Source organism: Papio anubis, chromosome 20, assembly GCF_008728515.1.
Source record: "Papio anubis isolate 15944 chromosome 20, Panubis1.0, whole genome shotgun sequence".
NCBI classification, from domain to species: Eukaryota; Metazoa; Chordata; class Mammalia; order Primates; family Cercopithecidae; genus Papio; species Papio anubis.
This window is the reverse complement of record NC_044995.1, coordinates 41,749,647-41,816,381: the sequence shown is the minus strand read 5'-3', so window position 1 is coordinate 41,816,381 and position 66,735 is coordinate 41,749,647. Positions and strand designations below refer to the sequence as shown.

Here is a 66,735-nt window from a genome sequence, read left to right as displayed (position 1 = left end):
CTACACTGGCAGGCGTGGGCAGCGGCAAATGGCAGGGGTCCACCTGAAATGGTGTGGACCATGGCGTAGATTCCCCCTATCCCAGAGTCCCCTTGGCTTCCGTTCCCAGATGTCACCTTCACCCTCTCCTGACAGGCTCACAAGCTATGTGTTCCGTGTCTTTGCCCTGGCCTACTCTACAATGACGACCCAAGTGCTTAGCCTGTCCTCTCTCTGTGACATGGCCAACTGGATCATCACCAACAGGCAGGCGGAGGACGGGCACTTCCTGGAGGAGGGTCCCGTGGTCATGACATCCATGCAGGTGATCACACCCCTCCCTGCCTGGGCCATTCAAACAAATCCCAGGGACTCTGTGCGCTAAGACGGAGATTTCAGGCTCCCAATCTGTTCTTGGGCAGAATGAGAACAGGAAAGAGTTGAGGCTCGGTGCCAAGGATCACATCCCCGCCCAGGTCTAAACCACCTCACACTCTTCCTCATCCCCACATCAAGCAGTGGCCTGCCCTGTCCCTCCTCCCTCGGGCACTGAGTCCTCCCCAGCTTGCACACCCATCCCCACCGAGTCCCCTCACACCAGCATCCAGAAATGTCTTTCAAACGCAGCCTGGCAGGTCTCTCCCCTGCTCAAACACCTGCTGTAGCTCACAGCTATCTTTGTCTGTATCACCTCCTAGGCCTCGCCCCACCACTCCTTTCTCAGTATTCACACTTAACCACTCATAGGCTCCTCCAACTCTCCTCCAAAAAGTACTTTTGCTGCCTTCTCTGCAAGCAACAGGCCAAATTATTATTATTACTATTTATTATTTTGAGATAGAGTTCCACTCTGTCACTCAGACTGGAAGGTAGTGGCATGATCTCAACTCACTGCAACCTCCATCTCCTGGGTTCAGGTGAGTCTTATGCCTCAGCCACCCGAGTAGCTGAGATTACAGGGATGTGCCACCAGATCCAGCTAATTTTTACATTTTTGTTTTAGTAGATGGGGTTTCACCATGTGGTCCAGGCTGGTCTCAAACTCCTGCCCTTAAGTGGTCTGCCTGCCTCGGCCTCCCAAAGTTCTGGGATTACAGACATGAGCCTCGGCTGGAGTGCAGTAGCACGACCTCGGCTCACTGCCTCTGCCTCCTGGGTTCAGCCTATTGTTACTATTTTTAGAGATAGGATCTTGCTCTGTTGCCCAGGCTGGAATGCAGTGGCACAATCATAGCTCATTACAGCCTCAAACTTCTGAGCTCAAGAGTCCCCTTGCCTTAGCCTCCTCAGTGGCTGGGACTAAAGGTGCAAACCACCATTCCTGGCTAATTTTTTTTTTTTTTTGAGATGGAGTCTCGCTCTGTTGCCCAGGCTGGAGTGCAGTGGTGAAATCTCGGCTCACTGCAACCTCTGCCTCCTGGGTTCAAGCGATTCTCCTGCCTCAGCTTCCTGAGTAGCTGGGAGTACAGGCATGCACCACCACGCTTGGCTAATTTTTGTAGTTTTAGTAGAGACAGGGTTTTGCCATGTTGCCCAGGCTAGTCTCGAACTCCTGACCTCAGGTGATCTGCCCGCCTTTGCCTCCCAAAGTACTGAGATTACAGGCATGAGCCATCACCTCTGACCCTGACATGACCTTCTTTTTTTTTTTTTTTTTGAGACGGAGTCTTGCTCTGTCACCCAGGCTGGAGTACAGTAGCACGATCTCAGCTCACTGCAACCTCCGCCTCCTGGGTTCAAGCGATTCTTCTGCCTCAGCCTCCTAAGTAATTGGGACTGCAGGCAAGTCCACTATATCAGGCTACTTTTTGTGTTTTTAGTAGAGACAGGGTTTCACCGTATTGGCCAGGCTGGTCTCGAACTCCTGACCTCATGATCTGCCCACCTCAGCCTCCCAACATGCTGGGATTACAGGCGTGAACCACTGCACCCAGAATTTTTTTTTTTTTTTTGAAACAGAGTCTTGCTCTGTCACCCAGGCTAGAGTGAAGTGGTGAGATCTCGGCTCACTGCAACATCTGCCTCTCAGGTTCGAGAGATTTTCCTGCCTCAGCCTCCCGAGTAGCTGGGACTACAGGCTCACGTCACCACGCCTGGTTAATTTTTTGTATTTTTTAGTAGCTATGGGGTTTCACCATGTTAGTCAGGATGGTCTCCATCTCCTGACCTCATGATCCACCCGTGTCGGCCTCCCAAAGTGCTGGGATTACAGACGTGAGCCACCGCGCCTGGCCGACATGACCTTCTTATAAGGGCACCAGTTATTAGACTTAGGGTCCACCCTAATCCAGTATGATCTCTTCTTAATTTTAATTACATCCTCAAAGACCCAGTTTCCAAATAAGATCACATCTTAGGCCAAGCATGAGCCACCGTGCCCGGCTGATAGCTTTTGACTGTAGGGCAGACCCCAGGGAGGCAAACCTCTCCTTTCTGTCTTCATCCCACCTCCACCATCATCTCGCCCAGAGCTGGGTACCTGGAAACTTCTCAGGGTCAGACAGGAGAGGCTGAGGAAGGCATCTCCAAGACGCTGAGGGGATCACAGGTTGTACTCTGCATCCACAGGGTGGCTACCAAGGCTCCGAGGAGGATGTATCCCTCACAGCTCTCGTCCTGATAGCCCTGAATGAGGGAAAGGAGTTGTGCAACCAGAAGGTAGGACCCCAGAGAGGAGGGCAGGATCTGTATGGTCCTCTAGCCCCAGCATCTGGAAAGCTCCCACACCCTTATGTCCCCCTGGGTCCCTCTAACTTCTAGACTTCCTTCCTCTGATCATCTCCCTCTGGCCTCCTCCCTCTGACCCTCTAGAATTTGATGGCCAGCATCGAGAGAGCCCGTGGCTTCCTGGAGAGAAAACTTCCTGACATTCAGACAACCTTTGCCATAGCCATAACCTCCTACGCACTGGCCCTTGCCAACAGCTCCCAAGCCAACGACCGCCTGGACAGCTTTGCTAGCCCTAGTGAGTGTGGGATGCTTCTTAGTCAACCTCAGTCATGGAGTGGGGAGGGGGTGATCTCAAATCCAGCAATGTGTCATTCATCACTTAGTGTTTCCTGAGCATCCACTGTGTATCAACTCGAGCTCAGACCCTGTGAGACCAATGTGAACAACACTGATAAGTTCCCTGCCCTCAAGGGTCCCACCATCCTTGGAAGAGACAATCGGAAGACAGACAGGTCACCATATAATTCCAAACTGAGGCTGGGGGCAGTGGCTCATGCCTGTAATCCCAGTCCTTTGGGAGGCCAAGGCGGGCGGATCACCTGAGGTCAGGAGTTTGAGACCAGCCTGGCCAACATGGTGAAACACTGTCTCTACTAAACATACAAAAAAATTAGCCGGTCGTGGTGGCACATGCCTGTAGTCCCAGTTACTCAGGAGGCTGAAGCAGGAAAATCACTTGAACCCGCGAGGTGGAGCTTGCAGTGAGCCAAGATAGCGCCACTGCACTCCAGCCTGGGCAACAGAGTGGGACTCCATCTCAAAAAAAAAAAAAAAAAAAAAAATCCCATGGTTGATCCTATCTCATCCCCAAGGGTCCATATCCCATCTTCTCCATTCCACAAATTAAAGAAAGTGGAACTAGGAAAATTTGCTTGCAATGGGACTGGAGGGACCTGAAGGATTTTTTTTTTTTTTTTTTTTTTTTTTGAGACAGAGTCTTGCTCTTGTCGCCCAGGCTGGAGTGCAATGGCATGATCTCAGCTCACTGCAACCTCCACCTCCCAGGTTCAAGTGATTCTCCTGCCTCAGCCTCCTGAGTAGCTGGGATTACAGGCACCCACCAGCACACCTGGCTAATTTTTTTGTAATTTTAGTAGAAACGGGGTTTCACCATGTTGGCCAGGCTGGTCTCGAACTCCTCAGGTGATCCACCTGCCTTGGCCTCCCAAAGTTCTGAGATTACAGGTGTAAGCCACCGCGCCCAGCCAGGAACTTTTTCTGAAACTCAATTTCCCCATCAGAAAATAGATCCCGTCTCCTAAGGTCGTTCTGAAAATTGGATGTCCGTGTTTCCTCAGCAAAGAGCTTCACATAAACTAGGTGATCAAGACTGGGCACGGTGGCTCATGCCTGTAATCCCAACACTTTGGGAGGTCGAGGTGAGAGAATGGCTTGAGCCAGGAGTTCAAAACCAACCTTGACAACATAATGAGAACTCCCCCACCCCCACTCCTCCATCTCTACAAAAACAAAAATAAAGTAGGTGATCAATAAGATGGCAGATGAGAAAATTGGGCCAGATGACACAAGGAGAGGGCAGGTTACGGTGGGTGGGCCCAGCTCTGGGTGACAAGGCGGGCGTCCCTGTTTCTAGACAAAACCCACTGGCCGGTGGATGAGCAGAACCTCGGCTCCCTGTACACCATTGAGGCCACAGCCTATGCGCTCATGCAGAAGCTGGAGATGCGCCGGTACAATGAGACGCACGCCATCGCCAAATGGCTACTAGAGAAGCGGGAGCTGGGAGGAGGCTTCGGGTCCACCCAGGTGACGGGGACCCCCGGGAGGTGAGGGCCAGAGTCGCTAGCCGAGATGCTGACGCGACTAGTCCAACGCGGGAGTGTGGGTGGCTGTCCGTGGTGCTGACACGCCGGCCGATGTTTTCTCGAGTGCTGTCTGTGGTGCTGATCCACGTTCCCCCACGTTCCCCCACCTCCCCGTCCCATTCCAACACTCAGACCACGGTGGTGGCCCTTGAAGCTCTGACCCGCTTCCGCGAAGATGTCCCCTTCCAGGGCGTCCAGGATCTCCACGTCCAGGTCAGCGCCCCCAAGAAAGCCCTGAATGTGAATTGGCATATTGATCACAACAATGCCTACCAACAGCGGTCAGCAAAGGTATGTCACTAAGGGGCAGGCCAGAGTACACGCAGAGATAACACTGGAGATGAGGCAAAGCATCATGTCCCTGCTGATCTCCCACCTCAAGACACACCCCAAGATATCATAAGCGATGGAAATGTGGCTATACTGTCAATGTATTGATTCTTCTTTTCCGTCAACATTTCCCTAGCATCTACTATGCATCAAAGACTTTCCTAGGCATTGAGGTTATTTTATGAAAGATCCATGGTCCCTGCTCTTATGGTATCTAGAAGATTCCATAAGATCTAGAAGAAAATGGGCCAGGTGACGTGACTCACGCCTATAATCCCAGCACTTTGGGAGGCCGAGGTGGGTGGATCACCTGAGGTCAGGAGTTCGAGACCAGCCTGGTCAATGTAGTGAAACCCCATCTCTACTAAAAATACAAAAATTACCTGGGCATGGTGGTGCGTGCCTGTAATCCCAGCTACTCAGGAGGCTGAGGCAGGAGAATCACTTGAACTCAGGAGGAGGAGGAAGTTGTAGTTACCTGGGATTGCACCTGGGTGGCAGAGTGAGACTCCATCTCAAAACAAAAATAAAAATAAATAAAAATAAATAAATAAATGAAAAGAAATGACACCCTGGGCAACATAGCGAGACTCTATCTCTACTAAAAAAGAAAAGAAGGAAAACAACTCATCTAAGGTCATGCATTGTTTAATGGATGTCCCTGGATAAACAGTTGTCAAGATGAAGAAAGCAGAGGGAGAGGAAGAGTGTTTCTTTTTGTTGTTGTTGTTGTTGTGGTTGTTGTTGTTGTTGTTGTTGTCGAGACAGAGTCTCACTCAGTCACCCAGGCTGGAGTGCAGTGGCATGATCTTGCCTCACTGAAACCTCCATCTCCTGTGTCAGCCTCCCCAGTAGCTGAGATTACAGGCATGCACCATTCAGCTAATTTTTGTAGTTTTAGTAGAAATGGAGTTTCACCATGGTGGCCACACTGGTCTCAAAATCCTAGCCTCATGTGACCCACCTGCCTCGGCCTCCCAAATTGCTGGGATTACAGGCATGAGCCACCACGCCCAGCTAAGGAAGACTGTTTCTGACATAGGGAACAGCATAGAGTGGAGACCCGGAGCCACTCAGGCACAGGAATGGTCAGAAGGGAGAACAGCAAATAAAGCAGGCTATTAGGAGGCTTGAAGGCTGGCAGAGCTCAGCAGAGGGCTGGGAGGCCATGGCAAGAATTAGGACTTGATCCTATAGGCAATAAGATTTGATCTTATAGGCAATGAGATTGGAGTGACTGGCTGTGATTTTTTTCTTTCTTTTTCTTTTTTTTTCTTTTTTTTCCTTTTTTTTTTTTTTTGTTATTTTTTGTTTTTTAGAGACAGGGTCCTACTCTGTTGCCCAGGCTGGAGTGCAGTGACACAAACATAGTTCATGGTGGACTCGAATTCCTGGGCTCGAGCAATCCTCCTGCTTTAGCCTCCTGAGTAGCTGGGACTAGACATGCACCAGCATGTCCGACTTAATTTTCAATTTTTTTTGTAGAGATGGGGTCTAGCTAAATTGTCCAGGTATGTTTTGAACTCCTGGGCTCAAGCAATCCTCCCCCTTTGGCTTCCCACATTGCTGGGATTACAGGCATGCCATTATGTTTGGTTTGGCTGTGAATTTTTAAAATTTTATTCTGGCTGATGCAAGAAGACTATAATGAGGAAAACAAGAGTAGCTGCAGATGAAGGTAGAGATTAGACTGGTGGTTGCCAGAGGATAGGAAGTGCACGGAGAAAGGGAGGGATGAAAAGAAGTTGATTAATGGGTATAAGCATATGGTTCGATAGAAGAAATAAGACCGAGTGTTTGATAGATTCGTACGGTGACTATAGTTTACAATAATCTATTGCATATTTCAAAATAGCTGGAAGAAAAGAATTAGCATAATTTTAGCATAAAGAAAAGACAAATATTTAAGGTGATGGTGATGGATATCTGAGGTACACTGATCTGATCTTTACATATTATATGAGTGCATTACATTATCACAGGTACCTTGAAACTATGTACATCCATTATGCATCAATTTTTTTTTTTGAGATGGAGTCTCACTCTGTTGCCCAGGCTGGAGTGCAGTGGCACAGTCTCAGTTCACTGCAGGCTCTGCTTCCTGGGGTCAAGTGATTCTCCTGCCTCAGCCTCCTGAGTAGCTGGGATTACAGGCACCTGCCACCACCCTCAGCTAATTTTTGTATTTTTTAGTAGAGACGGGGTTTCACCATGTTGGCCAGGCTGCTTGAACTCCTGACCTCAGATGATCCACCTGCCTCGGCCTCCCAAAGTGCTGGGATTACAGGCATGAGCCACTGCACCCAGCTCATTATGCTTCAATTTTAAAAGACAAAGAAAAATAAAGAGAGGTGCAGAGGTGCCAGTGAGAAGGGGCTCATGGGAGCTCCGCACACAGAGAAACTTGGAAATGCTCCAAAGAGAACAGATTCCAGGGATGCACATTAGGACACAGCCTGAGCTGAGGCGTGCAGATAATCTGAGGTCAGGAGTTCAAGACCAGCCTGGCCAACATGGTGAAACCCATCTCTACTAAAAATATCAAAATTAGCTGGGCGTGACAGCACAAGCCTGTAGTCCCAACTACTCGGAAGGCTGAGGAAGGAGAATCACTTGAACCCAGGAGGCAGAAGTTGCAGTGAGCCGGGATCATGCCACTGTACTCCAGCCTAGGCAACAAAGCGAGTCTCTGTCTCAAAAAAAAAAAAAAAAAAAAAAAGACACAGCCTTAGGCTGGACTTTGTGGCTCATGCTTGTAATCCTAACACTCTGGGAGTCCAAGGTGGGTGGATCACTTGAGGTCAGGAGTTCAAGACCAGCATGGGCAACATAGTTAGATCCTGTCACTACAAAAAAATACAAAAAACAAAAACAAAAACAAAAAAACCAGCTACTTTGGAGGCTAAGACAGGAGGATCGCTTGAGACCAGGAGGCAGAGGCGCACCGAGGTGAGCCGAGGTCGCACCACTGCACTCCAGCCTGGGCTACAGACTGAGACCTGGTCTCAAAAACAAACAAACAAACAAACAAAACAGGCTGAATGAGCAGTTCCAGTTGATCTATGATAGTGTAGACACCACAAATGATCTCTGAAGAGGAAAAAGCAAAACCATCTGCGTGGAGAGAGATGGAAAATGAATCACCAGGTCCCAGGTTAGGGAATAACTGAGGCCCTGGTGAGTGTGTAGACCTCACATCCCCCTACACTTGACCCTCACTTTGCTGCTTCCTCCATCCTTAAATCTTCCTCTTTGTTCTCTTCAGTTCCTTGCCCAGGATGACCTAGAGATCAAAGCCAGTGGCAACGGGAGAGGCACCATATCGGTAGGTTTTGTATTCAACTGTATTAGTCTGTTCAGGCTGCTACAGCAAAATAGACTGGGTGGCTTATAAACAACAGAAATTGGCCCAGCATGGTGGCTCATGCCTGCAATCCCAGCATTTTGAGAGGCCCAGGCGGGAGAATCGCTTGAGTCCAGGAGTTCAAGATGCACTGGGGCAACAGAGTGAGACTCTGTCTCTACAAAAAATTGAAAAATTAGCTGGGCATGATGGCACATGTCTATAGTCACAGCTACTCAAGAGGCTGAGGTGGAAGGATTGCTTGAGCCCAGGAGGTAGAAGTTGCAGTGAGTCGTGATCAAGACTTTGCATTCTCCCCTAAATGATAAAGTAAGATTCTATCTCAAAGGAAGGAAGGAAGAGAAAGAGAAGAAAGAAAAGAAAGGAAAGCAAGAAAGCAAGAAAGAAAGGCCAGGTGCAGTGGCTTGACTGGGCACAGTGGCTCACGCCTGTAATCCCAGCAGTTTGCGAGGCCGAAGGGGGAGGATCACCTAAGGTCAGGAGTTCGAGACTAGCCTGGTCAATGTGGTGAAACCCTGTCTCTATAAAAATTACGAAAGTTAACCAAGCATGGTAGTGGGCACCTGTAGTACCAGCTACTCAGGAGGCTGAGGCAGGAGAATCAGTTGAACACAGGAGGCAGAGTTTGCAGTGAGCCAAGATTGAGCCATTGCACCCCAGTCTGGGTGACTAGAGCAAAACTCTGTCAGAAAGAAAGAAGAAAGCAAAGAAAGAAAGAGAGAGAGAGGAGGAGGAGGAGGAGAAGAAGAAGAAGGAGGAGGAGGAGGAGGAGGAAGGAAGGAAGGAAGAAAGAAAGGAAGAAAGACACACAAGTAAGAAAGGGGAAAGAAAGAGAGAGAGGGAGAAATTTATTGCTCACAGTTCTGGAAGATGGGAAGTCCAATATCAAGGCAAGGTACACTCTCTGTTTCAGGCCGGGCATGGTGGCTCACGCCTGTAATCCCATCACTTTGGGAGGCCAAGGCAGGCAGATCACAAGATCAGGAGATCGAGACCATCCTGGCTAACAGGGTGAAACCCCGTCTCTACTAAAAATACAAAAAATTAGCCGGGCGTGGAGGTGTGCACCTATATTCCCAGCTGCTGGGGAGACTGAGGCAGGAGAATGGTGTGAACCTGGGAGGCAGAGCTTGCACTAAGCCGAGATCGCGCCACTGCACTCCAGCCTGGGCGACAGAGTAAGACTCTGTGTCAAAATAAATAAATAAATAAATAAATAAATAAATAAATAAATAAATAATATATTATACGAATATTATTATTTATTTATAACCTAAATAAATAAATATAGGCCAGTCGGTGTGATTCATGCCTGCAATCCCAGCACTTTGGGAGGCTGAGTGCTGGGATGACGTCCATGATTTTTTTTTTTTTTTTTTGAGATGGAGTCTCGCTCTGTCACCCAGGCTGGAGTGCAGTGGCGCGATCTCGGCTCACTGCAATCTCTGCCTCCCAGGTTCAAGTGATTCTCTTGCCTCAGCTTCCTGAGTAGCTGGGACTACAGGTGCACAGCAGCATGCCCGGCAAATTTTTTGTATTTTTAGTAGAGACGGGGTTTCACCATATTGGCCAGGCTGGTCTCAAACTCCTGACCTGAAGTAATCTGACCGCCTTGGCCTCCCAAAGTGCTGGGATTACAGGCATGAGCCACCATGCCCGGCCTGACATCCATGACCTCTTCCAGCCCCATGACATATGCCTGGGGCTGTAATCCAGCAGTTTGGGACATACGACAGCTCTTTTGTTCACCAAAAGGTCGTCTGGTGTCGTGTTCCAGACAGTGGAGTCATGGCTGAATCTCTGCCTTTGTTATGTGACCCTGAGCAAGTCATACCTTTCTTCAAGCCTCTGTGAATGGGTTAAAATTAAATAAAATTCAAAATTCAGTTTCTCCATCGAACTAGCCACGTTTCAAGTGTTCGGTAGCCACGTGTGGCTAATGGCTGCCACATTGGACAATGCCAAATGGGACTATTTCCGTTACTGCATAAAGTTCTTTTACACAGAGCTGGTCTAGACTCCAGACACTGCTCTGGCCACTGCACCTAGGAATTGATGGGGTCGGGGGAGGGGGGCGATCTGGCAGTAAATTCCCCACATGGCCAGAGACTTGGGAAGTCAAGGATTGGGGTGCAGAGGAAAGGCAGTGCGTGGGGAAGGGCTCTGACAGCCCCCTTTCCTGGCCTGGCAGATCCTGACCATGTACCACAAGTCCCCAGAGTCCTGGGAGGACAACTGCAACCTGTACCACCTGAATGTGACTCTCCACAGTGTCTTAGAAGGTAAGCCTGGTGTGGCTACAGGAGGAGCAAGCGTAGAGTTTTAGGAGAAGAAGTTGGAAAGGTGATAGGGGAAGATGGTGTAGGGACTTGTTAGCCACAGTGAGGACTTTGGCTTTTGTTCTGAGTAAGGTGGGGCATGGAAGGTTCCAAACAGAGGAGGGACGTGACCTAGCACAGGTTTGCACAGGCTCCCTCTGATCTGACCACTCTAGAAGGTGAGGGTGGGAGCCAGGTGACCAGGAAGGACGTGACTGCATTGGTCCTGCAGGAGATGACAGAGGCCAAGCCAGATTAGGGACTCTGGAGACTATCAGGTATTAGTGGGCCAGGTACAGTGGCTCATGCCTGCTATTCCAACACTTTGGGAGGCTGAGGCAGGAGGATCGCTTGAGCTCAGGAATTCAAGACCAGCCCGGGTAGCATAGTGAGACCCCATCTCTACAAAAAATTAGCTGGGCATGGTGATGCATGCCTGTGGTTCCAGCTACTCAGGAAGTTGAGGTGGGAAGATCACTTGAGCCCAGGAGGTGGAGGGTGCAGTGAACCATGATTGCGCCATTGCACTCTAGCCTGGGCAACAGAGTGAGACCCTCTTTCAAAAGAAAAAAAAAAACAGAGAAATAGTTGGATTCCACAGTTCCCAGCCTGGGGCACCAAGAAGGAGAGAGGACTATTGGGAGCTCACTGTGGGAGTAAGAGGAACAACCCTCACCAGTCCCATGAATTTTAGGGACTAAACATCGCCAAGGTTTTGGTTTTTGCTTGATTTCTTAATAATAATAACAATAATAATAATAGTTACAAAGCACCGATCAGGCATCATGCTGAGGGCTTTACTTGTATTAACTTATTTAATCCTCACAACAACCCTGTTGGGTTGGGAATATTATGATGCCCCCTTATGGATGAGTAAACTGAAGCACAGAGAAGTTAAGCAACTTGCTCAAAGTCACACAGCAGAGGCAGGATTTGAATCCAAGAAGCTGGCTCCAGAGACTGTGTACTTGGTCACTGTGCTCCCCAGCCTCTAAACTGCTGCCTTCTCTCTGCAGAAAATAAAAAGGGAGACGAGACTTTTCGGCTCAGGATGGAAACAAGGTCAGGGCACCAGGATCTTGAACTGGGTGGGAGGAAGCTCTCACTTTCTGGTATCCAGATTCCTTAGCGGCCTTCCTTGTGTACTGAGTGGACAGTGGGAACCAGCCAAGCTTGCCTCGCCATGTCTGTCCCCCATTCTGTCCCTGCCTCCTGCCATGTCTGCATGTCCTCAGATGACCGACAGGCTCTACCTCAGCTGACATGCTCCGTGACTCAGATGCCCGGAGCTGGCTCCAAGCCCTGAAGCTCTCCCTGTGGTTCTCATTTTCTCCAGACACCCCAGCCCCCACCCCAGTCCTGCCCTGTCCATACCTTCCTTGCCCAAGTTTGCTTCAGATAGAAACATTATTGGGCACCTACTCTGTGCCAGGCCCTGTTCTTGGAGCCAAGGACCCAGCTATGAGCAAGGCAGCCTCTCCCTGCCCTGGCGAAGCCCACAGTCTATCAGGAGAGACAGACAATCATCAAATTATCATACAGAACCAATATGAAATGGCAAATGTGATTTCATGTGACAAAGGAGAGGTTTACAGAGCCATGGGAGGCAAATCAGAGAATGATCTGGGCCTGGCGTGGTGGCTCGTGCCTGTAATCCCAGCACTTTGGGAAGCCGAGAGGATCACTTGACCCCAGGAGTTTGAGGCCAGCCAGGGCAACACAGCAAGACCTCATCTCTTAAAAATAAATAAATAAATGAATAAATAAATAAATAATAAAAATTTAAACATTAGCTAGGGGTGGGGGTGCATGTCTATAGTCTCAGCTACTCATGAGCCTGAGACAGGAGGATCACTTGAGCCCAGGAAGCTGAGGCTACAGTGAGCCATGATTGAACCACTGCACTCCAGCCTGGGTGACCCTGTCTTAAAAAAAAAAAAAGAATGATCTGGTGTGTGGGGTGTAGGTTGGGGAAGGCTTCCCAGAGGGAAGATACATCCCAGAGGGAGTGATACATCAGCTGAGATGGAAAACACGAGAGGTGTTTCACGATGAAGAGTCAGGAGGGAAGATTCCAGGCTGAGTGAACAGCATGTGCAAAGGCCCGATGGCAGGAGAGGGAACAAGGCTAACCGTGATCAAATGGAGGCCGAGGTGGGAAGAGGTGACGTGGAAGGATGTCAGGATTGAGGCAAGGCATTTGGTCATTGAAGCAAGGAGGCGAGGTAGTCAGATTTCTGCTTGCTAAAACTCTGTGTTGTGAGTGGCAAAGGGGACATGCGGAGACCTGGGAGGAGGCTACTGCACTAGTCCAAGCCAGAGACAATAGCAGTGGAGAGGATGGAGAGAGAGACGGGAGGACAGTGGGGGAAGACTGAGGCTGTGAACTTCCAGGTTCCAGAACAATCGAGAGGCCACAATGACCATCATGGAGGTCTCCCTGCTCACTGGCTTCTACCCCAACCAGGATGACCTCAAACAGGTAACGCAGACCCCACCTACAGGCTTCCTGAGCAACCTTTCCATACTTCCCACATGGATGCAGGGCAGTGTCTACTCAAATCAAGGTTCCTGGGTTAATGCCCCATCTTCACTTCTGGATGACTCCCTGCATGGCCTCAACCAAATCTTTTCCCTGCTTGGGCCTCAGTTTCCTCTACCATGAGGTTGACTGGACAAAGGCTGGAGCTCTAGGGCTAGGGGCCTTGGAGGCTGTCAGCCACCCTCCAGTCTCCACCCTCTGCCCCAGCTCACGAGTGATGTGGAGAGGTACGCCTTTCAGTACGAAACCAAGACAAGTACCAGCGACAGCACCGTTGTCCTCTACCTGGAAAAGGTGAGAGGGGTTGGGTGCCCTCTGCCAGAGATGTGTGGGCACCCCGGGGGCTGGAGAATCCAAAGTCGGTCCCCTGGGTGGGTTTTGCAGAGAGCCAGGCCCTCTGCGGTCAGCCCCTCCGGTTGCGATTCCTGTGGTCAAGGTCACATGGTCCCTGGTCATGGCCAATGCCAACAGCCAAGGCCTCGTAGTCAGTGCCACGAGGTCAGTGCCCCACGGTCAGTGGCCCTGGCAGGCTCAGACAGGACTCTGTTCTCTCCAGCTCTCCCATGAGAAAAACACAGTGCTGGGCTTTCGGGTTCACAGGATGCTACAGGCGGAGTTCCTGCAGGCCGCCCTGGTCACTATCTACGACTACTACGAGCCTTGTAAGGAGGGGCCCCGTGCATGGGGATGAGGCCTGCAAAGGACAGGGCCAGGTGCCAGGCGATGAGAGACTGGGAATTGCCAAAAGGGGGCTGGGTCTGGGTGGACATAAGGGGCGTGGTCTTATTGGAGTGACCTTCGTGGGCGGGGACGGGAAGGAGACGGGGCGAAGTTGAAAGGGGACTGGGCGTGGCCTGCTGGGAATGGGTGGGGAAGGGGCAGGCTCTTTTGAGTGGGCGTGGCCTGTCGACAGAGGTGGCTGGCCAGGGCCCTTCAAAGTGAGGTTTGCAGTGGGCAGGGCCAGGAAGAGGGGAAGGTCTGGGAGGACCTGGAAAGCACAGCCCAGTGACAAGGAGAGGCAGGAAGGAGCCTGGACTTTGGAGGATGGGGAAGACAAGGCCAGGGCCCAGAGCAGGTGAAGACCAGGCCAGGTAGGCACTGAACCCCCAGGAACACTGGCCCAAGACAACGCACCCCCCTCAACCCCTGCACCCTCCATTCACAGCCCGGAGGTGCAGCACTTTCTACAACCTGCCTACAGAGCAATCTTCCCTGCGAAAGATCTGCCACAAAGACGTCTGTAGATGTGCAGAGGGTGAGATGTGCCGAGGGTGGGCCCCATGCCGCCAGGCTGAGGCTGCCAGGTTGTGGGGGGTGGATCCAGGAGCCCTTCAAGCCTCCTCCTGGCTATAGTCTGGCCTGAGTTTAGACAGAAAGAGAAAGAGACAGAGACAAAGAGAGACAGAAAGAAGGCACAGAGAGACAAAGCTTGTCACACACACACTCGCACTGCCAAGGATCAAATGACATGGAGACAGAGGGAAAGACACAAAGAGACGACAACAGGAGAAATAGACAAGAAAGTGAGCAAAAAGAGAGACAGACGCTGGGCATGGTGGCTTACGCCTGTAATCCCAGCACTTTGGGAGAGGATGGCTTGAGGCCAGGAGTTCCAGATCAGCCTGCGCAACAGAGTGAGACCTCATCTGTACAAAAAAATTAAAAAAAAAAAAAAATTAGCCAGGAGTGGTGGTAAGTACCTGTAGCCCCAGCTACTTGGGCGGCTGAGGCAGGAGAATCACTTGAGCCCAGGAGTTGGAGGCTGTAGTGAGCTATGCTGTGCCACTGCACTCTGGCCAGGGTGATACAACAAGACCTTCTCTCAAAAATAAATTTTAAAAAGACGGGCTCAGTGGCTTACACCTGTAATCCCAGCATTTTGGGAGCCAAGGTGGGTGGATCACTTCAGGTCAGGAGTTCAAGACCGGCCTGGTCAACATGGTGAAATTCCATCTCTACTGAAAATACAAAACTTAGCTAAGCGTTGTGGTGCATGTCTGTAGTCCCAGCTACTTGGGAGACCGAGGCACGAGAATCGCTTGAACCTGGGAGGTGGAGGTTGCAGTAAGCTGAGATCATAACACTGCATTCCAGCCTGGGCAACAGAGCGAGACTCTGTCTCAAAAAAATAAATAAATAAATAGGTCAAGTACGATGGCTCACACCTGCTGTCCCAACACTTTGGGAGGCCAAAGTGAGAGGATTGCTTCGGCCTAGGAATTTGAGACCAGTCGGGGCAACATAGTGAGACTCTTCATCTCTTAAAAAATAATAATAATGGCCGGGCGCGGTGGCTCAAGCCTGTAATCCCAGCACTTTGGGAGGCCGAGACGGGCGGATCACGAGGTCAGGAGTTCGAGACCATCCTGGCTAACACGGTGAAACCCCGTCTCTACTAAAAAATACAAAAAAAACTAGCCGGGCGAGGTGGTGGGCGCCTGTAGTCCCAGCTACTCGGGAGGCTGAGGCAGGAGAATGGCGTAAAAACCCGGGAGGCGGAGCTTGCAATGAGCTGAGATCCGGCCACTGCACTCCAGCCTGGGCGACACAGCGAGACTCCGTCTCAAAAAAAAAAAAAATAAAAAAAAATAATAATAATGAGAGCGAGAGAAGGAAAAGAAAGGAAGGAGGAAGAAAAAGAAAAAGAAAGAGAGAGAGAGACAGAGAGAGAGCCCCACAGACTAGAAGGGCCAGATCCAGAGACCCAGGCCTGGGGGCTGAAGGGAGGGAGGGTGGGGGGTTAATGGGAGGAAGTCCCCTGTCCCAGTGCAGCCAGAGCAGCCGCCCACCTGATCCTGCAGGACAGTGCCCATCCCTGCAGAAGCCCAGTGGCCAACTGAGGCAGGAGGAGCTCCAGACAACAGCATGTGAGGCAGGTGTGGATTTTGGTGAGTGTGGGGAGCCACAGGGGACAGGCAGAGCCCACTTGCAGGCCGAATGCCAACACGACACCCTTCTGCCCTCCCCGTTCCCCAGTGTACAAGACAAAGCTGGAATCTGTGGAGGTCTCTGCCTCCAACCCTTACGTCTATTACAACATGCAGCTTGAAGACATCATTAAGAGTGGTATGTCCCAGGTGACAAAGGAAGAATCCCAGTGTGGGGTCACCCTGTGGGCCTACCCTGGGGGTCCCATTGTGTGGGAGGGTCAGACTTATGTGTGCGCACACACTGGGTTTTCTCCAGGCACAGATCCTGCCACACCCCTTGCCATGAAGAAATTCATCTCCCACGCCACCTGCCACGACTCCCTGGGGTTGCAAGAACAGGAATCGTACCTTATCATGGGCCAGACGTCAGACCTGTGGAGAATCAAATCTGAGTGCGTGAGGGGCTCCACCTGTCCTGGGAACTCAAGCCTGGGCCCTCTTCCTTACCCTCAACCCAGCCCTCAGTTCCACAGTTTTTGCTGGAGGTTCCAAGTGATTCTCCTGCCTCAGCCTCCCAAGTAGTAGCTGGGACTACAGGCGTGCGCCACCACGCCTGGCTAGTTTTTGTATTTTTAGTAGAGACGGTGTTTCATCATGTTGGCCAGGCTGGTCTCGAACTCCTGGCCTCAAGTGATCCGCCCACCTCGGCCTCCCAAAATCCTGGGGTTATGGCCATGAGCCACTGCACCCGGTCAGGGAAGCATTTACTAATTCCCAGTGATTCGGACTAAGAGGGTGGAAGACCAGAGAGGGCCTTCGGGCGGGGACACTACAGGCTAAGGCTCTGGCAGGCTGTCAGACAGGGCAGGGCAGGGAGGTTGCCATATCCCCAGGGTCACCAGGCCCTCCTCACCTTCTTGCTTCTTGTAACCCACAGTTACAGCTACGTTCTGGGCAGGGAGACGTTCCTCATGCTTTGGCCAGCAGATGGAGATGCCAGCAAGAAAGAATTGCGGAAGCAACTGGACGAATTTTCGGAATATATGCGCACCCATGGCTGCGAGTCCTGAGCCTCCTCTGCTTTCAGGGAGGTGTCACCAGGCAGCTCTGGGCCATTGGGTTTAACCCCAAATAAAGAGCACAGGATATCACACCCAAACTCTGGACACTTGTCCCTGTTGCACCTTTCACCAGGGGACCTGCACAACCTGCTCTGGCATGACGTGGACCTGTCTCCTCCCTCCTCCCCCGCTACTTGGGTGGCTGAGGTGGGAGGCTCACTCCAGCCCAGGAGTTGGAGCATAGCTCACTACATTTGGCTCCATTCTGACCACACTGGCCTCCTTTGTATCCTTCCAGCATCCACCTCCGTGGGGAGATGATTCCCAGCTCTGGGCTTTTGCACCCACCATTCCTCTCCCAGGTGCACCCCTCCCCCTAAAGTCGGCTTAGCTTGAATCGTTCCCTTTTCTGGGCTCTGTTTAATTGTCACCTCTGGCATGGTGGCTCATGCCTGTAATCCCAGCACTTTGGGAGGCCGAGGTGGGTGGATGTTAAATGGGTGTTTTCCCTGCCCCACAATGTCAGCTCCTTAAAGTCGGAGTTGTATCTGTCTTATTCGCTGTGGTATTCCCTGTTTTTACAGCAGGAGCTGGAACTCAGTAGGTGCTCAGGAAATGAGTGTTGACTCAGTGAATAGACGGATGGATGAATGAGTCAGTGAATAAATGGATGGCTGAGTTTGGTGCCCACATTCTGAGCTTGGCCCTAATGGTTCACTTGCTGTGTAACTTCAAGCAGCTTATAGTGATGGAAGTTTTGTTTTGGTTTTGGTTTTGTTTTGTTTTGTTTTTTGAGACAGAGTCTCGCTCTATCGCCCAGGCTGGAGTGCAGTGGTGCGATCTCAGCTCATTGCCACCTCTGCCTCCCGGGTTCAAGCAATTTTCCTGTCTCAGCCTCCTGAGTAGCTGGGACTACAGGCGCCCGCCAGCACGCCCGGCTAATTTTTTGTATTTTTAGTAGAGACGAGGTTTCACCGTGTTAGCCAGGATGGTCTCGATCTCCTGACCTCGTGATCCGCCCGTCTCAGCCTCCCAAAGTGCTGGGATTACAGGCGTGAGCCATCACACCCAGCCAGATTCCAGATTCTTAGATTCTTAGTACGGTTTTTTTTTTTTCTTTCTTTCTTTCTTTCCCTTTTTTTTTTTTTTTTTTTACAGAGTCTCACTCTGTTGCCCAGGCCAGAGTACTGTGGTGTGATCTAGGCTCACTGCAACCTCTGTCTCCTGGGTCCAAGTGATTCTCGTGCCTCAGCCTCCCTAGTAGCTGGTATTGCAGGCATGCAATACTTTTTGTATTTTTGGTAGACACGGGGTTTTACCATGTTGGCCAGGCTGGTCTCGAACTCCTGACCTCAGGTGATCTGTCTGTCTTGGCCTCCCAGAGTACTGGGATTACAGGCATGACCCACTCAGCCGAGATTCTTTATCTGTGTCTTTGCTGTCTGTTTCCCCTACTGGGCTGGGAGCCCCAGGAGAGCAGGGAGGCTGCCTGTCTTAGCCACAGTTATAATCACAGACACATTCAGGGCCTGGCACATAATAGGTGCTCATTTTGCTGAATGAATGATTGAAGAAGTAAAAGAGAGGCCGGGCGTGGTGGCTCAAGCCTGTAATCCCAGCACTTTGGGAGGCCGAGGCGGGCGGATCACGAGGTCAGGAGATCGAGACCATCTTGGCGAACACGGTGAAACCCCGTCTCTACTAAAAATACAAAAAACTAGGCGGGCGAGGTGGCGGGCGCCTGTAGTCCCAGCTACTCAGGAGGCTGAGGCAGGAGAATGGCGTGAACCTGGGAGGCGGAGCTTGCAGTGAGCTGAGATCCGGCCACTGCACTCCAGCCTGGGTGACAGAGCGAGACTCCCTCTCAAAAAAAAAAAAAAAAGAAGCAAAAGAGAAAGGGAGTGAGAGAGAAGAAAGGGAGGGAGGGAAGGAAAGAAAGATAAAAGGATGGAGGGAGAGAGGGATGGAAGGAGGGAAGGAGGAAGGGAGAGAAGGAAGGAGGGAAGGAGGGAGAGAAGAGAAAAAGAGAGAGAAGAATAAAGGGAGGGAGGGGAGGGGAAGGAAGGGAGGTGATGGGGAAGAGGGAAGGAGAAGGAAGAAAGAAGGGAAGGAAAGATGGCAGGCAAACTGGCTTATGGCCTGTTTCTGTACAGTCCTCAAGCTAAGAGTAGGGTTTTTTCGGTTTTTTTTTTTTTTTTTTTTTTTTGAGACAAAGTCTTGCTCTTATCACCAAGGCTGGAGTGCAATGGGCGATCTCTGTTCACTGCAACCTCTACCTCCCAGGTTCAAGCAATTTTCCTGCCTCAGCCTCCCCAGTAGCTGTGATTACAGGTGCTCAACATCACACCCAGCTAATTTTTCTATTTTTAGTAAAGACAAGGTTTCGCCATGTTGGCCAGGCTGGTCTCGAGCTCCGGACCTCAGGCGATCTACCAGCCTTGGCCTCCCAAAGTGCTGGAATTACAGACGTGAGCCACCACACCTGGCCTTTTAAAATATATATATATATATATTTTGAGACAGAGTTTCGCTCTTGTTACCCAGGCTGGAGTGCAATGGTGCACTCACCACAACCTCTGCCTCCTGGGTTCAAGCAATTCTCCTGCCTCAGCCTCCTGAGTAGCTGGGATTACAGGCATGTGCCACCACACCCAGGTAATTTTTTTGTTTGTTTTTTTGTTTTTTGTTTTTTTTGTTTTTTTTGAGACGGAGTCTTGCTCCTCACCCAGGCTGGAGTGCAATGGCGCAATCTCGGCTCACTGCAAGCTCCGCCTCCCGGGTTTACGCCATTCTCCCGCCTCAGCCTCCCGAGTAGATGGGACTACAGGCACCCGCCACCACGCCCGGCTAATTTTTTGTATTTTTAGTAGAGACGGGATTTCACCGTGTTAGCCAGGATGGTCTCGATCTCCTGACCTCGTGATCCGCCCGTCTCGGCCTCCCAAAGTGCTGGGATTACAGGCATGAGCCACCGCGCCCAGCCAATTTTTTTGTATTTTTAGTAGAGACAGGGGTTCTCCATGTTGGTCAGGCTAGTCTCGAACACCCGACCTCAGGTGATCCACCCTCCTCGGCCTCCCAAAGTGCTGGGATTATAGGCGTGAGTCACCGTGCCTGGCCTTAAAACATTTTTAAAGGATTGATTAACAACAACAACAACAACAATAGGCTGGACACGGTTGCTCCTGCCTGTAAGCCCAACACTTTGAGAGGATGAGGTAGGAGAATCCCTTGAGGCCAGGAGTTCATGATCTGCCTAGAAAAGAGCCAGGCGTGGTGGTGTGCACCTGTAGTCCCAACTACTTGGGAAGCTGAGGAGGGTGGATCACGCCACTGCACTCCAGTCTGGGTAACAGAGTGAGACCTGTCTCTAAAAATAAATAAAAACAAACAACAAAGAAGAATGTGCAACAGAGAACCTATGTGGCCTGAAAACCTAAAGTACTTATTATCTGGTCCTTTACAGAAAAAAAAAAAAAAAATTGCCTACTCCTGAGTTAGGGCATTTGTTATCTATTCCTACGAAACAAATCACCATAGCTGGGCGCGGTGGCTCATGCCTGTAATCCCAGCACTTTGGGAGGCTGAGGCGGGCAGATCATCTGAGGTTGGGAGTTCGAGACCAGCCTGACCAACATGGCGAAACACCGACTCTACTAAAAATACAAAATAATTAGCCAGGTGTGGTGATGGGCGCCTGTAATCCCAGCTACTCGGGAGGCTGAGACGGGAGAATTCCTTGAACCTGGAAGGCGGAGGTTGCAGTAAGCCTAGATTGCACTACTGTACTCCAGCCTGGACAATAAAGCAAGACTCTGTCGAAAGGAAGGAAGGAAGGAAGGAAGGAAGGAAGGAAGGAAGGAAAGAAGGAAGGAAGGAAGGAAAGAAGGGCCGGTCGTGGTGACTCACACCTGTAATCCCAGCACTTTTGGAGGCCGAGGCGGGAGGATCACGAGGTCAGGAGATCGAGACCATCCTGAGAATGGTGAAAGCCTGTCTCTACTAAAAATACAAAAAATTAGCCAGGCGTGGTGGGCGCAGTAGTCCGAAGCACTGGGAGAGGCTGGGAGGCGGGAGAATGGTGTGAACCCTGGAGGCAGAGCTTGGTGAGCCGGATAGTGCCACTACTCCAGCCTGGTAATAGAGCGAGACTCCGTCTCAAAAAAAAAAAAAAAAAAAAAAAGAAGGAAGGAAGGAAAAATGGGAAGCTCCGCCGCAAGCCTTTATCGTGCACTTCTCCCCCAGAACCAGAACCTGCACATCCTGCATCCCCTATTCTTCAACATGGAAAACACTTGAGTAGCCACGGACAAAAATATGTAACGTTTCTTACTGTGTGTACACAGGGACTTCCTCCTTCTGGATCAAACACTTCTTAATGTGTAACTTTTTGGAGGAGGGGTCCAACACGCTCTGCTTTTGCAGTCAGAAAAGGAAAAAAAGGGCAGAATATCATGCTTAGAGGGGAGGGAATGCTATCGGCAAATTTAAAATTCCAAAATGTAGGCTGGTGGCAGGGCTACTGTAATCCCAGCATCTCTTCAGGCGCGGGTGGCTGGGAGTGCCAGTCCTTAGAAGTTACCTCGGGAGGCTGAGGCAGGAGACGGTGACAACTCAGAAAGGGAGCTTGCACTGAGCCGGTAGATCAAGACTACTGCATCTCCAGTTTCAACAGAGTGAGACTCCATCTCAAAAAAAAAAAAATCCAAAATGTAAAGTAGAAAGAGGACATTGTCTGGCCATCCCACATCCCAGAATTACAGGTCTGGTGTCTGCACCAACTGGCCTTTTTTAATGGAGGTCACTCTGTCGCCCAGGCTGGAGTGCAGTGGCATGATCTTGACTCACTGCAACCTCCGCCTCCAGGGTTCAAGTGATTCTTCTGCCTCACCCTCCTGAGTAGCTGGGACTAAAGGCCCGCACCACCACACCTGGCTAATTTTTGTATTTTTAGTAGAAACGGGGTTTCGCCATATTGGCCAGGCTGGTCTCAAACTCCTGACCTCGTGATCCCCCCGACTCAGCCTCCCAAAGTGCTGGGATTACAGGTGTGAGCCACCACACCTGGTCCCAACTGGCTTGTTTTCAGTACTTTCCCTCGGGGCCTTCTGGCCTTGGTTCTCCTCCAGAATGTAGGATCAATGATAAATGATGGATGTTTCTGCTGTCAGGAGCTGAGATGTGGCAGCGGCCCCTGGAGTAGAGTGAGGGACCGCTTCCCACAGGCCACGCCTTAGGAAAAGCAAGCTAAACCGAAGTGGTGGGTGTGGTGGCTCACACCTGTAGTCCCAGCACTTTGGGATGCTGACGTGGGAGGATCACTTGAGTCCAGGAGGTCAAGGCTGCAGTGAGCTATGATCACACAACTGCACCCCAGCTGGGTAACGTGGCAAGTCCCCATTCCCCCAAAAAAGAAGAAAACAGCTATGCATCTTGGCTTATGCCTATAATCCCAGCACTTTGGGAGGCTGAGGCAGGCAGCTCCCTTGAGGCCAGGAGTTCGAGACCAGCCTGACCAACGTGGCAAAACCCTGTCTTTACTAAAGATACAAAATTAACTGGGCATGGAGGCCAATGCCTGTAATCCCAGCTACTACTCAGGAGGCTGAGGTACAAGAATCCCTTGAATCCAGGAGGCAGAAATAGCAGTGATGTGAGATTGTGCCACTGTGCTCCAGCCTGGGCAACAGAGCAAGACTCTGTCTCAAAAAACAACAACAACAACAACAAAAAACACCAGAAAGAAAAGAGGGTGGGCTCAGTGGCTCACGCCGGTAATCCCAGCACTTTGGGAGGCCAAGGTGGGAGAATTGCCTGAGGTCAGGAGTTTGAGACCAGTCTGGCCAACATGGTGAAACCCCGCCTCTATTAAAAATACAAAAAATTGGCCGGGCGCGGTGGCTCACGCCTGTAATCCCAGCACTTTGGGAGGCTGAGGCGGGCGGATCACAAGGTCAGGAGCTCGAGACCATCCTGGCTAACATGGTGAAACACTGTCACTACTGAAAAAATACAAAAAATTAGCCGGGCGCGGTGGCTCACACCTGTAATCCCAGCTACTCGGGAGGCTGGGGCAGGGAATTGTTTGAACCAATAGGGTGGGGGTTGCAGTGAGCCGAGATTGCACCACTGCACTGCAGCCCGGACAACAGAGCAAGACTCTGTCTCAAAAAAAATAAAGAAGGAAAGGAAAGGAAGGGAAAGGGAAAGGGAAAAGGAAAAGAAAAGAAGAAAGGAAGGAAAGAAGGGAGGAGGGAGGGAGAGAGGGAGGGAGGGAGGGAGGGAGGAAGGAAGGAAGGAAGGAAGGAAGGAGGTTGGTTAAGGACTGTCTAGTTCCAAAGCATGCCCCCTTCATCTCCACAATTCTCAACCTAAATTCCAGCTTGAAGGAGTTTGCAGTCAGTTGGCCTGAGTTCAAATCCTGACTATACCACTTATAAGCTGGGTATCCACATGATTTGCTTAATCTCTTGGAAGCTCAGTTTCTTCATCTGTAAGTGCCAATCATGCCTAAGCCAGAAGATCCTAAGGCCTAGGGCATCACCTGCAGAGAGCCCAACAGCCAGTGAGCCCCAGATATACTCAGGGAATTCATTTTAGCCATTATAATTTCTCCACTCACCACTCACCAAATTAATTTGAGCATAGCCCCACCAAACAGGTTCCTCAACTTTTGCACACAATGTATTCCTGGAAAAATGTAAGAAACTGATTTCACAAAACTCGAACAATAGATTTCTGTGCTGCAAAGGATGTTCCATTTACTCAGAACTACTCAAATTATAAAATTCCAAATTACTTCTCACCCATTAGGCGTCATTGTCAAAGATAGTGTCCAGGGTTTCAAACATGTTATTTAAAAAAATTAATTGGATTGGCCAGGTGCAGTGGCTCACACTTGTAATCCCAGCACTTTAGGAGGCTGAGATGGGTGGATCACGAGGTCAGGAGTTCGAGACCAGCCTGGCCAACATGGTGAAACTCTGTCTATACTAAAGATACAAAAAATTAGTTGGGCATGGCAGTGCGCGCACCTGTAATTCCAGCTACACCAGAGGCTGAGCCAGGAGAATTGCTTGAACCCGGGAGGCCAAGGTTGCAGTGAGCAGAGAGCATGCAATTGCACTCCAGCCTGGGCGACAGAGCAAGACTCTGTCACAAAAGAAAAGAAAAGAAAAAAGAAAAGAAAAATTAATTGTATTTATCTTATTGGGTATTTTTTTCTCATTACAAAAATGATAGATTAGATGCTTGTTGCAAGAAAAATTCAAACCAGGTGCAGTGGCTCATGCCTGTAATCCCAGGACTTTGGGAGGCCAAGGAGGGAGGGTCACTTGAGCCCAGGAGATCGAGATCAGCCCAGGCAACAAAGTGAGACCCCGTCTCTACAAAAATAATAAAATTAGCTGACAGGATGGTGCACACCTATCATCACAGCTACTTGGGAGACTGAGGCAGGAGGATCACTCGAGTCCAGGAATTCAAGTGAGCTATGATGATGATGCAGCACTCCAGCCTGGGTGGCACAGTGAGATTCTGCTCAAAAAAAAAAGGGGAGAAAAAGGAGGAGGAGGAGGAGGAGGGGAGGAGGAGAAGGAGGAGGAGGAGGAGGAGGGAGAAGAAGAAGGAGGAGAAGGAGAAGGTGAAGAAGATGGAGAAGGAGAAGGTGACAGAAAATGAGAGACATGATTAATCCAGCATGCTTAATAGTTTAGTAGTAGATTTTTCCATTGTGTCCTTCCCAAAAGGTTTCACCAATGGATGCTGTCTACAGTGATTTGGGAGACTTCTCATTGCCCTACAGCTTCTCCAGCTCTGAGCATTCCTGATCAATTTTTCATTTGACTCAACTGGAGTGACTAGATTGTGAAAAGCACACACACGCTCCAATGGTCTCCATCTCCTCCATAATATTTTGTTTTTGTTTTTGTTTTTGTTTTTTGTTTTTTTTTTTTTTTTGAGACGGAGTCTCGCTCTGTCGCCCAGGCTGGAATGCAGTGGCCGGATCTCAGCTCACTGCAAGCTCCGCCTCCCGGGTTTACGCCATTCTCCTGCCTCAGCCTCCCGAGTAGCTGGGACTACAGGCGCCCGCCACCTTGCCTGGCTAGTTTTTTGTATTTTTTAGTAGAGACGGGGTTTCACCGGGTTAGCCAGGATGGTCTCGATCTGCTGACCTCGTGATCCGCCCGTCTCGGCCTCCCAAAGTGCTGGGATTACAGGCTTGAGCCACCGCACCCGGCCTTTGTTTTTGTTTTTGAGACGGAGTTTGGCTCGTGTTGCCCAGGCTGGAGTGCAATGGCACGATCTTGGCTCACTGCAACCTCCGCCTCCTGGGTTCAAGCAATTGTCTTGCCTCAGCCTCCCGAGTAGCTGGGATTACAGGCATGCACCACCCTGCCCAGCTAATTTTGTATTTTTAGTAGAGACAGGGTTTCTCCATATTGGTCAGGCTGGTCTCAAACCCCCGACCTCAGATGATCCGCCCACCTCGGCCTCCCAAAGTGCTGGGATTACAAGTGTGAGGCAATTTTTTTTTTTTTTTTTCAGATGGAGTCTCTCTCTGTTGCCCAGGCTGGAGGGTAGTTGTGCGATCTTGGCTCGCTGCAACCTCCACCTCCCGGGTTCAAGTGATTCCCCCACCTCAGCCTCCTGAGTAGCTGGGACTATAGGCACGCACCACCATGCCTGGCTACTTTTTGTATTTTTAGTAGACAGGGTTTTGCCATGTTGGCCATGTTGGTTTCAAACTCTTGGCCTCAAGTGATCTGCCCTCCTGGGCCTCCCAAAGTGCTGGGATTATAGGTGTGAGCCACTGCACACGGCCTTCCTCCACAATTGAACACACAGTCACCCAGCTTAAGCCTCCAAGGGCTTAAGCTTAAGTTCCAGGTCAAGATTTGCTGTTTTTGCTATGTTTTATTTTATTTTTGTTTTTGTTTTTGAGACAGAGTCTTGCTTTGTCACCCAGGCTGGAGTGCAGTGGCATAATCTTGGCTCACTGCAACCTCCACTTGCTGGGTTCAAGTGATTCTCCTGCCTCAGCCTCCCAAATAGCTGGGATTACAGGCACCCACCACCACGCCCGGCTAATTTTTGTATTTTTAGTAGAGGCGAGGTTTCACCATGTTAGCCAGGCTGGTCTCGAATTCCTGACCTCAGGTGATCCACGCACTTCGGCCTCGCAAAGTGCTGGGGTTACAAGAGTGAGCCACCACGCCCAGCTAATGAGGTCTCACTATGTTGCCCAGGATGGTCTTGAAATCCTGACCTCAAGTGATCCTCCTGCCTTGGCCTCCCAAGTGCTGAGATTACAGGCATGAGCTGCTGTGCCCAGCCAATGAGCTTTTAATGTACACGATGTGGCAGAAGTGACGCTATATGCCTTTCAGGCTAGATCATAAAAAGATACAACTTCCACCTAGCTCTCAGCTCCTAGATGGTGTGCTCGGGAGGCCAGCTCCCATGCTGGGAGTACACTCATGCCACTCAAGTATACTGGGAGGAATCGAGGCATCCCGCCAATCATAGCACCTATCTGCATGCCCTGGGAGTGAGCCACCTTGGAAGCAGATTCGCCAGCCCCTGTCAGACCTTCAGATGACCAAAGCCGTGGCCAACTCCTTAACTGCAACCTTCTGAGAGGCCCTGAGCAAAAAGCAAAGCAAACAGCCCAGCAAAGCCATTTCTCAAGTCCTGAGCTACAAAGACTACATGAAATCATAAGGATTGACCAGGTGCAGTGACTCACGCCTGAAATCCCAGCATTTTGGGAGTCCAAGGCAGCAGGATCACTTGAGCCCAGGGGTTCAAGACCAGCCTGGGCAACACAGTGAGACCCACAGCCCTACAAAAAAGTATAAAAATTAGCCGGGCATGGTGGCACACACATGTAGTCCCAGCTACTCAGGAGGCTTAGGCAGAATTGCTTGAACCCAGGAAGCAGAGGTTGCAGTGAGTTGAAATCGTGCCACTGCACTGCAACCTAGGTGACAGAGCAAGACTCTGTCTCAAAACAAAAACAAAACAAAACAACAACAAAATAAACAAACAAACAAATTAGCCGGGTGTGGTGGCACACACCTGCAGTCCCAGCTATTCAGAAGGCCAAGGCGGGAGGATTGCTTGAGCTCGGGAGGTTGAGGCTGCAGCGGAGCTATGATTGTGCCACTGCACTCCATCCTGTCTCTTAAAAAAAAAAAATGCCGGCCGGGCGCGGTGGCTCACGCCTGTAATCCCAGCACTTTGGGAGGCCGAGGCGGGCAGATCACAAGGTCAGGAGATCGAGACCACAGTGAAACCCCGTCTCTACTAAAATACAGAATTAGCGAGGCTGTAGTGGTGGGGCGCCTATAGTCCCAGCTACTCAGGAGAGCTGAGGCAAGGAGGAGAATGTGGCGTGAACCCGGGGCCGGAGCTTACAGTGAGCGAGATAAAGCCTGCACTCCAGCCTGGGCGACAGCCTTGAACTCCGTCTCAAAAAAAAAAAAAAATGCCAGCTCTAACAGACCTTTGTTCTGCATATTCTGTGCTAAAAAAAAAAAAAAAAAAATCAAAAAACAAAACGCCTAGCAGATCTGATTTACGTCAGGGCTAGCTCAGACTCTTACCTGTTTCCTTCCCACTCAGTGCCCATCTCGGCCAGTGGATGGGACATAACTATGACCTCCCTCTGCGCTGGGCAAATAGATTAGTAACTGGCAACTATGACAGGAGATTCCCTCCAAACCTCCCCACTTCCTTCAGGATAAAATCCCAGGTCCTCTGTGCAGTCTCCAGCCCCCGTCCCCGCCTAGAATTCCACCATTCAGCCACGAAGAATCATGAACTGCTTTTGTTTGCGAATATAGTAGTCTCCAGAGTGCAGTACATACACTCTATAAACAAAGTTTTGGGGTTTAGCTGGAAAACACTAGAATATCTAGATTTGGGGGGGTTTATTGTTTTTTAGTTTTTTTTTTTTTTTAAATAATTTTTTTCTTTTCTTTCTTTCTTTTTTTTTTTTTTTAAGAGACAAGGTCTTGCTATATTGCCTAGGCTGGTTTTGAACTCCTGACCTCAAGTGATTCCCCACCTTGACCTCCCAAAGTGCTAGCATTACAGGTGTGAACCATCATACCCAGCTTCATTTATCTCTCTACATTTTTTCAAGAGTCACCCTGTCACCCATGCTGGAGTGCAGTAGCATAAGCTCGTCTCACTGCCATGTCTCCCTCCTATATTCAAGCAATTCTGCTACTTCAGCCTCCCAAGAAGCTGGAATTACAGGCATGCACCACCATGCCCAGCTAATTTTTGTATTTTTGGTATGGATGGGGTTTCCCCATGTTGGCCAGGCTAGTCTCAAACTCCTGGCCTCAAGTGATCCGCCCGCTTCAGCCTCCCAAAGTGTTGGGATTACAGGCATGAGCCACCAAGCCCAGCCCTCATGTATATTTTTGAATCTGCAGTTTTCTGTTTTCTTTCTTTTTTTTTTTTTTTTTTTTTGAGACAGAGTTTCGCTCTTGTTGCCCAGGCTGGAGGGCAATGGCATGATTTTGGCTCACTGCAACTTCCATCTCCCAGGTTCAAGCAATTCTCCTGCCTCAGCCTCACAAGTAGCTGAGATTACAATTTTTTGTTTCCTAAAGAACATATATTTTGGCTGGGTACAGTGGCTCATGCCTGTAATCCCAGCACTTTGGAAGGCCAAAGCGGGAGGATCATGAGGTCACGGGTTCCAGACCACATGTAGTGGCCAACATAGTGAAACACCGTGTCTACTAAAAATACAAAAAATTAGTCAGTCATGGTGGCGGGCACCTGTAATCCCAGCTACTTGGGAGGCAAAGGCAGGAGAATCACTTGAACCTGGGAGGCAGAGGTTGCAGTGAGCCAAGATTATACCATTGCACTCCAGCCAGGCAACAATGTGAGACTCCGTCTCAAAAAAAAAAAAAAAAGAATAAAGAATATATATTTCTGTAACAAAGATACTGTTATGTAACAATTTACAGAATATATTGATATAATTGTATTTGTATATAATTTAAATAATATCCTGGCTGGGCGCAGTGGCTCACACCTGTAATCCCAGCACTTTGGGAGGCAGAGGCGGGCGGATCACGAGGTCAAGAGTTCGAGACCAGCCTGACCAACATAGTGAAACCCCGTCTCTACCTAAAATACAAAAGTTAGCTGGGCGTAGGGGCGTGCACCTGTAATTCCAGCTACTTGGGAGGCTGGGGCAGCAGAATCGATTGAACCTGGGAGGCAGAGGTTGTAGTGAGACGAGATGGCACCACTGCATTCCTGGGCGACAGGGGGAGACTCTTCTCAAAAAAAAAAAAATAATAAATACAAATAAATAAATTTTTTTAAAAAAAATCCATCTTTGAGGCCAGGAGTTTGAGACCAGCCTGTGCAACATAGTGAGACCCCGTCTCTACAAAAAAAAAAAAAAAAAAATTGAAAATTAACCAGGCATAGTGGCATATGCCAGTAATCCCAGATACTTAGGAGGCTGAGGTAGGAGGATCGTTTGAGTCCAGGAGTTCGAGGCTGCAGTGAGCCGTATTCAAACCACTGCACTCCAGCCTGGGCAACAGAGCAAAACCTTGTCTCAAAAGATAAATAAATAAATACATATCCATCTGGGGGTGTAACTTTAACAGTTTTACCTATAGAGGTGTGCAAAGGAGAAAAAAATTTAGAGTCGTTGAACACAATGCTATTTTGCCCCTCAGAGAGTATCTGGCAGTCTCTGGAGACATTTTTTGTAGTCACAACAGGGAGAGTGAGGAGCCACTGGCATCTAGTAGGCAGTGGCCAGGGATGCTGTTAAATGTCCCCCAACACACAGGACAGTCCCCCACACAAAGAACCAGGCAGCCCAAAGTGTCAAGAGTGCTGGGCTTGAGAAGCCCTTGCCCGAAAGCCCCAGACTTAGTCTTGCTTTGGGGGCTCTGCACGGCTGCCTCAACTCCCCACTCTATTCGTCCCCGAGCTAAGACCTCCAATTTCAGTGACTGTACAAAGCATCCCCTCCTCCGATGAAGTAGCCATCTCTGTGTCCCCAAGCTGGGCCAGAGCCCCACCACCTAACGGCTCCCTGATGCGCCCTGTACTGGGTTAGAATTGTCCAGCTCACGGGGTTCTTAACCATTGCAGATTCCCTGGATCCCTGAGACAGCCGGATTCTACCGGGCAACGAGAGACCAAGAATCTGTGTTTTTCTCAAGCACCGCTCCCCGCAACCACACACACACTGCCTGCCCCTATCAAGGGCAGACAGCAGGTGGCCCAGTGACTAGTTGAGTGCCTACTGCAAGCCAGGCGCTATTACGCGATCCACTCGGGAATCTTGGCACATACTCCACTCCATGGTGTAGACACCAGGATCCTCCCCATTTCACAGAGGGGTAAACTGAGGTACAGAGAGGTGACCCTAGCTAGGACAGAGACTCAGGGCAGGAAAAGCGCCCAGGTCCTCATGAGCGCCAGATTCCCGGGGAAGGAAGGACAGAGAGGAGGGTGATGAACTGGGGGAGCTCGCGCTGGGTGGGGGGGCGCGGGGCCTCGCCGCGGCCTTCCGATGCGGCCCCGCCCCCACGAGGGACGTGAAGACGCGGACCCCGCGCAGCGTGGGGACATGTGACCGACTGCAGAGGCCGCGCCGCCTCCCCCGCCCGAGGTCTGCGCGCTCAGCCGCAGGGTGCAGACCCGGGGCGCCCGCCTGGGTTTGGGGCGCAAGAGCAGAGGCGGAGCCAGGGCGGAGCCAGCGCGCCCGGTCCCCCCTGAATCGAAAGCGAAACAGGGGCTGGGGAGGAAGGGCGGAGCCGGCCCCGAGGCACCGCCCCCTGCCCTGCGCGGCTGCTGGACCGACGGGCGCGCCCAGGTAGGGGGGCGGCTGAACCGCGCAGTGCGGACCCTCGCGGGGACCTGCGCCGCCGCCACCATGTCTCAGGAAGGTGTGGAGGTAAGAGATGGCTACGGCTGGGCCGGGGGCAGACGCGACAGACTCCGAGGAGCGGCCGGGAGGCGCGGAGGGGGCTTCGCAGTTCCTGGGGACCCCCATCCTAGAACCCCAGATCCTTACCCCTGCCTGGCGCTCACCCCCCTTGAAAAGGAAAGTGACTCCCACGTTTCCCCAGAGCGAAATGAGGCCTCTCCGAGGAAAAGCGGGGGCTGCAGGGTCAAAGGTCAGAGGCCAGAGATAACCTGGCCGCCCCCCCACCTTAGGCTGGGACGCTCGCCTCAGTCCGCGCCCTCCCCCAGCGCCATGTGGGGACTTTGGCTTTTTCCAGGAAATGCCGTAGAGGGATGAAAGGGGGGGGGGCGGCGGAGGCCAAAACCAAGGGTCAAGTTCAGGCCGGGAGAACGGTGCCTAGAGATGGGGGAGGGACGATCGCGCTTCCCCTTGGCCCACCGGAACCCCCCTGTCCCCATCCCAGCTGGAGAAGAGCGTCCGGCGCCTCCGGGAGAAGTTTCATGGGAAGGTATCCTCCAAGAAGGCGGGGGCTCTGATGAGGAAATTCGGCAGCGACCACACGGGAGTTGGGCGCTCCATCGTGTACGGTGAGGCTGCTGGGGTCCCGGGCCTGGTGCGGGGACCGCGCGTGGGAGCGCCGAGGGGGCGTGGTCTAGGGAGAGGCGTTGAGATCACCTCCCCCGGAGGTCCCAGCCTCGGGGAGGCTCTGCATCGCGGCTCTGGGTGGCCTGGAACTCCCACAGACCCTTCAAGGGCCCTTCTCTTATACGCACTCTCCGCCGCAGGGGTAAAGCAAAAAGATGGCCAAGAACTAAGTAACGATCTGGATGCCCAGGTAACCTGTCCCCTCCCCTCGCAAAGGACCGGGTCACGGGAGGGACAGCAAGAAGGGGGACCCGACGGGTTCATGGTGACTGACACTTCTCTGAAACAGGAGGGACCAGGCATTGTCGGTCCGTAACTCATCACCCAATCTCACTTTTTCACCTCTCCATCGTTTGTCCGGCCAGGGAGCCTGCAAACAGTAGGCGCTCATTATGCGCTGATTGTATTCAAAGGCGGACAGCCATGAAACTAGGCAATGAAAGGAGTCAGGATTATGGCCATCGTGGGGGGGCAGAGATCAGAGAAGACTTCCTGGAGGAGGAGGTACCAAGTCTTAAAGGATGGAGAGGAGACAGCCCTGGGAGGGGAAAGGGAAAGAAAGGCAGGGGCCTTAGGGTGTGGGAGGGAATAGCATGAGCAAAGGCTGGGAGGTGGGGAAGGGTTGTTAGTGTCAGTCTCTAGAAAGGCTGGGATGAGCAGGGGATTGGGGAGGAGAGAGAGGGAGGGGAAGGGAACCCTTGTGTTGAATGAATGAATGAATGAATGAATGAATGGTTTTGAAGCACAGGTGCATCATGGCTACTTCGCTTCTTTGAAAGCTTTGGTGATGGGAACACTGTGGATTTCGCCTGCCTGAAAGGCTCAGTGTAGGGCTGTTACAGTATAATAGGCCTGGCGCCATGGCTCACGCCTGCGATCCCAACACTTTGGGAGGCTGAGGCAGGCGGATCACCTGAGGTCGGGAGTTCGAGACCAGCCTGACCAACATGGAGAAACCCGTCTCTACTAAAAAATACAAAATTAGCTGGGCATGGTGGCGCATGCCTGTAATCCCAACTACTCGGGAGGTCGAGGCAGGAGAATCGCTTGAACCTGGGAGGCAGAGGTTGCAGTGAGCCAAGATCACGCCATTGCACTCCAGCCTGGGCAACAAGAGCGAAACTCTGTCTCAAAAAAAAAAAAAAAAAAAAGGCCAGGCGTGGTGGCTCACGCCTGTAATCCCAGCACTTTGGGAGGCCAAAGCGGGCGGATCACGAGGTCAGGAGATTAAGACCATCCTGGCTAACATGGTGAAACCCCATCTCTACTAAAAATACAAAACAACAACAACAACAATTAGCCAGGCGTAGTGGCAGGCGCCTGTAGTCCCAGCTACTCAGGAGGCTGAGGCAGGAGAATGGCGTAAACCCGGGAGGCAGAGCTTGCAGTGAGCCAAGATCGCGCCACTGCACTCCAGCCTGGGCAACAGAGCAAGACTCCGTCTCAAAAACAAAACAAAAAACAAAAAAACCCAGAGGATAGTAAAATATGTATCATAGTCTACATTTATACATATAAAAGTATGATAAAAATGATAGCAGAGGGGCCGGGTGCGGTGGCTCACGCCTGTAATCCCAGCACTTTGGGAGGTTGAGGCGGGCAGATCACTTGAGGTCAGGAGCTCGAGATTAGCCTGGCCAACATAGTGAAACCCCGTCTCTACTAAAAATACAAAAAATTAGCTGGGCGTGGTGGTGCATGCTTGTAATCCCAGCTACTTGGGAGGCTAAGGCAGAAGAATCACTTGAACCTGGGAGGTGGAGGTTGCAGTCAGCCGAGATCACGCCATTGCACTCCAGCCTGGGCGACAAGAGTGAAACTCCATCTCAAAAATATAATAATAACAATAGCAGAGGGTAGCATTCATTGAGTATTTCCCATATGGCAAGACTCCAGGAATTGATTTATTTCATCGCCACAGTGACCCCAGGAGACAGGTCCTGTTATTTATCCCCATTTCACAGACAAACTGAGGATGAAGTCACTTGCCAGGTTCACGAAGCAAGCAGGTGGCAGCTGCGATTTGAACCCTGGCCACCTGGAGTCAGAGCCTGGGCTCTAACATGCCTGTCAGTGGGAACCCAGGAGGCAGGGAGTGGCTTGTCTAAGTCCCCACAGCTGGAAGTGATAGAGCTGGGATTCGAACCCACATCTCTCAGTCCAGATCCCCACCACTTAGCCAAGCACAACGTGGCCTCAAAGGGGCGATGTTGTCACAACACCAACAAGCATGTGGCATTTGCAGGCAGGAAGTGAGTATGGGGGTCAGGCTGGCCTCACTCAGGCAAGCCCTCCCCTAAGCCTCAGTTTCCCCATCTGAGCAATAAGGTAACAGGTGTGCCCACCTCTCAGGGCTGCTATGAGGACAACTGAGGCCACACACCTGGCTCTCAATATGTGGGCAGTGCTCTGTGAGCTCCTGGCGAGCTAGGGGCACCCTATTCTCCTTGCGGCCGGGGCCCTCCCAACACAGCAAATAGGTGGAAAAGAGGCCTGAGCCCCGTCCCAGTTTCTGCCCCTGCTATCTCCACCCAGGATCCACCAGAAGATATGAAACAGGACCGGGACATTCAGGTGAGTTGGTGGCTGGGGCTTGAGATGGGGAAGTGGGGAGGGGGACATCTGCAGGCACGGAAGGATGTCCATTAGGGCAGGAGGGGAGATACTCACTGGGGCAGGAGGGGGACTCATCTGTGGGGAGAGGAGGGCTGATGCTTATGCTGGTGCAGAAGGGGTGACCCCCCTCCACCTCATCCCCACCTGCCCCATTCCACAGGCAGTGGCGACCTCCCTCCTGCCGCTGACACAAGCCAACCTACGCATGTTTCAACGTGCCCAGGACGACCTTATCCCTGCTGTGGACCGGCAGTTTGCCTGCTCCTCCTGCGACCACGTCTGGTGGCGCCGCGTGCCCCAGAGGAAGGAGGTAGTGACCCACAACTTAACCTTGACTTTGACTGTCCCGAACTCCACTCCTGACTCCCATCCTCAGTGACTGTACCTCTGACCTAAGGATTTCCATCACTGACCTCCAAACTCAGAGCTCAGCCTTCATCTCTGATCCCAACCCCTGACCTTAAATGTGAGAAGCCTAATACCTCCTTACCCCAGAGCCTGACCCTTGACCCCACAATTGAACAGCTACTACAGAAATCAAACCTGGCCAGGCGCAGTGGCTCATGGCTGCAATCTCAGTGCTTTGGGAGGCTAAGTGGGGAGGATTGCTTGAACCTAGGAGTTTGAGACCAGCCTGGGTGACAGGGTGAGACCCTGGCTCCAAAAAAATTTTTGTTTTGAAGAGATGGGGTCTCGCCCTGTCGCCCAGGCTGGAGTACAGTGGCGGGATCATAGCTCACTGCAGCCTCCACCTTCTGGGCTCAGATGATCCTCCCCACTCAGCCTCCCAAGTAACTGAGACTACAGGCCTGCGCCACCACACTTGGCTAATTTTTGTATTTTGTGTGTGTGTGTGGAGATGGGGTTTTGCCATGTTGCCCAAGCTGGTCTCAAACTCCTGAGCTCAAGCAATCTACCGCCTCAGCCTCCCAAAGTACTGGGATTACAGGCATGAGCCACTGCGTCTGGCAAAAAAATTTTTTTTAATTAGCTGGGAGTGGCGGTGTGTGCCTGTGGTCCCAACTACTCAGGAGGCTGAGGTGGGAGGATCGTTTGAGCCTAGGAGGTGGAGGCTGCAGTGAGTCATGATCACAACACTGTATTCCAGCCTGGATGACAGAGTGAGACTCTGTCTCTGAAAAAAGAAAGAAAGAAAGAAAAGAAACCAAATCTGACCTCAAAAACACAGCCCCAAATCTGGCCTCTGAACGTCCTGACCAGTAGTTCGCTTCTGGTCAATGCTTAACTAGTTCTTGCAAAAGAGGCAGGAAGGCAAGATGTGTAGTGTTTGCCAATTTCTGTGGTGTAAGTATTCCCACCATGGTCAATATGAGGCTACCCATGTGAAGTCACTGATTGAGTTGGGTTGCTCAAGCTGAGGCCAGCCACTGCAGCACACTTCTAGCCCTGACCCCAACCTCAGACACCTCTGACAATCCTTGGTCCCCTCTCTGCACGCCCCCCACCACCACCACCAGGTATCCCGGTGCCGGAAATGCCGGAAGCGCTACGAGCCAGTGCCAGCTGACAAGATGTGGGGCCTGGCTGAGTTCCACTGCCCGAAGTGTCGGCACAACTTCCGGTGAGGGCGCTGACCCCCAGCTCCCCCTCAGCCCTGCCCCACCCCAGCCCTGCCCCTCCCTGCCCTGGCCCCACCCTGGCCCAGCCTCGCCCTCGGACCCTCACAGCCCTGCCCGCCCCCAGGGGCTGGGCACAGATGGGGTCCCCGTCCCCCTGCTACGGGTGCGGCTTCCCCGTGTATCCAACACGGATCCTCCCCCCGCGCTGGGACCGGGACCCGGATCGCCGCAGCACCCACACTCACTCCTGCTCGGCCGCCGACTGCTACAACCGGCGAGGTGAGGCTTTTCTCCTCCAACATCCTGGGCAGTCTTTGTCCCCTTCTGTGCCTTTAAGTCCCCAAATCTCCACTCAGTCCACTTCGTCTCCCACAGCAGCAGCCACTGCTTCTACGTGGCCTCCATGGCCCCCCAGTCTCCATGGTCTTGCTCACGAGGCTCTGAGGTTTCACCCCAGTGGCCCATGCCTGAGGGTCTCCATGGCCTCTGCCCCCATGGTCTCTGGGTTTGGGGCCCCTGTTTTGTCCCCTGTAATCTCAGGTGACCCCCATGTCCCCAGGTCTCCTGTATCTTCAACACCCCTGAATGTCCAGTTGTGCTGGTCCCCGTATATTGTGGCCTCAGCTCCTCCCTAGAGCCCCTCGTGGCCTCAGCCCCTCCCTAGAGCCCCTCGTGGCCTCAGCCCCCTCCTGCCCAAACTCTTATGGGACCTGGAGTCCCATGTCTGCAGCACCTCTCCCTCCCTAGAGCCCCACGTGCCTGGGACATCCTGTGCTCACCCCAAGAGCCGGAAGCAGAACCACCTGCCCAAAGTGCTCCACCCCAGCAACCCTCACATTAGCAGTGGCTCCACTGTGGCCACCTGCTTGAGCCAGGGCGGCCTCCTGGAAGACCTGGACAACCTCATCCTGGAGGACCTGAAGGAGGAGGAGGAGGAGGAAGAGGAAGAGGTGGAGGACGAGGAGGGCGGGCCCAGGGAGTGACCCCTGCCAGGTGCAGATACAAACCAGACACGGTCTGTGGCTACTTTGTGTTATTATAAGATATGAGCTCAAACCGAGATATGAATGACCTTGGGGAGCCATCTGGGGCCAAGATATTGACAGGGGGGGATTCCTGGGGCCCATTTTCAGCACCCAGGGTCACAGATCCACAGTGGGAGGTTCTGTGGGACGCACTGGCACTGAGCCACAAAGAAGGTGTGGCCAGGACAACTTGAGTTCCTGCTGACCAATGTCCCCTGGGGCCTAGGGGACAGAGGAACAGAGAGTCACAGCTTCAGGGGCCGAATGAGCATGGCGGCCTTCCTGAGAGAGTATGCTCCACCACGAAACTCAGCCCAGTAGACACCATCCTGGTAGCGGCTTCGGTAGTGGCCGCCGCGGTGCCACACACCGTTGAGGTTGGAGTGGGCACAGGCATGGTACCACCAGCCTCCCCGCTGGTACAGGGCACAGTTACCTGAGGGGAGAGAGAAAGTCCATGTCCTCTCACCAGAATAAAAGTCTCTACCTGCACCTCACAGTGCAAGGCTTTTGCCAGGTATCCACTGGCCCCTCCCATTCTTATTTAATACAAGCCCTGATCTTCCATCTCCTCAGCAAAAAAATAGGAGCCCTGGCCCCCCAACTTTCTTCGGAGTAATAGCCTTAATTCCTTCCCTATCTCCTTACCAAAGTACGAGTCACACCTTTCCCACTTTTTCTGCAAACTAGGAGTCTACCACTCATTCCTTTATCAAAGAAAAGAAAATTATCTACTTCCTTTCTAGATAAGAGTACTAGCTCTCACCCTCTGCCCTTCACTTGAACAGGAGTCTTGATTCTTTTTTTGCCTCATCAGAGAAGGAATCTGGACTCCCCATACCCCCACCAGGATACAAGTCCTGACCTTTGTTCTCTTGACAGAATAAAAGCTTGCTTATCCTAATACTTACCAGAGGGGCGTCTTACCTACCCTGCCTCCTTTCATTCCCTCACCAGAACAGAAGTCCCGCCTCCCCTATCCTCCCACCAGAATAAGAGTTGTCCTTACCAGAATAAGAGTCTCGGTCCCTATCCACGGTGCTGAAGGGCTTGTCATTGTGCCAGGAAAGAGAGTCTCCAGCATCACCATGGTACTGGCCAAGCCGCAGGCGGTAGTGATCGCTCTCAGGTTCCAGGGAGAAGCCATCATAGTGGGCACGTGCTCCACGGCCCCCCCAGTCTTCCAGGAGAACCAGCAGCTCATGGTCCCCACGGCTGGTCAGCTGATACACGGGTTCAAGGCCCAGCCAGTATTCTCCGTCTGGCCGCCCAAAGCCCGCCTGGCAGGGCAGGAAAGTCAGGAAGCCAGAACAGGCTCCCTCCCCTTCCCTGCCTCTGCCCACCCGTGCCCACCTTATAGTGCTGCCAGGTAGTGAAGAAGTTGACTGAACCATCTTGCCTCCGCTGGATCACAGTCCAGCCTCCACCCTCCAGCTGCTGCTCACACCATGCTGACACCACATGCCGGCCCACTCGCAGTTCATACACTCCACTCTGTTCATGGCCTGCCTGGCGGGCCTCTGCACAATCCTGCCATGGGCCTGTGGGCACAGGGATATGTGGGGGGCACAGCCTGGGCTGACCAATCCCTTACTGGAGCAAGAGTCGAGATTCTCACAGGTCCCCTCACCAGAATAAGAGTCCTGCCTCTCCCACTTTTCTATCAGAGTCATGCCTCTCCCATTTCCTCACCAGCATAAGAGGCCTGCCTCTCCCATTTCCTCACTAGAATTTGAGCCCCAGTAGCCATTTCCTTACCTGAGTAAGAATCTGGGTCCCTTGTCTCTAACCAGAGGAAATGCCAAGCCTGGGGTTCGTTCTTTGTTTTTTTTTTTTTTTTTGAGACAGAGTCTCACTCTGTTGCCCAGGCTGGAGTGCAGTGGCGTGATCTTGGCTCACTGCAAGCTCTGCCTCCCGGCTTCACGCCATTCTCCTGTCTCAGCCTCCCGAGTAGCTGGGACCACAGGTGCCCGCCACCATGCCCAGATAATTTTTTGTATTTTTAGTAGAGACGGGGTTTCACCATGTTAGCCAGGATGGTCTCGATCTCCTGACCTCATGATCTGCCCGCCTCGGCCTCCCAAAGTGTTCGGATTATGGGCATGAGCCACCGTGCCGGGCCAAGTCTGGGGTTCTTAAACCCTGGTTTTTATGGTCTCCTCACCAGAATATAAGTCCTGAATATGGTACTCTGAACCAGTTCAAACTCTTACCAAAGTAGCAGTCCTAAATCTACAATCGCCTCACTAAAATAAGAGTCCCTCCTCTTCTATTTCTTGTTTCTCCTATTTTCACACCTTAGAAGTTTGGTCTTATTTTTAATCAGAATCATTTCTTCCGGTCCTCTCACGATAAGAGAAATATGCCACTAAAATCCTGACTCCTCAATTTGCCTCTACCCACAATTCCTCAGCCCTGCTGTCGACTTACCCACAGGCTTGGTGGGGACAGCAGGTTGACCTGCAGGGATGGGAGAACCCAGGGGCTCCTGCTGTCTCTGGGTCTGGTCTCTCTGGGGCTCTGGGACTGGGTCCAGCATCCTACTGGTGTCATTGGTGCTACCCACAAGACGGACTGGAACCACAGGCACCAGTGGGGGTGGTGGCAGGACCTGGGGTGACGGAGAAAGTCAGGTGTTATTACACTAACCCTCAGGCCAGGAGGCCTGGTCTCAGGGGCAGAGATGGTGGATAAATCTCCCAGCTCCCAAATGACCTGGACATCTGGCAGTGGGGGTATCCCAGCCCCAGGAATAATCCTCCCCAAAAGCTAAACAACTTGGCTTTAAAGTGCAGACAGGCTGTGTGCGACGGCCCACGCCTGTAATCCCAGTACTTTGGGAGGCCGAGGCGGGCGGATCACCTGAGGTCAGTAGTTCGAGACCAGCCTGACCAACATGGTGAAACCCTGTCTCTACTAAAAGTACAAAAAAAAATTAACTGAGTGTGGTGGCTCATGCCTGTAATGCCAGCCACTCAGAAGGTTGAGGTAGGAGGATCGCTTGAACCTGGGAAGTGGAGGCTGCAGTGAGCCAAGATCACACCACTGCACTCCAGCCTGGGAGACAGAGCAAGACTCTATCTCAAAAATAAAATTAAAAAAATAAAGTGCAGACAGAGCTGGGCTTAAATACCGGTTCTTGGTGCTCATGGCTTAATTGATCTGTGCCCCAGCCTCCTTCTCTGTAAAGTAGGCATAATAAGAACACATCCAACAGTATCTTAACTTACTGACTCCTCTCACCAACCCTGTAAGGTAGGGACTGTCACAGAGCAATATTCTCTTATCCCAAACCCAGACCCGGACACATTCCAGAATTCAGAATAACACGGCTGGATTTAGACACAGTGACATAGGGAGGGTTATGTATATGCATGTGCGTACAGAATATACATAACACTCCTAAAGGGGTTTTTGGTCTTTACGTGATAATGATATGCTTAATTATAGGATCCTATGACTATTCACATTAAGTGGATAAGTAAAGGCTATAAATAGCCACCAGTCACTTTTTGACCCAAATAAGTTACCAGAAGGGGTGAGTAGCAATCCGGTTTTCAGGGTTTTGCGGATCTCGGAACTGTGGATTGGGGTTGCAAAACGCCCATTTCACAGACGATGCTGCTATCCGGGGAGGCTGCGAGGTTACCTGCTGCTGCCCGCCCGCGCCTCCCGGGCACAGGCGCTCCAGGCGGGCGATGAGACTGCTTTGCTGGGTGACAAGCTGCGCCAGCTCGCGAAACTTGACGTCCAGCTGGTGGAAGCGGGCGGCGGCGCGCTGAGCCTCGGCAGACGCGTTGAGCACGCGCTCCCCAAGCAGCGCCAGGGCCGCGGCAGGCTCCGCCCCCGGATCCGCCCCCGGGCCCGCCCCGGGCCCCGCCTCGTGCTGCAGCTGCGCGCGCAACTGGCCCAGGCGCGCGCTCAGGCCGCGGCTTTCCTTGCGCAGCGCGCGCACCTCGCCGGCCACGGCGCCGTCGGCCGCCGCCAGCCTCTGCAGCTCGCGCAACAGCTCCTCGTGGCGGCCAACGCGCATGCGCAGCGCCGCCAGCTCGCTGGCGTTGGCGGCTTCGGGCGCCGCCCGCGTGGACGCTGGGCCGCTCCAGCACACGGCCCCCGTGAACTTCTGCGGCGGCAGCACGAAGGTGTAGGTGCAGCGCGGGGCACCCTCCCGCGCCCACGACGCGCCCAGCAGGAGCAGCAGTTGCAGCACACGCAGCCAGGGCCTCCCCATGGCGGCGGACCTGCAGGCAGAAGAGGAACGGGAGGAAGACGGGGTGCTGGGGCCCGGCCAGACCCCTCTGCTTCCACGCGGGGATGCGCGCGTCTACACCCGCGGTGTCCCGGGCCCATGATTCCCATCCCCATCTCATTCCCCCCGCGGCTGGAGGGCCTCAGGGTGATCCCACTCTGGCTTCAACACCGAGCTCCTGGCGCCCCCCCGAGATAACGCATCTCACGCATTCATTCAAGCGAGGCCGGGCGCGGTGGCTCACGCCTGCAAACTCAGCACTTTGGGAGGTCGAGGCGAGAGGATCGCTTGAGACCAGGAGTTCGAGACCAGCCTGGGCAACATGAGGAGACCCCCCCCCCCATCTCTACAAAAAATTAAAAATTAGCCGGACGTGGTGGTGCACACCTCTGGCTATTCGGGAGGCTGAGGCAGGACGATCACTTGAGCCCAGGAGTTCAAGGCTGCAGTGAGCCATGAGCGCTCCCATGCACTCCAGCCTGGGCAACAAAGTGATACCTCATCTCAAAAATAAATAAATAAATAAAAACAAGCCTCATGTGGCAGTTCAGGCCGGTAATTCCAGCACTTTGGGAGGCCGAGGTGGGCTAATCGCTTGAGCCTAGGAGTTGGAGACCAGCCTAGACAACACAGAGAGACCCTGTCTATACAAAAAATACAAAAATTAGCTAAGCATGGTGGCAAGGGCTTGTCATCCCAAGATCGCCTGCGCCCAGGAGTTCCAGGCTGCAGTGAGCTGTGATCGCGCCACTGCACTCCAGCTTGGGCGACAGAGCGACTCTGTCTTAAAAAAAAAAAAAAAAAAAGGCACTAGGTACTATGCACAAATGTGTGCCAGCCCCCTTTCTAGGCACTGGGAATACATTTAGGAACAAAACAGACAAAAATCCCTCCCCCAGTGGCAAAACAAAACAAAACAAACATACTGTATGGGATGAATAAATAGAGTATATTAGACAATGTTAAGTGCTAAAAATAATAGTAGAACTGGTGAGGCAGCTGAGGCCTGCGTTAAGGCAGGAAGACTGCTTGAGGCCATGAATTCAAGACCACACTTCAGACAGGGCAATGTATCCAGATCCTGTCTCTACAAAAAAAAAAAAAACTCCAAGTGCACAGAACCACATCTGGCTAATGTTTAAATTTTCTGTAGAGTCAGGGTCTCGCTATGTTGCCCAGGCTGGTCTCCCCTGGCCTCAAGTGATCCACCTCTGCCTCCCAAAATGCTGAGATTACAGGTGTGACCCACCATGCCCTGCTAATTTTTAAAATATTTTGTACATCTGGGCTCAGTGGCTCACACCTGTAATCCCAGCTCCTTGGGAGGCAGAGGAGGGAGGATCAATTGAGGCCAGGAGTTTGAAGCTGCAGTGAGCTATGATCGTAGCATTGCACTCCAGCCTGGGGACAACAGAGCAAACTCTGTCTCTTAAAACAAAACAATAACAACAGCAAACTAGGTAAAGAACATGGAGGTCTGTGCAGGGGCAGCATGAGAGGAGGGGTTGCCTAAAGGGAAAGCCTGGTGGAGGAGGAGGTCTAAGCACAACAGCTCTGAGACTGGACCCTGCCTGATGTACTAAAGCAACCTGGGAGAGGTTAAAGCAAAAGCAAAGGAAGGCCGAGTGCTGTGGGAAGGCCGAGTGCTGTGGCTCACGTCTGTAATCCCAGCAGTTTGGGAGGCCAAGGCGGATGGATCACCTGAGGTCAGGAACTCGAGACCAGCATGACCAACACAGTGAAACCCCGTCTCTACTGAAAATACAAAATTAGCCGGGTGTGGGGATACAGGCCTGTAATCTCAGCTACTTGGGAGGCTGAGGCAGAAGAATCACTTGAACCTGGGAGGTGGAGGTTGCAGTGTGCGGAGATAGCACCACTGCACTCCAGCCTGGGCAACAAGAGCAAAACTGTCTCAAAAAAAAAAAAAAAAAAAAAAAAAGCAAAGGGAGCAGGGTGCAAGGAGGTAAGATGGGTCTCATCTGTTGGATATTGGAAACCCCAACTTCCACATCCTCAGACAAAACCCCAGCAGATCCAACCCATCTAAGCAGATCTAATCCATCAGCCAGACCTGTCTGCTCTTCTGTTTAGATCCTGAATTCCTCCACGTCCCCGCTACTCCCCGCTGCCCGGAGACCCTCCCTGAATTCCCAGCTCAAGACACCATCTGGATGACAGCAGCTGCCTCCCTGCTCTCTGGATTTCCATCCTCAACCCCAGGTCTAGTCTCCCCAACAGCAGCCAGAGGGCGCCTGTGAACATCCGAGTCAGTTCACATCCCTCCCTCCCTCCTCTGCCCTGAATCTTCCTTGGCTCCCACCTCCTTTAGAGGAAAAGCCCAAATCCACCCACCGTCCATAAAAACTTGCGCTATCTGCCATATCCCCTCCTGCCCTCACCTCCTCCCATGCACTTCCTCACACGAAGCAAGTTCCAGCCTCAGGGCCTTTGTGCCTGCTATTTTTGCAGCCTGGAACATTGTTCACAATTTAACATCATTCCCTTCCTGTCCTTATTCAAGTCTCAGCAGCCCTCCTTGATCAGCAGATTTAGGGTTGTCCCTCCATATACAGCGCTCGCTCTCTCGCTCGCTCTCTCTCTCTCTCTCTTTCCCCCCCCCCCCCCTTTTTTTTTTTTTTTTTTTTTTTTTTTAGACGGAGTTTTGCTCTGCAGTCTCAGCTCACTGCAACCTCCGCCTCCTGGGTTCAAGCGATTCTCATGCCTCAGCCTCCCAAGTAGCTGGGATTATAGGCACGTACCACCGCTCCCAGCTAATTTTTGTATTTTTAGTAGAGACAGGGTGCCTGGCCAACATGGTGAAATCCCACCTCTACTAAAAATACAATTAGCTGGGCATGGTGGCATGGGCCTGTAATCTCAACTACTCGGGAGGCTGAGGCAGAAGAATGGCTTGAACCTGGGAGGCAGAGGTGGCAGTGAGCTGAGACCATGCCACTGCCTTCTAGCCTGGGCAATCCAGTGAAACTCCATCTCAAAAAAAAGAAAAGAAAAAAAAAAGACAGAGTCTTGCTCTGTTGCCCAGGCTAGAGTGCAGTGGAGCAATCATAGCTCACTGCAGCCTCCAGCTCCTGCACTCAAGTGGTCCTCCTGCCTCAGCCTCCTGAGTAGTTGTAACTATAGGTGCACACCACCATGCCCAGCTACTTTTTTGTAGGCAGGGGGTCTCACTATGTTGCCCAGGCTAGTCTCAAACTCCTGGGCTCAAGTGATCCTTCCACCTTGGACTCCCAAAGTGCTGAAATTATAGGTGTAAGCGACCACACTGGGCCTAAACCTACACTTCCTGATGCCTGTACAAGCACATATCCTGAGGGTCTCCACCTCACACACACATTGCCGCATTCATGCATTCAACCACAGGCGCCTTGAGTGCCTATCGTGTGCCAGGTGCTGTTTTAGGCAATGAGGACACAACCTTAAACCAAACAGACAAAATTCCTGCCCTTACAAAGCTGACATTCAAGTTGGTAGAACAGAGAAATAAGTCAAACAGTCGCCAGGTAGGTCAGAGGGTAATCGTGCTTAGGAGAAAAATGGAACAGGAAAGGGGGTGACAGTCCTGGGGTTGGGGGACATTTAACAGAGAAGTCAGGACTGGGGGTGGTGGCTCACGCCCACAATCCCAGCACTTTTGGGAGATTGAGGTGCCTATAATCCTAGCACTTTGGGATGCTGAGGTGGGAGGATCACTTGAGGCCAGGAGTTTGAGACCAGCTTGGCTAACGTGGCGAAACCCTGTCTCTACTGAAAATACAAAAATTAGCCAGGCGTAGTGGCGCACGCCTGTAGTCTCAGCTACTCAGGAGGCTGAGGCATAAGAATCACTTGAACCCGGAAGGCAGAGGTTGCAGTGAGCCATGATTGTGCCACTGCAGTCCAGCCTGGGCAACAGAGCGGGACTCTGTCTCAAAAAAAAAATAAATAAATAAATAAAAGGAGTCAGGAAAGGCCTCACAGAAGAAGTGACACTTGACTGGACACAGTGCCTCACGCCTGTAATTTCAGCTCTTTGGGAGGCCAAGGCAGGAGGATCGCTTGAGCCCAGGAGTTTGAGACCAGCCTGGCCAACATGGTGAAAGCCCATTTCTACTAAATATAAAAATTAAAATAAAATAAAGAATGACACTTTTGCAAAGACCTGAAGGACGAGAGAGAAGAGGAAGAGCATTTCAGGCAGAGGGAACAGCAGGTGCAAAGGCCCTGAGGTTGCACCCAAGAAATGGCAGAAAGGGGCCAGGCATGGTGGCTCATGCCTGTAATCCCAGCATTTTGGGAGGCTGAGGCAGGAAGATCACCTGAGGTCAGGAGTTCAAGACCAGCCTGACCAACATGGTGAAACCCCATGTCTACTAAAAATACAAAAATTAGCTGGGCATGGTAATGCATGCCTGTAATCCCAGCTACTACTCAGGAGGCTGAGGTGGGAGAATCGCTTGAACTCAGGAGGCAGAGGTTGCAGTGAGCTGAGATCATGCCATTGCACTCCAGCCTGGGCTACAGAGTAAGTCTAAAAAACTAAAAAATAAAAAAATAATAAAAAAGGCCGGGTGTGGTGGCTCACGCCTGTAATCCTAGCCCTTTGGAAGGCCGAGGCGGGTGGTTCACGAGGTCAGGAGATCAAGACCATCCTGGCTAACACGGTGAAACCCTGTCTCTACTAAAAATACAAAAAAAAAAAAAAATTATCCGGGCATGGTGGTGGGCGCCTGTAGTCCCAGCTACTCGGGAGGCTGAGGCAAGAGAATGGCGTGAACCCGGGAGGCAGAGCTTGCAGTGAGCCGAGATTGTGCCACTGCACTCCAGCCTGGGCAACAGGGCGAGACTCTGTCTCAAAAAAAAAAAAAAAAAAAAAAAGGAAATGGCAGAAAGGTCTACGAGGCCGGAACAGAGAGAGTAAGCGAGGGGGGAAGCAGGAGGAGGGAAGACATGACAGGGCAAAGGGTCCTGTGGGCCCGGAGGAGGACTTGGGTTTTACTCTGAGTCAGCTGGGAACCATGGAAGGGTCTGGGCTGGAGATGGCCACATTTACTTCTGGACTCAGACACCAAGCAGGGGCTCACAAGAGTCCGGGGCGGGGGGTCCTCTCTTTGTCCCCTGATCACTGACACGCCCCCACCCCCGACAACAGAGACTGACCAACCCCCCTGGAACTGGGACGTGTGTATAATACCCACTGCCTTTCACACTGTCAGCCTGGGGTGGCGGGGTGGCCTGGGGGCCCCTAAGCCAAGCTGTGGTCGGAGTTTCCCCACAGTGAGAATCAGCCTCTACCTACCTTCCCACCCTCTCACCTCTCGCGCCCAAGACCCTGAATCCAGCGAAGCTCACAGAACACACAAGAAGTCCAAGGAAGAGCCGAGGGTCCAGTGGGGCCTCTGAGCTAGAGAAGGAGAGAGGGTGGTGGGACAGGAGAGAGGAGGCTTAGTAACCACTCCCCAGCCCCCAGAGCCTGGGAGTGGAGCTGGGATGCTGGGCCTGGGAGCCCAAACTATAAATATTTAGCTTTTCCCGAATGAGAAATGAGACAGAATTGCCAGACCCCCCTGCCCAGGCCACCAGAGCCTGATAACACAGGTCAGTGTCCTGGACATCCCTCCCCTTCCCCCCTATCCTCCACTGCAGAGCCGAGAGTGTGGGAGCGGCAGGCCCCGGGGCAGCCAGGCAGGATCCCAGCCCCAGACATGCACACACCACACACAGAACAAGGAACATCACTGGGGACTCACTGTGTGTAGGGCTTGGTTCTAAACTCTCCACACCTTTTATGTATTTGATCCTCACAACCTGAGCTGGATTCTGTATGTACCCTCATTTTACGGCAGGGAAAACTGAGGCTCAGAGAGGGTAAGTGACTTGCCTGCAGTCACACAGCCAAAAAGAGACCAGGACAGGAGCCATTCGAGGTAGCCTGACTCAGAAACTCACACATGTACACCACAGCAGTCACACACATATGGGCACATAACAGAGCGGACACAAAGACACACACACACTTGCATGCACGCACACATTAACACCCAGCAAAAGTCTGGGTGCAGTGGCTCATGCCCGAAATGCCAGCACTTTGGGAGGCCGGGGTGGGTGGATTACCTGAGGTTAGGAGTTTGAAACCATCCTGGCCAACATGGTAAAACCTCGCCTCTACTAAAAATACAAAAATTAGCTGGGCATGGTGGTGTGCGCCAGTAATCCCAACTACTCCAGAGGCTGAGGCAGGAGAATTGCTTGAAGGCAGGAGAGTCGCTTGAAGCTGGGAGGCGGAGGTTGCAGTGAGCCAAGATAGAGCAACTGCACACACTCCAGCCTGGGCGACAAGACTGAAACTCCATCTCAAAATAATAATAAATGATGATAATAAATTGAAGAATTAATAAATTAAAATAAAAAATAAATATAAAAGACAGCTGGAAATTTTTAAATTGTGGTAGAAGTAATATATTCTTAAAGTGAAAACCTTAGCTCACTTACATGTGATTTATGTTTTCTGGATTAATCTGGATTTTGTAATTATAAATAAAAATGTAAGGCCAGGCACAGTGGCTCACGCCTGTAATCCCAGCACTTTGGGAGGCCAAGGCAGGCAGATCACGAGGTCAGCAATTCAAGACCAGCCTGGCCAAGATGGTGAAACCCCATCTCTACTAAAAATACAAAAATTCACCAGGCGTGGTGGCGGGCGCCTGTAATCCCAGGTACTCAGGAGGCTGAGGCAGGAGAATCGGTTGAACCCGGGGGGCGGAGGTTAAAGTGAGCCACTGTACTCCAGCCTGGGCGACAGAGTGAGACTCTGGCTCAAAAAAAAAAAAAAAAAAAGAAGAAATGAAAATGTAAGATTTTGAGTCCACTTAATTATTTGTTGAAAATAATACAAGTCAGTATAATAGAGAAGCATTCATATATTCAACACTGTAAGACAAAACACTAGAGACCTTGGATTTGATAATTGATCTGATATCCTGGACAGTACTCATATGTACAGTGATAGTTATCTTCCTTTGGGTTTTGTGTGTGTGTGTGTGTGTGTGTGTAGTTTTATGCAGTAAGTTCCATGTAGTGCTGGCACTTATTTAATTAACTATTCATGATTTTGTTAATACCTTGTTATAGAATTCAGGCATGTATTTTCAGCATAAGAAGCCAAACACACCAGCTTGTCATTGGAAAGAAACCATAAAGCTTGACTTTTGCATTGGAACTATGCTTTCATAAATAAAGGATATCTCATTGATTTTTAAAAAAAAGACACAGCTGAAAACATAACACAGTTTCAGGCAACAACTGTATGTTCCAAATATGGTCACACACACATCACAACTTAAAGGGAAATGGGGGTGGGCTGAGTGGGTCTTTATCTGTGTGTCAGGCCTTCCACACCCTGGTTCTTGTGATCACGCAGTAGTGCACAGATACAAAACAGGCCCGCACAGGTGACACCTGGAAACCTATCCACCACATCACAGAGGTCACCATCTGTCTCCCACACGCTCGTTCACATTTTCACACAAGTCAAATCATACAAGACGGAACTGGGGGAAGTAACCATGCAGTCATTTCCCAGGGGTACAAAGAAACTCACGTAGAGCCCTGCAGAGTCCTGGCCCAGGGTCTGAGACCTGTCCGAAGGCCCCACCGACGACCAGCCACACGCTGGGAGAGCCGCCTCCTTTCCCGGGTCTGCACCGTCCTGAGCTCCCAAGTAACTCGAGTGGACTCCAGGGTTGAAAGAGGAAATGGTCGTCCCAGATCTTAGAGAGGCTGCCAGGCTGGGCTCTGGGCCTGGGCTGGGGCCCCCACACTGGGCCCCTCGGCCCCCCACCCTCAGCCCCTTCTGGCTTCCCCATTGGCAGTAGAGAGGGAGGGAACTTCATAAGTCACAGAGAGGGGCTGAAGAAGACAGAGAGTCAGACAGATGGAGATGGGAGAGACATAGGGAGATGGCAGAGATAGGGAGAGACGGGGAGATGGGGAGAGACACAGGGAGGCAGATGAGAAGAAACAGGGATGGGACCAGACACAGAGAAAGGAAACTTCTTTAGTTTCCATCTTTAGTTATAAATGATGAAAGAGACAACTAATGACAGAGACAATGTTGCAAGAGGGAGAGAGAGATGGGGGAAGACGAATGGGAGGGGAGACACATCTAGGGGAGAGGAGGAAGAATTGGGGTGCCAGAGAGAGCAAGGAGGGAGAGGAGGCCTATGGGGGAGGGGAGAGCAATGCTCAGCCCAGCGAGGGGGTGTCCCTTCCCCCCACCGCAAGGTTTTGGGGAAGACGCCAGAGGCCTGAGGCCAAGACTGAGGCTTTGAGCGGAAAGAAGGAGGGGGCGAGTTATTCACGAAGCGCCCGCCTTGCCCTGAGTTTCCAGAAGGTGATGTGGAGTTTCCATCCCTCAGCCCGTCTGCAGTCAGGGGTACCCAGGGAGGACAGCTGGCCCAGAGGAGCTGTGGGACAAAAATGAATGATTGCCACAGTCATTCCCTCCAGTGGCTTCTCCCCAAGTATGTGGCGCCAGAGCGCCCAACATTGTGCGTATATGATCGCTCCTAATTCGTGAGCCCGGGGACATTATCATCCTTACTTTGGGAGGAGCCTCGGAATGCAGAAAGTGGTTTTAGCCCAGCTGGAGGAAATGGACCGAAGCGGGATTCGAACCGGCGGATTAGTTGCTCTGCAGCCCGGAGCCGCGTAGCCCCGCCCCTTTCTCCCTAGAAACTGGCACCCGTGTCTCCATAGCAACCGCTCCACCTGATTGCCCCTCCCCGCTCCCGGAGGCCACCTAGTGCGCAGGCCCGCACGATGACGACCCAGGCCGTGCCGGCTCTCAGGCGCCGGAAGTGAGCTGCGCAGCGCCGGAAGCGGCGGACACAGGAGGCCTCGTGGAGGACACAGCAGCATGGGACAGTCAGGGAGGGTAAGGCCCGGAGGTTTGGGAGGCAGGGGACGCAGGCGGGGTCCCGACCGAGGTCGCGGCGCTCACCGTTTGTCTCTTGCCACCGCAGTCCCGGCACCAGAAGCGCGCCCGCGCTCAGGCGCAGCTCCGCAACCTCGAGGCCTATGCCGCGAACCCGCACTCGTTCGTGTTCACGCGGGGCTGTACGGGTCGCAACATCCGGCAGCTCAGCCTGGACGTGCGGCGGGTCATGGAGCCGCTCACTGCCAGCCGTCTGCAGGTCTGTACCCCATCCCCAGCCCGCCTCCACCCACCCTGGGCCCCGTATTCGCGGCTGCAGTAATGGCTCCCGCTACAAAACTGTGGGAGGCCTCAGTCTCCCCGGGTGGAAAAAGTGACCCTCATGGGGAGCATCATCTCTACCTTTCAGGGCTTTGCTGAGCTGGAATGAGGGCGCGCAGCTTGGGAGATAGTTGGTCGCCTAAGCCTGACGGTTAAGACTGGAATCTGGAGCCGGGCGTGGTGGCTCATGCCTGTATTCCCAGTATTTTGGGAGGCTGAGGCAGGAGGATCACTTGAGCCCAGGAATTCGAGATCAGCCTGCGCAGCATGGCGAAACCCCCGTCTTTGCAAAAAATAGAAAAATTAGTCGGATATGGTGGTGCATGCCTGTAGTTCCAGCTACTCGAGAGGCTGAGGTGGGAGGATTCCTTGAGCCCAGGAAATTAAGGCTGCAGTGAATCAGGATCGTGCCACCTCACTCCAGCCTGGGCGACAGGAGGAGACCGTGTCAAAAAAAAAAAAGAGGCTAGAATCTGGAGGCAGCAAAGCAGGGTTGGAAACTGTCTTCTCCCCAGTACCTGAAGCAAGTTAGTTAACCTTGCTGGGCCTCAGTTCACTCATTTTTCAATGGGAAAATGCGCTGTGAGCAAGAGGTAAGAGTTAGAACTCAAATCTGCGTCTGATTGACTCTAAAGGCTAAGATCCTTTTGCTCCTCTGGGCTTATTGAAAGGGTTTGATGCTAGACAGACCATAACAGGATTTGCACCGTCAGCTTATAGTCATAGCAATAAGGGATAAGCTATGTTTTCTCTTTTTCTTTTTGTCATTTCCAGGTTCGTAAGAAGAACTCGCTGAAAGACTGTGTGGCAGTGGCTGGGCCCCTCGGGGTCACACACTTTCTGATCCTGAGCAAAACAGAGACCAGTGTCTACTTTGTGAGTGGATGCCCTCACCCTTCATCTCCCCCAGACCCCCACTTCCCCCTTCTCTTATGATGAACACATGTGCTTCTGAGCTGCTGTGATTTCTGGCTTCAAAGTAAACGCTCTGAAGAAGAGATGGGGCAAAGGTGCCTACTCGCAGACTCCTCTGCTAGATCCCTCCAGCGTCACTGATCTTTTTTTCTCCTGCAGAAGTTGATGCGCCTCCCAGGAGGCCCCACCTTGACCTTCCAGGTCAAGAAGGTGAGAGGGGTGGAGGTGGTACAAAGCCATGTGGGGTCAGAGCTGGACTTGGGGGTGTTCCCAGCCATGTGTGGTTGGTGGTCACCCCCTCACTCCTGCCCTACAGTACTCGCTGGTGCGTGATGTGGTCTCCTCATTGCGCCGGCACCGCATGCACGAGCAGCAGTTTGCCCACCCACCCCTCCTGGTACTCAACAGCTTCGGCCCCCACGGCATGCATGTGAAGCTTATGGCCACCATGTTCCAGAACCTGTTCCCCTCCATCAATGTGCACAAGGTGGGTCTGGCCTGGCGAGGTGGCAGGTATGGGTGGGTGCAGCGGGTAGAGGTCCCACAGGCCCTCAGATGGATTGCTCAGTCCTCCCAGTTCTGAAGCTGAGAGCTCCTGGGTCTGCTGAGTCCTGAGGGCAAATCCCACTCCTGTGTCTGATGATGCTGGACAAAAGTGTCCAGAGATGCCCCCAGCGCTCCCCACCCCACGAGCTGCGCCTTTTCCAGCAGGTGGAGAGAAATACTGATGGAGCTCTATTCCCCGTGTGTGTTGAGTGCTGGACTGAGCAGGATCATAGCATCTCTTCTCATGGCCCTGTTTTACAGAGGGAAGCTGCAGGCCCAGTGCTATGGCTCAGGCCTGTAATCCCAGTACTTTGAGAGGGCGAGGTGGGAGGATTGCTTGAGCCCAAGACTTTGAGATAAGCTTGTGCAACATAGTGAGACCGCATGTCTACAAAAAGTAGATTTTTAAAAAGCCCAGTGTGGTGATGCATGCCTTTAGTACCAGCTACTGGGGAGGCTGAGGTGAGGATCACCTTAGCCCAGGAGGTCGAGGTTGCAGTGAGTTGTGTTCATGCCACTCTACTCCATCCTGGGTGACAAAGCGAGACCCTGTCTCAAAAAAAAAAAAGCAAAACTGAGGCTGGCCAAGATGCTGATTTTAGATTCCAGGGCGCAGGACTGGATTTTTAAACTCGTCTGGCTCCTGAGTTCTAGCTCCTAATCCTTGTCACTAGTGACTCTCAGGTGGGACTTAGAAATTATGGAAGATATCAGTCATCAGAGAGTCTAATACGGGCTCAGGGACCAGGATTTTTTCTTTCCTTTTTTTTTTTTTTTTTTGAGGCGAGTCTGACTCTGTAGCCCAGGCTGGAGTCAGTGGCGGATCTCAGCTCACTGCAAGCTCCGCCTCCCGGGTTCAAAGCCATTCTCTGCCTCCAGCCACCGGTAGCTGGGACTACAGGCCCCACCACCTCACCTGGCTAGTTTTTTGTATTTTTAGTAGAGGCGGGGTTTCACCGTGTTAGCAGGATGGTCTCGATCTCCTGACCTGAAGTGATCCACTTCCCGTCTTGGCCTCCCCAAAGTGCTGGGATTACAGGCTTGAGCCGTGCCCGGTTGATTTTTTTTTTTTTTAATTATTATACTTTATTTTATTTTATTTTTTTTTTTTGAGGCGGAGTCACCGGCGCTGTAATCACCCCAGGCTGGAGTGCGGTGGCGATCTCGGCTCACTGCAAGCTCCGCCTCCCAAGGTTCAGGCCATTCTCCTGCCTCAGCCTCCGGAGTAGCTGGGACTGGCCGCCACCCGCGCCCGGCTAGTTTTGTAATTTTTTAGTAGAGGCGAGGTTTCACCATGTTATGGATGGTGCCGATCTCCTGACCTCATTGATCCGCCGCCTCGTACCTCCCAAAAGAGATGCTGGGATTACAGGCTTGGCGAGCCACGGCCCGGCCTAGTATTATACTTTATGTTCAAACCTGCACATTCTTCCTTTTTTTTTTTTTTTTTTTTTTGGAAGGGTGGGGTCTGGCTCACCTTCGCCCAGGCTGAGTGCAGTGGCGGATCTCAGCCACTGCAAGCTCCGCCTCCCGGGTCGCCATTCTCCTGCCTCAGCCTCGAGTAGCTGGGACTGGCGTCCGCCACATCGCCCGGCTAGTTTTTGTATTTTTGGTAAAGGCGGGTTTCACCGTGTTAGCAGCCAGGATGGTCTCGATCCTGACCTGATCCCACCGATGCCGGCCTCCCAAAGTGCTGGGATTACAGGCTTGAGCCACCGCGCCCGGCCCCTTTTTTTTTTTTAGGAGACACATCTCCCTATGTTGATCTTGAACTCCTGGGCGCAGGCAATCCTGCAGCCTCCGCCCCCCAAGTAGCTGAGACTACAGGCATGAGCCACCACATCCAGCACATTTTTCCATCTACTTTTTGTAGACATGGAGACTCGCTATGTTGCCCAGGCTGGTTTTGAACTCCTGGGCTCAGGCAGTCCCCCCACTTCAGCCTCTGGAGTAGCTGAAACTGCAGGTGCGAGCTGGAGGCAGCATTTCTAGCCAGTGCCACAGTCCATGTATAGTGCATGCATCCCCCAAAGTCCCCACTTCCCCATACTTCGCCGTGAGCCTACTGGAGCATGCGCTGTTCCTCACCTTCTAGGTGAACCTGAACACTATCAAGCGCTGCCTGCTCATTGACTACAACCCTGACTCCCAGGAGCTGGACTTCCGCCACTAGTGAGTGTCCCAGCAGAATGGGGGACGAGGGGGTGCCGGGTGGGGGCCCCCGCGTGCGGCTGATGACAGCACTCCTGCTGAGACTCTGTGATTGCTGTGTCTCAAAGTAAACGCCCTGACGCACTGTGGGAAGGGTGGGATGGGGACTGCCAGCCCCGTGTCCCCTGACCACCCCTTTGCCGTCCACTCACGTTCCTGCAGTAGCATCAAAGTTGTTCCTGTGGGCGCGAGTCGCGGGATGAAGAAGCTTCTCCAGGAAAAGTTCCCCAACATGAGCCGCCTGCAGGACATCAGCGAGCTGCTGGCCACGTGAGGAGGGCACAGGGCGGAAGGCCACTGCCGCCCGGGGACCCCAGAACAGGCCCGGGAGCCTGAGCTCCCCCACTGAGCCCTGTATGTCCCACACACAGGGGCGCGGGGCTGTCGGAGAGCGAGGCAGAGCCTGATGGCGACCACAACATCACAGAGCTGCCTCAGGCTGTTGCTGGCCGTGGCAACATGCGAGCCCAGCAGAGTGCAGTGCGGCTCACTGAGGTGAGGCCCAGGGCAGGGGACCCCTGGGTTCCCCCAGTCCCAACAATGGGCTGACACTTCTCCCTCATCCCCCTAGATCGGCCCGCGGATGACATTGCAGCTCATCAAGGTCCAGGAGGGCGTTGGGGAGGGCAAAGTGATGTTCCACAGTTTTGGTGAGTCCGGATCCCGCGGTGTTGCAGGGTCATGGGTGCCGGGCTGCATCCGGACCTTGGTGACCTGCGTCTCCTGGCTCAGTGCGCAAGACAGAGGAGGAGCTGCAGGCCATCCTGGAAGCCAAGGAGAAGAAGCTGCGGCTGAAGGCACAGAGGCAGGCCCAGCAGGCCCAGAACGTGCAGCGCAAGCAGGAGCAGCGGGAGGCCCACAGGTTCGGGCAGGGCTGGGCACGGCGGGGCTGGGGGATCCCTGGGGTGGGCAGCCACGTTGACCCCCACCCCCTCCTCCAGGAAGAAGAGCCTGGAGGGCATGAAGAAGGCACGGGTCGGGGGTGGTGATGAAGAGGCCTCTGGGATCCCTTCGAGGACAGCGAGCCTGGGGTTGGGTGAGGAGGACGATGACCAGGAAGATGATGACATCGAGTATTTCTGCCAGGCGGTCGGCGAGGCGCCTAGTGAAGGTATGGAGTGGGGTCTGCAGCGGGGCACCCAGAGCCTGTCCTTGTCCCTGGGAACCCTGACACTGTCTCTCCCCACAGACCTGTTTCCCGAGGCCAAGCGGAAACGGCCTGCCAAGTCTCCAGGCCGGAAGCGGCGGGAAACGGATCGAGGCAGGGGTCGTCTTTGTGACCGGAAGTTTCCCAAGCCCAAGGACAAGCCCCCGGGGTCCCAGACCAGGCGAGGGCCCAGAGGGGCTTCCCGGGATGGTGGGCGAGGCCAGGGCCGGGGCCGCTCACGGAAGAGAGTGGCCTGAGCCCAAGCCGCACCAGAGCAGTAGATGAACTGAACGCCCCAGATTGGGGCCCGAGAGACATGGCCCTCGGTTTCCTTTCATAAAGGAGTCGTGTCCCCCACCCTTCCACTCCAATAAACAACTGAACTGGCCAGGGGTCCACGTCGGCGTTTGGGATGGGGGATCCTGGAGCTCTGCAAAGCAACCCAGAGTCGCCTGGGCAGGTGACCCCGGGAGTCCCTCCCACCTGGTTTCTTCCTGGAAGCTGGGTCTCTCCGCTCCTTGCATGGGGTTGGTTTCATTGGTGGCAGTGGTGGTCATGAGGCCCCTCCCCACAGTCCCATCAAGAGCCCTGCAAGCAGACAGGTCACGCTTTTAGCAGATGAGCTTGAACCTCAAGAGGGCTGTGCACAATGAGGAAGGAAACGTGGGTGGAAAGGCACCCTGGCCTGCTCTGCTGGCTGGGCCAGGAACTGGGGGTGGGGCTGGGGCAGGGGCCGGGCCCGCTAAGCCACCAGTGACTGGGGGAGGAGCTGCGGAACTGGGTGGCAGACACAGGCTGAGGCTCGGCACGGGAGCATGGCAGCCAACGTCTCAGGTAAGGAGAAGGCATGTTGGCTTTCTCTGGGGGTCTGTGGTTAGCCCTGCAGATTGTCAGGAGGTGGGGGCAGTGGGGCATGGGTATTGGTAAAACCTAGGTCTGGGGCTGGGCACAGTGGCTCACGCCTGTAATCCCAGCACTTTGGGAGGTTGAGGCGGGCAGAACATGAGGTCAGGAGTTTGAGAACACCCTGACCAGCCAGAAACCCCATTGCTACTAAAAATATAAAATTAGCCGGACCTGGTGGTACGTGCTTGTAATCCCAGCTACTCGGGAGGCTGAGACAGGAGAATCACTTAAACGCGGGAGGCGGAGGTTGCCCTCCAGCTTGGGCAACGAGCAAAACTCTCAAACCTGGTGGTGTGAGCCTGAGATTCCAGCTACTGGTGAGGCTGAGGCAGGAGGATCACGACCCCAGGAGGTCCGAGACTGCACTGAGCTGTGATTGCACCTCAGCCTCGGTGACAGGGAAATCCTGTCTCCAAAAAAAGCCAGTCTAGACGACACTTCCTCCCTGAGCAGGCTGGCGTTGGGAGTCCTCCGGAGGAGCCTGCCCCGGCCTGCGGTGGCAGGAGTGGGGTGTACAAGGAGTGAGTGCCCCTGTGCTGCTGGGCCCTGGGCACTGCGGTGAGCACTGGCGCCAGTAGTGTGTAAGCAGGCCCCCCCCATTCTCCCAAAAGAGGGAGATTTTTCTCACTGTCATCAGGTGAGGCACAGGGTATGGGGGAAAATACCGCAGGGAAGGGAGAGTGGAGGGCACATAGTGGTTAGAGTGGCCTTCGGCCCTCTCACAGGCAAGACCACAGACGTGGGGAAAGGAGCCTCAAGAAAGTCTGGGTGAGGCCAGGTGCGGTGGCTCATGCCTGTAATCCCAGCACTTTCGGAGGCTGAGGCGGGCAGATCTGAGGTCAGGAGTTCGAGACCTCCTGGCCAACATGGGGAAACCCGATCTCTACTAAAAATACAAAATTTAAAATTAAACCAAGCGTGGTGGTGGTTGCCTGTAGTCCCAGCTACTCAGGAGGCTGAGGCAGGAGAATCACTTGAACCAGGGAGGCAGAGGTTGCAGTGAGCTGAGATCGCATCATTGCACTCCAGCCTGGGTGATGAGAGCGAGACTCTTGTCTCAAAAAAAAAAAAAAGAAAAAAAAAGAATGTCTGGGTATGAACGTCCCAAGGCACAAGCCTGCAAAAGCAGCCGGGAAGCCAGGGTGGGCTGGCGCGAGGGAGTGAGTCGTGGAGCACAGAGGGTGGCACTGGGGGGTATGGCAGGTGGGAGTGCTCTTGTGGGACCTTGTGGGGTGAGTCTGGCTTTTTGGCGGCAACTCTGTGGCCAAGAGTGAGCACCTGGAAGCAAAAGGATGGGGACAGGACTCTGGCGCTCGCAGGTGCCCTCTGGTGGCCATAGGCAGAAGAGGCTGTGGGCAGCGGCTAGTGCTGAGGTCGGGGCAGGATGCCGGGGCTGGACCCCACCCTGGTGGGGCCTCAGACGGCACAGGTCTGAAGCGGAGCCAGCAGGCCTTGCCGGGGCTGGACTTTGAGGAGGAGGCCTCTAGTGAGGCCAGGGACTCCCACAGGCAGGTGTGCTGCGGGAGCAGGGTGGCCGCTGCCCGTGTTACCGGTGGACCCTGAGCTCCAAGACTGCCTGGCCCTCCTCAGCTGGTCCCTCGGGGCCCAATGCAGAACCCCGGCTCTGAGCCCAGTCCTGTCCATATAAAGGAGTGGAGCCCGGTCTTCCAGGGAGGGGAAAGAACTTGTGTCAAGGAATCCATGCCATGGCAGACGTGGGCTCTGGGGGCAGCAGGAGCTGCCATGTGGGAGAATAGGGCTCAGCTGGTGACACCTTCTGCCCACAGATGCCAAGTCCTGCCCTGCCAACTTCTCGGCAGCTGCCGACCACATCCTCAGTGGGTTCCAGGAAGACTTCCTGTGGCCCATACTGCTGGTTCAGTTCCTGGTGGCCTTGGCCAGCAATGGCCTGGCCTTGTACCGCTTCAGCACCCGGGAGCAGCGCCCGTGGTACCCCGCTGTGGTCTTCTCAGTCCAGCTGGCAGTCAGTGACCTGCTCTGCGCCCTGACGCTGCCCCCGCTGGCCGCCTACCTCTATCCCCCCAAGCACTGGCGCTATGGGGAGGCCGCATGCCACCTGGAGCGCTTCCTCTTCACCTGCAACCTGCTGGGCAGCGTCATCTTCATCACCTGCATCAGCCTCAACCGCTACCTGGGCATCGTGCACCCCTTCTTCACCCGCAGCCACCTGCGGCCCAAGCATGCCTGGGCCGTGAGCGCCGCCGGCTGGGTCCTGGCCGCCCTGCTGGCCATGCCCACACTCAGCTTCTCCCACCTGAAGAGGCCACAGCAGGGGGTGGGCAACTGCAGCGTGGCCAGGCCTGAGGCCTGCATCAAGTGTCTGGGGACAGCAGGTCACAGGCTGGAGGCCTACAGAGCATACAGCCTGGTGCTGGCGGGGTTGGGCTGCGGCCTGCCGCTGCTGCTCACGCTGGCAGCCTATGGCGCCCTCGGGCGGGCTGTGCTACGCAGCCCGAGCATGACTGTGGCCGAGAAGCTGCGCGTGGCGGCGCTGGTGGCCAGTGGCGTGGCCCTCTACGCCAGCTCCTACGTGCCCTACCACGTCATGCATGTGCTCAACGTGGATGCTCGGCGGCGCTGGAGCACCCGCTGCCCGAGCTTTGCAGACGTGGCCCAGGCCACAGCAGCCCTGGAGCTGGGACCCTACGTGGGCTACCAGGTGATGCGGGGCCTCATGCCCCTGGCCTTCTGTGTCCACCCGCTGCTCTACATGGCCGCGGTGCCCAGCCTGGGTTGCTGCTGCCGACACTGCCCTGGCTACAAGGACAGCTGGAACCCAGAGGATGCCAAGAACACTGGCCAAGCCCTGCCCCTCAATGCCACAGCTGCCTCTAAACCATCGGAGCCCCAGTCCCATGAGCTGAGCCCGTGACGTAGCCTAGCTGAAGCCGCCGCCTCACCCCAGGTGTTGCTGGAGAACCCTGAGGACAGGACCCCAGCCCCAACATGCCCCTTCCCCCAAAAAGCAACACCTGTGGTTGCAGCCAGGTCAAGCCCAGCTGCAGCCCAGGCAGGAGCAGTTGCCTTTCCCACCCAACAGCGCTGGCCACAGGGCTCCCTGCAGCGTCAGGGACCAAACCATGCCCAGGGGAGGGGAGGCACTGGCCCCCGCCACAGGACTGGAGACACAAGAACAAACAGGCCCGGGTAGAGAGAGTGGAGCTTTTTTATTGCCCTTGGAGCCCGCTCTCTCAGAGGCTGCCTTCTGTCGCCGAGGGTCCTGGGCCGAGCACGCGGTGGCAGCTGGCTTAGTTGGTGGACGGCCTGGGGTAGGGGAGGGTGGCAGGGTATGAGACCTCCAGGGGTGCCCCAAGACCCCAGACACCCAAATGGTGCCTTGCGGCGGGCTAGGGGCAGAGAAGGACGGGGTAATGGGAGGACAAAGTGGGCACCGAGCCAGATGGCCAGCCTCAAGGCCTGGCCCACGGACTGGCAGGGACACCAGGCACAAGAGCTGCCACCCCTCTACCCCTCTGCCAGGTTTTGGGAAAAAACAATAAAGGACTGTCCCCTCAAAACCAGCTGGGGGACTGTTAAATTGGCACACGGCCACTGGTTGGCCCAAGGTTCCGTGGAGGTGCTGGGACGAGGTGGGGAGCAGGGGCTGGGGTGGGGAGGGGTGGGGCGGGGGTGGAGTCTTACTTGGCCCACTCGACATTGAGAATGAGGTGGTCGTAGCCGAAGCCGGACACCCCGGCGATGGCGCGCGCGGCATCCTCACGGCGGTGGAAGCTGATGAAGGCGAAGCCCTGTGCAGGGGCGGGGTGGGGTCAGGGGCACAAACTAGGACAGGCGACCCCAGGACAGGTGACCCTCACACAGCCCCGTCGCACCCGCCTGCCTGCCCACCTTGGACTGGCCGGTGGTCTTGTCCTTAGCCAGGTAGATGCGGGAAATGGAGCCAAAAGGCCGGAAGAGCTCCTGCAGGTCAGTCTCACGTGTGTCCTCTGACAAGTTGGTGACACGGATGGTGGCGTTGTCGTCGGCTGTGTGGGAGAGGGGAGGTGGCTGTGAGGGGGAGGCCCCTGCCCGGCCCTTGTGTGCACGCTTTGGGGATAATTACGAGGTGCTGGGAGATGCCCACCCACCAGCCTGGCATCAGGGTGCCCCTCACCTCTGCGGTTGGGCTGCATGGACTCCCCGCGGCGGCTGGCCCCGTCGCGCAGGCTTGGTGGCACGTACTTCCCTGTCTTGTTCTGCGTGGCCTGCACCGGCTCCAGCTCTGGGGACCAAAAGACAGTCAACTGAGTTCAACCTCACCCTGGCGCAGGAACAGGGACACAGCCGCCCCAGGAGGCTCAGGCTTCAGTGCTGACCCAGCGCAGGCACCGTGTGCCAAGCCACAGGCAGCCGGTTGGCCACGAGGACACCAAGGTGACACCTAGGAAGCTGACACCATTTGAGTTCCTGGCCGGTGACAATGGCGGAGGAAGAGGGAGCCCTGACCCCACCCCAGGGAGGGTGGGTTGGCGGGGGGGCGACGGGAATGGCAGCCTCACATCCACAGCGACAGCAGGCATGGGACACATGACAGGAACAGTGCCCAGGTTTCCCTCGCATGGCAGGCGACAAATGCATGTCTCCACTCTCACACTCACCACCAGCAATCCCACCAAAAGATTCAGACGGTACAGCCACAGGCATGCAACGGAGACACTACACACACAGTGCGTACACACAAGGGGCCGGCCGACAGCAGCTCCCATCAGCACAGTCATAGGGCCACCAGCAGAGTCACAGCTGCCAAGTCACACATATACGAAAGACGCCGGTCTCCCAACCACAGGAGGTACAGCCAATTAGGAAGGCACAGACGCCCTGAGGAGAGTCGGGCGCCATCAACCCTGCCACGCTGTTGTGTGGGAGATGACAGCACAAAGGCAGCACTGGGGACAGAACCCGCGCACTGACAGCAGGACCCCCCGCCCCCGCAATGGCAGCCAGCATCCCCAGCCCCGCACCTCCCGGCAGCTTCTCCTTCTCGCCGGTAGACAGGCCCAGCTGCTCGGCCAGCTCCTTCTGCATGGGACCCAGCGTGTCCTTGTAGGGGCAGCGGGTGGTCCAGTGGTCGCCCTTGCAGATGCGGCAAGACACGATCTTCTGGCCCTTGAGTTTGTTCATGGGGTCCTCCTCCTCCTGGCAGTTCAGGTCCTGGCAGGGGTGGGTTGTGGGGAGCTCAGAGGTGGCTGAGGCACCCCCTTTGCCCCCACCCCAGCACGTCAGCCCCACCTGATTGCCCTGCTTACCTCTTTGCTGGTGATGAACGTCATAGAGACATCATCACTGACAGTGGTGGTGGCCACATTGGGTCCCGGGGGGTCAAACTCTGAGTTCCCGAACTTCTTCCAGTTCTGGGCTCAGGGAGGGATGGGGGACAGTTGAGGGCAGGGGCAGGCAGGGTTCCACAGTGGGGTACCCTAGACCTACAGCAGCCATCCCCAGAGTGCCTGGGCCTCGAACCCCATTTTCATCCTCCTCAACCACTCCCCAAATAGTCCTGGCGACAGTTCCCATTTCCTGAGTACACGCCAGGCCCAAGCTCCAGGTGACAGCTGTACAGCCTGGGGCCTGTGCAGGCTGGCGGACCAGCTCCCACCAGGGCGTGATACTCAGGGATGTGCAGGGGTCCACCCAGACCTCCAGGCCCTTGAGCTAGACAACCTCAGCCTCAGCTTCCTCCCTTCCTCCCTTATCAAACGGGAACCACAAACGCTTCCTGCCTCCCTGGGCTCCTAAGGAGACTGAATCAGAGAAACACTCCCTGCAAGGCGTTTGGCATGGGGTATGTTACAATGAAGCGCACAGCAACCTGTTCTAAGTGTATTTATTGCTAACGCTTCTAACTGCTGCGACCACCTCCTGCCTCTGTTCCTCCAGGCTGATGGGCCAAGAGGAACAAGAATCTAACCCCGGCTGGGCCCGGTGGCTCCCTCCTGTAATCCCAGCACTTTGAGAGGCAAAGGTGGGAGGATCTCTTAAGCCCAGGAGCTGGAGACCAGCCTGGGCAACATAGTGAAACCCCATATCTACAAATAATTAAAATTAGCCGGGTGTGGCAGTGTACACCTGTAATCCCAGGTTGGCTTGAGCCTGGGAGTTCAAGGCTGCAGTAAGCTATGATCGTGCCACTGCACTCCAACCTGGGCAACAGAACTGGACCCTGTGTCTTTAAAAAAATTAAAAGAATCTAACTTTCACTCAATATTTATAATCGAATTTATTTGACATTTATTAATATAATTTGATATCTATCATCAAACTTTTATTAGATATTTATCATTTATTTAATCGCTATTTATCATCGACTCCTATGCCCTGGACTTTTCAGAGTCCCAAGAAAGTGCAAGCACTCCAGGCCTCAGTTCAGCTTCAACAAAATAGGTACAAAGAGTTAAGCCCGGCTGGGTGCGATGGCTCATGCCTGTAATCCCAGCACTTTGGGAGGCCGAGGCAGGTGGATCACATGAGGTCAGGAGTTCAAGACCAGTCTGGCCAACATGGCAAAACCCCGTCTCTACTAAAAGTACAAAAATTAGCTGGGCGTGGTGGCGCATGCCTGTAACCCCAGCTACTCGGGAGGCTGAGGCAGGAGAATCACTTGAACCCAGGAGGCGCAGGTTGCGGTGAGTCGAGATCGTGCCACTGCACTACAGCCTGGGGGATAGAGCGACACTCTATCTCAAAAAAAAAAAAAAAAAAAAAAGAAAAGAGTTAAGCCCCATCTCTAAACACAAAGGTCTGGGAGCACGGTTTCCCAATTCCTCTGGGTTAGCCCTGGGAAAGGAGCGCCTCACCTTCCTCCTTGCAACAGCCTTTGAAGCCTTCCGGGTCTCAATCCTGAAGGTGCGGACAATCTGGGGATGGCAGGGGAGAAGGGTCAGGCTTCTGGGACTAGGGGATCTCCTTTACCAACCCCCTCAACACACCCCACCGCCTTCTCGTCTAAGGGCCCCCAAGCACAAGGGTCCCCACTCCCTGGCCCCCTACCCTCACCTTGAACTTCTTGCCATCCTCATCTATCTTGTACTCTGTCACTGTCTTTATGTTTCCGTTGATGACCTCCTTGGGAGGTGGCAGTGGAGCTGGGAGAAAGGGAAAAACAGAAGGACTGAGCCCTGGGTCATGGGGATCAGGAGCGGCAGGACTGGAGGGAGAGGCAGCCCGGACACGGAGTGGCAGTCCTCACTCACCTCCCGGCAGTAGCTCTGGCTCTGGGCTGGTATCGCCAGTGGCCAGAGGGATCCCCTTGAGGAGCTCACTGGTGACACATTTGTCTGCAAGAGGCAGCGTGGGGAGGAGGGGTCAGCTCCAGGGCAGGAGCTCCCCAGCTGCGATGGAAGGGCCTTTGGGATGATGCCTACAGCAAGAGCTGAGAAAGGCAGGCCAAGGGCAGAGGGCTGACCAGGCAGCGCACTGGGATAGCCCTGTGGGGACTTGGAGTGGCAAAGATGGGGGATCCCTCGTAGGAAGGTGGGTGCCAGGCCATGAAGCCAACCAGGCGCCAGCAGAGAAACAGGACACGGGAGATTACAACTTCCTCCCTGGAGTAAGGCAACAGCTGGGAGAACTTGGGCAGTAACATGGGAGGAACAGGGACCCGCCGGGGAACAACTGGAGTTGGCAACAGGCAGGTCCCAAGGAGGATGGCGCGGGGCAGGGACTGGTCGTGACGGGGAACACGGTGCCAGACTGCGAGATGGAAGCAGGCGTCAGTCGCCTGGCTCGGGCCTGGCCGCGATTACCCCGGGCGACCGGGTACACTCACCGTCCTCCCCCTCCTCCTCCACCTGGTCGGCCCAACTGGGCTTCGAACTGCGGAAACAAATGTGTGGGAAGCGAAGATTAAGTCAGCAAGGCCCGGTCCCCGCAGCCTCGGCACACCCAGGCCCCATAATACTGCCCAGAGCACCCCAACCGCTTCCCATGCCCCCCTCCGCGATCCCGGACTCACTCAAAGTCTCCAGTAGGCATCGCAAAAAGTATTCTCCACGCAGCCCAAGCCTGGCCAGAGAGCGGAAGTGGGTGGAAAACGAGACTTCCGGTGTCGCCGTCGCCGCTAGAGAGGCCCAGCCGCGGCACCCACAGCGACACCTGCGGACGGAGGTGAAGGCGCACGCGGCTGTGTGTGCTGCTGAACGCTGCTGGTACCAGAGCAGGGCTGGCGGGGCAGAGGCTGATTTCAGTGCTGGTCCTATTAACCTTTAAAATTAAAATAGGCGGGGCGCTGTGGCTCAAGCCTGTAATCCCCTCACTTTGGGAGATCGAGGCGGGCGGATCACCTGAGGTAAGGAGTTCGAGACCAGCTTGGCCAACGTGGCGAAACCCCGTCACTACTAAAAATACAAAAATTAGCTGGGCGTGGTAGCGCGCGTCTGTAGTCCTAGCTACGGATTGGAGGCTGAGGCAGGAGAATCGCTTGAACCCGGGAGGTGGAGATTGCAGTGAGCTGAGATTGCGCCACTGCACTCCACCCTGGCGACAGAGCGAGACACCGTCTCAAAACACACACACACACACACACACACACACACACACACACACACACAAAAACAAAATTAGCCAGGCGTGGTGGCGGGCGCCTATAATCCCAGGGACTCGGGAGGCTGAGGCGGGAGAATCGCTAGAACCCATGAGGCGGAGGCTGCAGTGAGCCAAAATCACACCACTGCACTCTAGCCTGGGCTGCAGAGTGAGACTCTGTCTGAGAAAAATAAGTAAAATTAAAATAAATAATAATAATCATAACAAGGCTCACTTATTGAGTGCTTGTTGTATATGAAGCATGGTGAGGAGGATATTACTTCCATTTTACAGCTGAGGAAACTGAGGCTCAGACTGGGTCCGGTGGCGCATGCCTGTAATCCTGCACTTTGGGAGACTGAGGTGTGGGGATCGCTTGAGGCCAGGAGTTTGAGACCAGCCTGGGCAGCATAGTGAGAACCCCTGTCTCTAAAACAGAAAAAAAAAGAAAAAGAAACCGAAGCTCAGGGAAAACAATCCTTTTGCTTAAACTGTTCCTTATCTTCTTTCCCGATCTCAATGATTCAGATGCCAAGTCGCCCCCCTCCCCAGCCACTCCCTCTTCTTTTCTTTGTAGCGTTCTTGGCTTTCCGGTATAATTTTGTGCATTTACTTGTTTATGGCTCAGCTGCTTGCTCTAAGCACAACCTCCTCAGTTGGAGTGATTCATGATGACTCCCCAGGGGAAAAAACTGCTTTTCAGGGAGGAAAAAAATCTTAGATATTGTGGTCTTCTAAAGCCAGCTCTATCAGACATCGTATTCCTAAGTATTTAGTTTCTGCCTTTAGGGAGATATTAAATGTAATTAAATTGAAATTAATTTAGTTGATGTAAATTCAATTTTAGAATAATTCGGGTTTTCTCCTAAGGAGGGTGATATGAACAAAAAAGTTTGACAATGCCGGATGCAGTGGCTTACACGTGTAATCCCAGCACTTTGAGAGGCCGAGGCGGGCAGATCTCTTGAGGTCAGGAGTTCAAGACCAGCCTCGGCAACATGGCGAAACCCGTCTTTACTAAAAATACAAAAATTAGTTGGGTGTTGTGGCCCGCGCCTGTAATCCCAGCACTTTGGGAGACTGAGGCAGAAGGATCACTTAAGCCCCGGAGTTCGACCAGCCTGGGCAACACATAGCGAGACCCCCATCTCTAAAACACATTTTTTTTGGGGGGGGGATGCAGTCTCACTCTGTCGCCCAGTCTGGAGTGCAGTGGCGCAATCTCGGATCACTGCAACCTCTGCCTCCCGGGTTCTAGAGATTCTCCTGCCTCAGCCTCCCGAATAGCTGGGATTACAGACTACGGCCACCATGTCGTGCTAATTTTTGTATTTTTAGTAGAGATAGTAGAGACAGGGGCCTGCCTCGGCCTCCCAAGGTGCTGGGATTACAGTTGTGAGCCTGGCCCTTAAAAAGAAAAAAAAAAAAAAAAAAAAACAACTTTAAAAAAATTAGCTGGGCATAATTCTGTGTGCCTGTAGTCCCAGATACTCAGGAGGCTGAGGTGGGAGAATAGCTTCAGTCCAGGAGGTTGAGCCATGATCACACCACTGCACTTCAGCCTAGGCAACAGAGCGAGACTCTGTCTCGAAAACACAGACACACACACACACACACGCAACAAACAAAACAAAACAAAACAAACTTGTAAGGGAGAATGGCCTGAGAAAAATAAATAAAGAAGACAGGAAAAACAAAGTTTATGCTGTTTAACTTCTGAGGTGTGAGTGAGGAGGCCACTCAAGGGTTTGGAATATCACCAGCTTTTCTTGTGGAAAAAATTATTCTAGAAGCCTGTAGAGACCCAAATGGAAGGGAAAACATTAGCTGGAGGCAGGAAAGAGAGGCACGCCGCTGCGGCTTGCGGCGGTTTTTCAGGAGGGTGTCCTGGCTATGTATATTAGTGAAAATATGAGGCTGGTCCAAAGGGCTGATAAACATTTGTACAAGCTTACTCAAATGTACTCTGAGCAACACAAAATCCAAACAACCTAGCAGATTGGGCAAAGCTTTAAAAATTTGATATCACCCGGTGGTAGTAAAGATGTTATAGGGAAACAGGCCAGGCGCGGTGGCTCACGCCTGTAATCCCAGCACTTCGGGAGGCTGAGG

The 66,735-nt window shown here is 53.2% G+C and overlaps 6 protein-coding genes and 2 non-coding genes across 22 annotated transcripts in view; 6 read left to right on the top strand and 2 right to left on the bottom strand.

The window, feature by feature from the left end:
• The window catches only part of LOC101019270 (complement C3-like), a 36,358-nt gene extending 18,786 nt beyond the window's left edge, over positions 1–17,572 (top strand). For 2 of the 8 annotated variants that reach the window (XM_031659942.1, XM_031659947.1), the window contains 16 exons: positions 136–304; positions 2,548–2,637; positions 2,791–2,944; positions 4,304–4,476; positions 4,668–4,826; positions 8,131–8,190; positions 10,421–10,511; positions 11,564–11,609; positions 12,942–13,029; positions 13,297–13,383; positions 13,646–13,751; positions 14,255–14,344; positions 15,891–15,977; positions 16,066–16,155; positions 16,276–16,411; positions 16,897–17,572. In XM_031659942.1, coding sequence (XP_031515802.1) covers positions 136–304; positions 2,548–2,637; positions 2,791–2,944; positions 4,304–4,476; positions 4,668–4,826; positions 8,131–8,190; positions 10,421–10,511; positions 11,564–11,609; positions 12,942–13,029; positions 13,297–13,383; positions 13,646–13,751; positions 14,255–14,344; positions 15,891–15,977; positions 16,066–16,155; positions 16,276–16,411; positions 16,897–17,029 — 1,759 coding nt within the window. In that variant the 3' untranslated portion in view covers positions 17,030–17,572. Of the gene's footprint in view, positions 1–135; positions 305–2,547; positions 2,638–2,790; positions 2,945–4,303; positions 4,477–4,667; positions 4,827–8,130; positions 8,191–10,420; positions 10,512–11,563; positions 11,610–12,941; positions 13,030–13,296; positions 13,384–13,645; positions 13,752–14,254; positions 14,345–15,890; positions 15,978–16,065; positions 16,167–16,275; positions 16,412–16,896 lie in introns of those variants that run through there. The other 6 variants (XR_004180387.1, XM_031659943.1, XR_004180388.1 and 3 more) reach the window with 6 other exon arrangements.
• A 13,077-nt stretch (positions 17,573–30,649) lies between these two features.
• SHFL (shiftless antiviral inhibitor of ribosomal frameshifting) lies at positions 30,650–37,759 on the top strand. Of its 2 annotated transcripts, none has more exons than XM_003914860.4 (8): positions 30,650–30,974; positions 31,450–31,573; positions 31,772–31,821; positions 34,167–34,205; positions 34,408–34,557; positions 35,726–35,829; positions 36,060–36,106; positions 36,575–37,759. In XM_003914860.4, exons 1-8 carry the CDS (start codon positions 30,954–30,956, stop codon positions 36,808–36,810), a joined length of 771 nt encoding a protein of 256 aa, XP_003914909.1. In that variant the 5' UTR covers positions 30,650–30,953; the 3' UTR covers positions 36,811–37,759. The 2 variants fall into 2 exon arrangements, with proteins under 2 accessions (XP_003914909.1, XP_003914908.1); XM_003914859.4 differs by having other exon boundaries at positions 35,952–36,106.
• Positions 36,846–54,295, bottom strand: ANGPTL6 (angiopoietin like 6). Of its 6 annotated transcripts, XM_031659941.1 has the most exons (9): positions 50,103–50,210; positions 49,704–49,745; positions 48,702–49,566; positions 46,401–46,500; positions 40,502–41,093; positions 39,283–39,463; positions 38,206–38,393; positions 37,862–38,132; positions 36,846–37,288 (listed from the first exon to the last, which is right to left on the bottom strand). In XM_031659941.1, the coding sequence occupies exons 3-9, from the start codon at positions 48,991–48,993 to the stop codon at positions 37,098–37,100; spliced, it is 1,815 nt and encodes a 604-aa protein (XP_031515801.1). In that variant the 5' UTR covers positions 48,994–49,566; positions 49,704–49,745; positions 50,103–50,210; the 3' UTR covers positions 36,846–37,097. The 6 variants fall into 6 exon arrangements, 5 of the variants coding, with proteins under 5 accessions (XP_031515801.1, XP_021786380.2, XP_003914907.3 ...); XR_001897600.3 differs by lacking the exon at positions 49,704–49,745 and having other exon boundaries at positions 40,383–41,093; positions 50,103–50,216; XM_021930688.2 differs by lacking the exons at positions 49,704–49,745; positions 50,103–50,210 and adding an exon at positions 54,182–54,295.
• PPAN (peter pan homolog) lies at positions 49,909–55,564 on the top strand. Of its 2 annotated transcripts, XM_009193456.4 has the most exons (12): positions 49,909–50,036; positions 50,125–50,295; positions 51,132–51,233; positions 51,432–51,482; positions 51,589–51,759; positions 53,914–53,990; positions 54,192–54,299; positions 54,401–54,524; positions 54,601–54,679; positions 54,762–54,891; positions 54,971–55,140; positions 55,219–55,564. In XM_009193456.4, exons 1-12 carry the CDS (start codon positions 50,019–50,021, stop codon positions 55,431–55,433), a joined length of 1,416 nt encoding a protein of 471 aa, XP_009191720.3. In that variant the 5' UTR covers positions 49,909–50,018; the 3' UTR covers positions 55,434–55,564. The 2 variants fall into 2 exon arrangements, with proteins under 2 accessions (XP_009191720.3, XP_021786381.2); XM_021930689.2 differs by lacking the exons at positions 49,909–50,036; positions 50,125–50,295 and adding an exon at positions 50,777–50,950.
• LOC116271780 lies at positions 51,278–51,362 on the top strand. Its single transcript, XR_004180530.1, has one exon. It is a non-coding gene; the product is annotated as a small nucleolar RNA SNORD105 (small nucleolar RNA).
• Positions 54,040–54,119, top strand: LOC116271786. The gene has a single exon (XR_004180536.1). It is a non-coding gene; the product is annotated as a small nucleolar RNA U105B (small nucleolar RNA).
• Positions 55,565–55,802: 238 nt separating the features above from the next.
• P2RY11 (purinergic receptor P2Y11) lies at positions 55,803–59,641 on the top strand. The gene is made up of 2 exons (XM_009193455.4): positions 55,803–56,010; positions 57,870–59,641. The coding sequence occupies exons 1-2, from the start codon at positions 55,992–55,994 to the stop codon at positions 58,973–58,975; spliced, it is 1,125 nt and encodes a 374-aa protein (XP_009191719.1). The 5' UTR covers positions 55,803–55,991; the 3' UTR covers positions 58,976–59,641.
• Positions 59,252–64,181, bottom strand: EIF3G (eukaryotic translation initiation factor 3 subunit G). Its single transcript, XM_003914856.3, has 11 exons — positions 64,055–64,181; positions 63,869–63,915; positions 63,294–63,377; positions 63,097–63,185; positions 62,898–62,957; positions 61,350–61,454; positions 61,065–61,254; positions 60,218–60,325; positions 59,953–60,089; positions 59,746–59,852; positions 59,252–59,367 (listed from the first exon to the last, which is right to left on the bottom strand). Exons 1-11 carry the CDS (start codon positions 64,072–64,074, stop codon positions 59,352–59,354), a joined length of 963 nt encoding a protein of 320 aa, XP_003914905.1. The 5' UTR covers positions 64,075–64,181; the 3' UTR covers positions 59,252–59,351.
• Between the last annotated feature and the right edge of the window lie 2,554 nt (positions 64,182–66,735).

Excerpts from the sequence above, each read along its gene's own strand:
- PPAN (XM_009193456.4), top strand. Across the intron at positions 50,296-51,131 it reads TCACTGCCAGCCGTCTGCAG|GTTCGTAAGAAGAACTCGCT; the intron begins GTCTGTACCCCA and ends TGTCATTTCCAG. Across the intron at positions 54,680-54,761 it reads AGTGATGTTCCACAGTTTTG|TGCGCAAGACAGAGGAGGAG; the intron begins GTGAGTCCGGAT and ends CTCCTGGCTCAG.
- ANGPTL6 (XM_021930688.2), bottom strand. The coding sequence starts at position 48,993 with ATGAAGTTCCCTCCCTCTCTACTGCCAATGGGGAAGCCAGAAGGGGCT. Across the intron at positions 46,501-48,701 it reads AGGACTCTGCAGGGCTCTAC|AGGCCCCACTGGACCCTCGG; the intron begins GTGAGTTTCTTT and ends TCTCTAGCTCAG. Across the intron at positions 37,289-37,861 it reads GGACCGAGACTCTTATTCTG|GTAACTGTGCCCTGTACCAG; the intron begins GTAAGGACAACT and ends CTCTCCCCTCAG.
- EIF3G (XM_003914856.3), bottom strand. The coding sequence starts at position 64,074 with ATGCCTACTGGAGACTTTGA. Across the intron at positions 62,958-63,096 it reads AGGATGGCAAGAAGTTCAAG|ATTGTCCGCACCTTCAGGAT; the intron begins GTGAGGGTAGGG and ends TGCCATCCCCAG. Across the intron at positions 61,255-61,349 it reads CGTTCATCACCAGCAAAGAG|GACCTGAACTGCCAGGAGGA; the intron begins GTAAGCAGGGCA and ends CACCCCTGCCAG.
- SHFL (XM_003914859.4), top strand. The coding sequence starts at position 30,954 with ATGTCTCAGGAAGGTGTGGAG. Across the intron at positions 31,574-31,771 it reads TGGGCGCTCCATCGTGTACG|GGGTAAAGCAAAAAGATGGC; the intron begins GTGAGGCTGCTG and ends TCTCCGCCGCAG. Across the intron at positions 36,107-36,574 it reads CGACTGCTACAACCGGCGAG|AGCCCCACGTGCCTGGGACA; the intron begins GTGAGGCTTTTC and ends CTCCCTCCCTAG.